The 72089-nt window shown below is 34.6% G+C and overlaps 2 protein-coding genes across 2 annotated transcripts; one reads left to right on the top strand and one right to left on the bottom strand.

Moving 5' to 3' along the window:
- Window positions 1-28171: 28171 nt before the first annotated feature.
- Window positions 28172-29428, bottom strand: LOC126888645 (uncharacterized). The gene has a single exon (XM_050657004.1). It carries the CDS (start codon window positions 29426-29428, stop codon window positions 28172-28174), a length of 1257 nt encoding a protein of 418 aa, XP_050512961.1.
- Window positions 29429-37240: 7812 nt separating this feature from the next.
- On the top strand, window positions 37241-38497 carry LOC126888644 (uncharacterized). The gene has a single exon (XM_050657003.1). It carries the CDS (start codon window positions 37241-37243, stop codon window positions 38495-38497), a length of 1257 nt encoding a protein of 418 aa, XP_050512960.1.
- The last annotated feature ends 33592 nt before the right edge of the window (window positions 38498-72089 follow it).

Genomic DNA, 72089 nt, shown 5'->3' with positions numbered 1-72089 from the left:
AACAATAATGAACAAAATAATAAAATGACACTTAGACTGGTATGGACATCTGATGATAATGAAACCCAGTAGAGAGACGAGAAAAATGCACGAAACAAGAAATATCACAAAAAAGCAAAAATGGAGAAATCACACAGTAGATGCGGGAAAGATTAACCAGAAAAACTTGACAAATGAAAATAATAGCACAAGACAGAAAAAAATCCAAGAGATGGGTGAATATGTGGCATAACTAAGCCCAAATCCGACTCCTGAAATGGTATAAGGAAGGAGCGAAAGATAGAAATAAATATAATTATCGGTTTGTTCTAGCAAACAGTCAAACTAGTCAGAAACCGTCAGCAAACAGTTGGTCAGTGAGAGAACATAATACAGTCACCAGTGCTATCCCCTCAACTCGCGCTGGTCGACTATTCGCTGATGGTTTCAAACCGTTTGAAACTGATGCTAGAACAAACCTAATATTTATCGCCAACCGTCACTAAAGTCATTCATTATTGTACTCATTTGTCCTCATTTGCGGCAGTAAAGTAACACTTTATTGTACTGAAAGAAGAATTTTACTTTACCTGCCGCGATTAATCGGGATTGAATGTAAGTGCGGTCGATGACAGTACTCGATTATTTATTTGAGTTAACTTTAGCTTACAATTTATTTACTTTAATTATTAAAAATATTGTACAAAATCTACGACATTGTTAATTAAATTTATGTCAAAAAGTGGAATTATGTAGAATTTTGTAATTATATTCACATAAAATAAATCAAAATTTTACCAATTTACTAATTATTCAATATTGATAACTATCGATTAAAAATCAAAAGCGGCCATCATGCAAAAGTCATCTGTCATCACTGTCATGAAATTTTTATTACGTCTAAAGTTTAAGAAACTCTTAAATTGTAAATTCTAAGTAAGTGTTAAAACCAATATAAAATTATTGGCGATAAAATTTTGTATGCACCACGTCAGTAAAAACTCTTTATTGAACTCGTCTGTTATTCGCCTCGCTCGCTAAGCTCGCTCTGCTCATAATATCAGACTCGTTCTATAAAGAGTAACTTTACTGACTTGGTACATAAATAACTATTTTCTTCAAACGTCAAATATGATGACATTACTTATCTAACTTGATCCTGTCAAAGTTTGATGTCTCCGCCGGCAGCAGTTTTTTTTCCCATTTCTTTACGGCGGAGGGAAAAATGTTTTCATGGCAACAATATGAAACATGTCACAAAGCAACAAAACAAATGTCATTAACAACAATTAAACATCATTTTTATTTATAGTAATATTAAAAGTACAATTAGTTAATGAGGCATTTTCAAAATTGAAACCGTATAAAAATGTTCCCGACTCTTGATACGCATTGGTAATTGTTGATGATACTGATGGTCGAGCACAACTTTCAGCAATCATTCCCGATGTTGGCGAATCATGAGGGTTTAAAATTTTTTGAGCATTATCGTTCTTATTTCTTATTGAATCCTCTATATATCCTTCGGCAACCGTGCTTGATTTCCAGTCCCCATGTCGTTTGAGGCATTCTAGATTTCCGCCTCCATCAATTAAAAGTGTTGCTGAAGTTCGTCGTAAAGAGTGACGCGTGTATGCTCTTGCATCGTTTAAATTTAAATAATAGCTACTTTTTGGGCTACTGCGCTGATCGAATGTATTCCCATGACGCTTCGGTAACACTTTCCATTTTGGTACTTGATGAAAAATCGGTTTTCTGTGAAATTTTCAGGCCGCAGTGATGCATACTTTTTATACAGTTTAATGTAGTTTTGACCAGTTATCGTAAAAGATCTAATTTGTCGTGTTTTACTGTCTGGGATTTTGATAATTATTACATTTTCTTTATCCTCAATGTCCACAGTCTTCATTTTTACCATTTCGTCGCATCGACAGGCGCCGGTAACCCCAATTAACAAAACAATCTGAAATATTTTTATAATTTAGTAGAGTATACTACATGCTTTGCAATATAATTTTTTTTACCTTTAATCCTAAATACAACTTATCTGGCGCTTCAAACAAAAAATTATCAAACTCGTCTTTAGTGAAAACTTTAGACTTCTTTGCAGTATATCCTTCGCTTGTCTTTTTCAGAAAGGCACGTAACTTTAAAAATTTGCTTATATCCACATTTTTTCTAATAACTAACTCGGATTTTATCATAGAGTATCGTGACCACATTGTAGAAGATTTCCATTTATTTTCATTTTCCATTATATTAAAATATGCCAGTAAAACTTCTTCGGTAACTTGCCGTACTCCTCTTGTATCGCACCACTCTTGGAAGTGCTTGTACGCTAACCGATACTTTATTCCGGACTTGGAGGGCCCCAAACGTGCTACTGAATCATTAGCCGCGGACTCAATTTCGTTTAGGTTTTCCATTTTCGCACTAAATTTGCGCTTGCGGTTGCAACAACAATAAGCTGTCTTTAATAATTGCAAACAACTGTCAAACAACTGTAACCAGGGAGACTCAAATCACACCGACGACTTAATTATTTTAATTTCTAACATCTAGATGACTTTGATAGTTGTCACAGTTAATTTCGAGTAAAAATAGCGTATGAATTGTACTATTTATGGTTGAAAATTGCTACGTTTGAAGAAAAAATAGTATACTTTATTGGGCAAAGAAGCGACTTTTCTTGACTTGCCCTCTATTACGCGCCTCACTTCGTTCGGCGCGTAATATCGGGCGCGTCAAGAAAAGTCATGCTTCTCCGCCTCATAAAGTAATATACTATTATCATCTTGATGTGACCTTCCGTGACAATCTTTATCATGGCAATATTTATCTTATATACAGCAGCGCAAAAAACCTGCACATATGTTGTGTTAACCAGGCTCTGTGGTTCTTCAGCCAAGATGTGCCTCGTATCCTTGGATCCCGTTTTCCAAACAATTTTCCTTGCAGGATGGCTTGTAGGTGGGCATATCTGGATTAATTTCGCATAATGTGTCTGAAGTATTGTAACTTTCGAGATTTGATTGTAGTCGGTACTTCTCGATTCTTCATTTTTTTGAGGATCTCCTCATTTGTGACTCGGTGAGCCCACGGGATTTTAAGTATTCCCCGATATACCCACATCTCAAATGCTTCCAATTTTCTGCACATATCTTCGTTCAAGGGATACGCAACGAATATAGAATGGTTACCCTAACTATACGATTTAGTACCATAAAAAGAGACAGAGAAGATGTAGCATCGCAGCATTTTTACTTTTATACCAAGAGAGAGGTTGTGGCTCTTGAAGAAAGCCCCCATCAAATTGAAGGTGGATGTACAAAAATAACATCCGATTGTAGCTTCTTCGATGCGCGCTCTTATCTCTTGGTTGGTGGTTCATTCTTCATTTATTATGGTACCGAGGTAGTCGTAGTACTTCACTATTTCCGTTGACATATATGTAGTTGACCTTCAGAGATCTTTTCCTTAACAATGATTATAAGATTTATCATTTTTGCGTTTATATTGAGTCCATATTCATCATCATCATCATCATCATCATCATCACTGGCTCGACAACCCTTTCTGGGTCTTGGCCTGTTCCAGGATTCTTATCCATTCTGATCTGTTTCGTGCTTTTTTTCTCCAGATTTTTTTAAGGTTATTATATCATTTTCTATTTGTTCTAAATATCTCAGCTTCGGTCTTCCTCTTGTTCTTTTTCCTACTGGGATCTGTTTGAATATTTTGTTTGGTATTCCGCTTTCTTCCATTCTTTCTACATATACCATCCAACGCAGCCGTCCTATTTTAATGAATGTTATGATATCCGGATCCTGGTATATTTTGTATAGTCAAAGTTGTACCTTCTTCGCCAAATTACGTTTTCTTTTGTGCCCTTATATATGTGTCGCAATATTTTTCTTTCAAAGGTAGCTAGCAATGTTTCCTCTCTTTTATTGAGTGTCCATGTTTCTGAGCCGTATGTGAGTAGCGGCCTTATTAAGGTTTTGTATATTTATCATTTTGTTTTTCTTACGACGTTATCTGATCGTAGTTGCCGAATTAAGCCATGGTAACTTTTATTGGCAATAAATATTCGCCTCTTCACTTTCTCCGCAACGTTATTATCAGACGTGACTAGGGATCCCAAGTAAGTAAAGTTGTTTACCCCCTCAATGTTGTATTCTCCTTTTGTTATATTTTGTGGCTGCATTATTTCTGCGTTTTTACTTACCTGCATATATTTTGTTTTGTTCTGGTTGATTTTAAGGCCACTATTTTGTACAGCTAGTTCTATTTGATTGAATGCCTCTATCATTTCTCTTCTCGATCTTGCGATTATTTCAACATCATCTGTAAATGCTAGTATTTGCACGCTTTTATTAATGATTGTTTCTCGAGTATTGACTGTTGTCTCCCTCATTATTTTCTCGAGTACGATGTTGAACAAGATGCATGATAGAGCGTCTCCCTGGCGTAGTCCCTTTTCACAACTATTGTTTCCGTTAGTTCGTTTTGAATCCGGAGTTTACTTTCTACTTTTAGAGATTCTTTTATCAGTTCTATTAGTTGTGTTGGTATATTAAATTCTTTCATTGCTTTTATTAAGAATTCTCGATTTATATTGTCATGTGCGCTTTCGAAGTCTATGAAGAGATGATGTGTGTCGATGTTATGTTCACTTGTTTTTTCGAGGATCTGTCGCAGGACAAATATCTGGTCTATTGTTGACTTCTGTCTAGAGAAGCCACTTTGGTATTTGCCAACTATTTTTTTAGAGTGTGGTCTAAGTCTTTCATAAATGTCGTTAGACCTTATTTTGTATCCTGCATTTAGCAGCGTGATTCCACGGTAGTTTCCACATTCCAACTGATTTTCCTTTTTTATGTAATGGTACAATGATACCGCTATTCCACTCCGCTGGTACCTGTTTATTTGACCATATCTTTCTTATCAATTCATGTATTGTTTTCTGAAGTGCGTCTCCTCCTTCCTTCAGTAATTCCGATGCTACTTGATCCGATCCCGGTGATTTATTGCTATTGAGTCCATATTGCTAACTATAATACGTGACTTTGTTCATAAGGACTTGAAGGCCTTCAAGGTTGTCTGAAATGTTATGGAGTCATCTAAATATTTGATGTTATTTAGCCAGTACCCATTTAGTATAATACTTTTTTCAGTTTCGTGCAAAGCTTCGATAAATATTCTTTCAGAGTAAAGATAAAATATTCATCATTCAGCCTATACTTATCCACTGAACAAAGGCCTCCCGTAGTTCTTCCTCTTCTTTTTCCTTCTTGTATGTAGGCTTTAAAGCCTGTTTCTTCTGCAATATTAGCCTCCTAAATTATTTTAGTTATCGCACCATCTTTTTCTTGGTCTGCCAATACTTCTTCGTCCATTTGGTGACTTATCTCGTGCTATTCGTACTATCCTATCCTCTACTATTCTACTAATGTATTCGTTCCACTCCTGTTTGCGTTTTGCCACCCATCAATTTATGTCTTCTTCATTGCATGATCTTCTTATGTTTTCGCTTCTCTCCCTATCCAACAGATTTTTCCCTGATTCGTCGGAGTATTTTCATCTCTGCTGTTTCTAGTAGTCGTCTCGTTTTAGATGTGTCAGGTCTTTTCTGCGCCGTGTATGTCAATATAGGTATAATTGCTGCTTTATAGATTATTGCTTTTGTGTCTTGTCTTAGGTTTTTGTTCTTCCAGATTGTGTCATTAATGGATCCCCCCGCCGAACTACTCCCGTAGTTCACCCCACAAATTCCTGCCCTGAGCTGCTTGCATCCAATTTAGGCATATCCGCTTCAGGTCATCTGTTCATCTTGTTGACGGCCGTCCTCTGCTTCGAAAGGCGTCCCATCTGGCTCTCCACTCCAGAATAAGTTTCGTACATCTGCCGTCCTTCGTTCGCGCTATATGCTATATATTCGGTTACTCCCGATCTACGGAGCAATTCTGTGTTGGTTATTCGCTCTCTTAGGTTAATTTTAACATGGACCGTTGCATTGCCCTCTGTGTTGTTCGAATTTTGTTTGCGGATATCTTAAGCCTGGGTTTCCTCGAAAGCGGCACCGACAAACAGCGATCGTAGCTCTGCGATGAATTACATCAGATTACGGTGAAAAATTCAAGGTTCTTCACTGGGGCAATGGAATGTGCAAGCTCAGCAAGCGGTGGCTTCCAACGCATCCTTGGAAACCAACGCTATTATTTTGCATGGTACAGTTTTTTATGATGTCATTCATCGCATTGTTACGATCGGATTTTTTCGGCACCGCTTTCGAGGAAACCAGCGCTTTAGTGAGCGTTAGCGTTTCCACACCATTAAGGCGGGTTGACATTACTAGCCATTACTAGTGAATAACGAACGTGATTCACACTAAAAAACAAACGAAAGGCGGGTTGACATTACTAGTGAATAACGAACGTGGCTCACGCTTACATAGTTTGCCCGGGTTACACGACTAATGAAAACAGATTTTCGTGCAACACGATTATCTCTCGAATGGTCTACGCCACGCCACGATAGATATCAAACATGTTGAATATTTCACGCTCTAAAGACATTCGTAGAGAGTTTGTATTGGATTAACGTGCTTTTACCTTCAAAAATGAGCATCTGAATGAACGGGAGACCGTTATATGTTCGATTTGTAGAATTGTACAAAAGCGATCCTATAAGTGCTCTGGAATGATTCTGACGTAAGGTATAAAAATAATGGCCCACGAAACGCAGCAGTAGAAAGAATGAATTCTTACTCAGCTTGAAATTGAAAATTTTACTGATTCAAGTATAGTCCTGAAATAAACAGATAGTCAAAAAAGAAAAATCAAAGAAGTGGCTCTAATTATGTTAAATGAAACCAATTGTGTCGCTAATTCCTAATAAAAGAGGAAGTCAGTAGAAAGAAAATATCACGATTAGTAAGTCTTCTACTTTTAAATATATAATATATGTCTGAATTGCCAATATAAATGGAACTGATTAAATTAAATCATTCGAAGGACTTTTTACTAATTAACAAAATTTTTGTTTAATTTATTAATAGTTTGTATTTTGACAACGACGTCCGATTTGGACGTGGAAACGTTAATAAAATCAATGTTTAGTTAAATTGAGGCTTATTTCGCATTCAGAATAGTTAATTGAAAATTTTACAGCAAGAAATATTAGCTATTATTCGCAAGTAGCCTCTAATAGTTACAATAATGATGATGCATGTCCACTACTAACACATAAAACTCTCGTGCGCAGTGTAAACACAATAACGTTTCTGACGAAACGTATTGCAGAGAAGCGTAGATAATGCTTGTTTTTTAGTGTGAACCACGTTCGTTATTCACTAGTAATGTCAACCCGCCTTAAGTTGGAAATAGCAGCACAGAATGATCAAAGACCTTTCGCTTTAAACAGATGAGAAGAGCTGATTTAAAAACGTCCCTTAGCTTACCATAAGCCGCCCAAGTCAACCGGATTCTACTCATTAACTCATTGGTCTGGTCGTCTCTACTTAAACAAATTTCGTGCCCCAGGAATTTGTATCCTGACGTTTGTTCTGTACTTGTTCCAGCTATGTTGATGTTCTTACTCAGAACGAAGTTTGTCATCACCTGTATTTCTGAGTGGTTGATCTTTAAACGCAGTTGTGTAGAGGCATGGTAGAGCCTTTCGCACATTTCAATGGCATGATCAATGCAATCTGTTATCAGGACTATGTCGTTCGCGAACCTGAGGTGACCAAGTTGCTCTCCATTTATGTTTATGCCCTTGTGGCGACACGTTTCAATTATTATTTTACTATTTTTTTAATTGCTAATTTTAAATATTAACTTTCTTTTCTAAACGAAAATAATATGGGTCATTTAAAACTCACATGTGTTTCGCCCCTAAATAAAAAACCAGAATGTATAAAATTGATGGCTTTTTCATGGGAAAAACAAACTCATAGATTACGGTACCATGTAACGGTCACGTTACGAAAGTAGCTCTTTAATAATTATTATTATTATTTTCCCTCGGTCTCTCATTTAAATTCTCGTATAGGACCACTGAGGTGACGTCATACATCGGTGATGGAACGTACTCCACCTATCGATAATTATTCGGGTTCTGAGAGAATTTGACGTTTACCTTGGCGGAGAAACGCCTCTCGTTCTTTACTTGACGGTGTGGTGTCGAATAGATATACCATATAGAATGGCGGATGATTTCCTCCAACTTATTTTATCACATAAGAAATTTAACGTAAAGTAAAAAGTTACCACCAGGGATTGTCTGGAGTGAGGAGACATGTGGGTGACAACTCCTGTTGGAGTATAAATAGGAATCATTCGGTGAGATCTACTTTTTCATAGTAATTTTTTATGTATAGTCTTGGTTTTTGTTATGGAACATTTGATATACTTGGTTCATTTTTAAACTTTCTTAGTCAATCTATTAAGGGAAGGATGTAGATTATTTCGATCTTTATATTATCTTTATATCGATCTTTTATATTAATGTGGTTTTTGGTTTTACATAACCAAACATTTTTGAAGTCCTCAAATTAATATTGAAAATAATTACCATTTCTCTGTAGGTTTTAAATTATTCAACATCCAATATTTTATAAATTCAATATATTTTTACAGATATTTCCTCAAATAAATCATTTCAATGTCATTTGTCCATGTATTCACACTCAAAACAGTTCAAGGTTACCTGAGATTGGTTTTTGTTCCATCTTAATGATCGGTTTTTCTATGTTAATGCTTCTAAAAAGTTTCCTCAATTATTTCTTCTTCCCTTTACTTTTTGCTAATGTTTAAAATGGGAAATAAAACTGGGAATGTTTTTAGCCATTTGGGAGAAACCCTACCATGAAGTCATAGACCTTATTTGACCACCTAGAGAAACCACTACAGCCACAGTCAAGTCATCATGGGAATACGTCTTTTTGGGAACAAGCTATGGGAGCGTTCCAGCTCAATTTTCGTCTTGGCACCTGGGCCTACAGGAGTCATGGGGTCGCACCATCCTGGTGCATCTTTTTCTAGGATGTAACCGCAACCTCGTTTGGGAACATTTAGTGAGGTGTTTTAGTAACTATTGGTTTTTTTTTTTATATTTCAGACTATCTGTTAAATACACTATGTTTTTTTCCAGATTTAGGTTACCTTTGGTTTTTTTGACATATTTGTATATTAGATTATTTGGTTCCCAAACTTTGTATCTACGGTAACTTCTTGTGCACAGGAATAAGCCTAGAGAAAATTAGGTTTTTAATGCTTTATTATTGGATTGATATTGGTTTATGTAATTCGGGTAAATTTATTTTTTAATATTACTAGCTTGTTTCCCAAATATTTTACTGTTATTCGCTTTATTCCATTTGTTCGGTTAATTTAGGTCATCGTCGGTATTTATCTCAACTTCATTTCTACTTTAGTCAATTGTATAATATTTAACTTTATTTATTCATTATTGTATTTTCCCATAGTGAGGCTTGGGCCTATTTATTTGTATTATTTTCATCTTTGTCGGTTTCAATTCAGTTGTACGTAGCAGGCGTACTATAACCATTTGGTAGAAGACTTATGTAATTTTGTACCCTATATATATGTAAGAGGTATTTAAGTTTATAACAGATAACAATATTGTTGTTATCTTAGATATAACCTCTGTATAACTTTTGTCATGTTAGAGTCACAGCATAATATGAACTTGCTTAACTCAGAGATTGTTAAAAATCTGGTAGTTAATTTTAATAAATCTTTATTTATTTTGTATATCATGAATTTTATTATTCCTTTATGTTCATTATTACAGATTTAATATATTTACTATCGGACAACAGTATAAGATACCTGGGAAAATGATCGAAGATCATTTTCATGGCGCCCATGATTAGTTAGTTTTATTTATTTTGTTAGTTTTTAGTCATTATTCATCTCCATTCATTTTCAGTACATTATTCTTATTTTATTATTTCATCTTTTAGTCATCATTACTATCTATATAGAGCTACTGTTCTTCGACAGGCATGCAAACGAGCCGTATCCATCCTTGAGTGTCAAGTTGCTCTCTTGCATCTATAGCTAGCCAACTCTATTCAGTTTGCCTCTGTCTCTTCCCACTTTACTTCTATCCCTTCTAATCCCCCTTTCTTCAGTACTACTGCACTTTAGTAGTATTTTTTTTTTCTTTACTTCTGTTGGAGTACCTATATCTTTCTTTTTACTTTCACTCCAACAGAAGTTTTCTTATTTTTGTTACACTGGCGCCCAACGTGGGGCGCCAAAAAAAAAACTTTTTTTTTTTCTTACTTCTGTTGGAGTATATCTTTTTACTTTCACTCCAACAGAAGTTTTCTTCTTTTTGTTACACTGGCTGCCCAATGCGTGGTGCCAACCGTTTTATGGTTTTAAGGCAGTAGTTCTTTTAGTTCATTTTTATTTTATTGGAATTTTTGTATTATTAACTTTTTGATATCTTTGTATACATGTTACTTCTGATTTATTTTTGGTCTTTAAAATTTTATTAATACTAAACAGGTAGACTTATACTGCTTTTGGTTTTGATTAGTTTATTTTGATACCTCATTTTTAGTTTTAGTGGTACAGCTCATATTTTAGTTTGAATTTTGTATTTTTATTGGAAACTTATTTGTGTATTTAGAATGAGTATACATGACTGACATTATGTTCTATTATTATGGATTTTTAGTCCTTCTACCAATGGTAGTATGTTTGCACGTACAATTAATTATTGACTATATGCATATATTTTTTTTCTAGTGTGGTTATATTTTACACCTAACTAGAAATTATTTTCAGTATTTAGGTATTTTATTTAATTTATTGATTTGATTATTTATATATTTTGCTGGCATTTTGATTTGTTGGTGTGTCGCTAATATTTTCTCCATATGTATCTTTGTCTTAAACAAACTTTAGATTATATTTTATATTTGTTATTTTTGATATTTGGGTTGTTTGGTAAGACAGGCACACACCACAAAGCAATATCGGTCCACAACATTAGCTTCTATACATGATACGTTGAATTCGCATGGTTCGGATGATTATAGATCCAATTTTTTTTCATCCCATTTTTTTTTCTTTAATTGGTAGTGTTAAGATAATCATTATTGTATAGTAAAGTAGTTCCATTATCCATCTCATCTTCTAGTTTGTTAATGTTGATAATAATATTATATCAAGGTGGGTACCATAATATAATGCTTATATAAATCAGATGCTTTGGGTTGAGATTTAAATATAAATTTTTGTTAGCTAAGAAGCATTGATAATAGTCCTTATTTGTCTATTAAGTTTAGAACAATACTCAGAAGAAGATTGACTTAACAGTGGTTGAGCCAATCTCTTCTTTGGTTTGCCTTTAGCTCAATTTTTATTGTTATATTTTAATCTAATGTTTTTAATCATCAGGTAGTGCAGGTACCTACATTACTCGATTTCATTTTTGGCTTTGTTGTCGATGACTTTTAATTTATTATTTATTAATTTAATTATTATGTAGTACTCTGGTTTTGAGCTTATCATTTTGTTGCATTATTAATGGTGCATTTTTCAATATGTAAGCTCAGACAAGTACGTTGGTTTAATATTGATTTTGTATGGAACTATGGAACTTATCATAATGTACACTACTATATCTCAGTTTATGTGTTATATTTTGAATATTTGATTACTTACTATTTTTTTTTGTATTATTTCTATATCTTGTTCTTGGATTTGCCATAGTGGAAAGATGTTGTGGTTTATAATTTGTTATTGGGTTACTCTATTAACATTTGTCTCTAATATCTTAAACACTTTATAAAAATTTATATCCTTATATCCTACACACTATGATTCTGGAATTAGTTTGGAAGTTTGAGGTATGTACGGATTCTAAGTCTCTAAGTCTGAATGTATGCATGGTAAGTGGTTGTATGCATAATGTATGTATGTATGGATGATGTATGTAGGCATGGATAATGTATGTATGTATGAATGATGTAGGTATGTATGGATGATGTATGTATTGATTTCTTCTTTTGGACTAGTTTGTCATTACTCTGTTGATACTCTGATTTGTGAATGCGTGGGTTCGAGGTTGTTGCTCAGCAACTGATCACTGCTGTTCGATTGACTTCGTGATCTATGTCTTTCATGGCTGAGTACGCAGATGTTTTTTTTCATCATAATATTTCTGGTCAGGAAATGTTGGCCACATTTCCTAACCATTCTTCTGTAATTAGTCCAATTATTCCAGTTACATTTTTACCATTAGATAGGGAAGTATTTAGTTCATATTAGGTCTTTTACTTCATAGTATGTTCGTACTTTGATAGTTGATGGATAAACATGGATAAATATCTTGCGCACTTGTTTATAAATCAATGCTTGCGCCATCCCTATACATAGTAGGTTCATTAAGTCAGTATTTGGAGTGTTTAGACAGATGAGTTGTTCATTTGAGTATATTCCCACTTCTTTCCTTAGGCATTAGTCTTGCTATGCAGATTCTGGAATATTTCCTGAATAATTCTATGTATGTGAGAAGGCATGAATCTGCAGTTTTATTTAAAACTTGTTGCTCGTTCTTGTCAATTTTTTTTCCTATCACTTATCACATATTTCTTTCTCCTATTATTCATCATAGTGCCATAGAACTTGTAAGTCCACTATTTATTCTTTTTTCTTCCTTACTTATTCTTATATTAGTACCTTATCTGAGTCTGGTTATTCTCATACATCTGTTGTAGCAACATGCTATAGTTCGCGAATACCAGCATGAATTAAGTTATGTATTTTCTAGAATACTTTAGTCAATACACTTTAGGTATTTATCTTACCTTTGATTTAGTTTGGTTACCTCTCTGTTACTTAGTCTGTTAGTAATTTTTTTTCTGACTTATTTTGGATTACTTAGTTTAGATAGGTTCATATTACCGGATTAGGGTGTATGTAGACCTAATTTATTTATTTTGTTCAGTATTAGTTACCATTGGATCCAATAATTTAGTTTATTTAGTATTAGTAAGAATTGGTCCATAAATTTGCCTGATCGTTCTTCTTTGGATATACTCCTATATAAATCTGGTGTCCATTGATAGTCCGATTCTGGATAAGTGTCCGATTCTTCATTTATTTTGTGTATTTGGTTGGATAGGTTCGTATTACCGGATGTGGGTGTACGTAGACCTGATCTGTTTATGTGGATTAGTATTGGTGTGAATTGGTCCATAAATTTGCCTGGTCGTTCTTCTTTGGATATGCCTTTTATGAATCTGGTTTCCACTGATAATCCGACTTTGGATTAAGTGTCCGATTCCACATCTATTTTGGTTATTGAGTTTTGGATTCCTTTGGTGTGTTTATTATTGGTATCATTTGACATTAGTGAGAATTGTTCCATAAATCTTCCTGATTGTTCTTCTCTGGATATACTATTATGAATCTGGTGTCCATTTTTAGTTCAGTTTTGGATAAAGTGTTCAATTCTTTACTTATTTTAGTTACTGTTTTTTTTATTCACTTTGATATATTTACTTTTGATATGGTTCGAATTGGCTCACACCTTTTCCTGGTTGTTCCGTCCTTGGATATATCCTTTATAAATCTGATGTCCATGGATGGCTCAATTTTGGTTTTAGTGCCCAATTCGACACTTAGTTATTAGTATGAACTTCAGTACAATATTTAGTTTGTTTGGTTTTTGAAGCAATTCATTAATATTGGTAACAGAGAGTAACATAGTAACAGTTTAGCATGAGTTTGAGTCATGTATTTATTTATTTCTCCTTGAACATTAGTTTATGCTTATTGGTAATCTTGCGAATCAACGTGGATTGTTAGACTATGTATTGCAAAGTTAGTTGTTATTATTTTGAAGTTTAGAAAAAAAAAATTTTATGGATAAAATTTTTGTTTCCCAAGTAGAAGGGGATTGTAACGGTCACGTTACGAAAGTAGCTCTTTAATAATTATTATTATTATTTTCCCTCGGTCTCTCATTTAAATTCTCGTATAGGACCACTGAGGCGACGTCATACCTCGGTGATGGAACGTACTCCACCTATCGATAATTATTCGGGTTCTGAGAGAATTTGACGTTTACCTTGGCGGAGAAACGCCTCTCGTTCTTTACTTGACGGTGTGGTGTCGAATAGATATACCATATAGAATGGCGGATGATTTCCTCCAACTTATTTTATCACATAAGAAATTTAACGTAAAGTAAAAAGTTACCACCAGGGATTGTTTGGAGTGAGGAGACATGTGGGTGACAACTCCTGTTGGAGTATAAATAGGAATCATTCGGTGAGATCTACTTTTTCATAGTAATTTTTTATGTATAGTCTTGGTTTTTGTTATGGAACATTTGATATACTTGGTTCATTTTTAAACTTTCTTAGTCAATCTATTAAGGGAAGGATGTAGATTATTTCGATCTTTATATTATCTTTATATCGATCTTTTATATTAATGTGGTTTTTGGTTTTACATAACCAAACATTTTTGAAGTCCTCAAATTAATATTGAAAATAATTACCATTTCTCTGTAGGTTTTAAATTATTCAACATCCAATATTTTATAAATTCAATATATTTTTACAGATATTTCCTCAAATAAATCATTTCAATGTCATTTGTCCATGAATGCACACTCAAAACAGTTCAAGGTTACCTGAGATTGGTTTTTGTTCCATCTTAATGATCGGTTTTTCTATGTTAATGCTTCTAAAAAGTTTCCTCAATTATTTCTTCTTCCCTTTACTTTTTGCTAATGTTTAAAATGGGAAATAAAACTGGGAATGTTTTTAGCCATTTGGGAGAAACCCTACCATGAAGTCATAGACCTTATTTGACCACCTAGAGAAACCACTACAGCCACAGTCAAGTCATCATGGGAATACGTCTTTTTGGGAACAAGCTATGGGAGCGTTCCAGCTCAATTTTCGTCTTGGCACCTGGGCCTACAGGAGTCATGGGGTCGCACCATCCTGGTGCATCTTTTTCTAGGATGTAACCGCAACCTCGTTTGGGAACATTTAGTGAGGTGTTTTAGTAACTATTGGTTTTTTTTTTATATTTCAGACTATCTGTTAAATACACTATGTTTTTTTCCAGATTTAGGTTACCTTTGGTTTTTTTGACATATTTGTATATTAGATTATTTGGTTCCCAAACTTTGTATCTACGGTAACTTCTTGTGCACAGGAATAAGCCTAGAGAAAATTAGGTTTTTAATGCTTTATTATTGCTTTGATATTGGTTTATGTAATTCGGGTAAATTTATTTTTTAATATTACTAGCTTGTTTCCCAAATATTTTACTGTTATTCGCTTTATTCCATTTGTTCGGTTAATTTAGGTCATCTTCGGTATTTATCTCAACTTCATTTCTACTTTAGTCAATTGTATATTTAACTTTATTTATTCATTATTGTATTTTCCCATAGTGAGGCTTGGGCCTATTTATTTGTATTATTTTCATCTTTGTCGGTTTCAATTCAGTTGTACGTAGCAGGCGTACTATAACCATTTGGTAGAAGACTTATGTAATTTTGTACCCTATATATATGTAAGAGGTATTTAAGTTTATAACAGATAACAATATTGTTGTTATCTTAGATATAACCTCTGTATAACTTTTGTCATGTTAGAGTCACAACATAATATGAACTTGCTTAACTCAGAGATTGTTAAAAATCTGGTAGTTAATTTTAATAAATGTTTATTTATTTTGTATATCATGAATTTTATTATTCCTTTATGTTCATTATTACAGATTTAATATATTTACTATCGGACAACAGTATAAGATACCTGGGAAAATGATCGAAGATCATTTTCATGGCGCCCATGATTAGTTAGTTTTATTTATTTTGTTCGTTTTTAGTCATTATTCATCTCCATTCATTTTCAGTACATTATTCTTATTTTATTATTTCATCTTTTAGTCATCATTACTATCTATATAGAGCTACTGTTCTTCGACAGGCATGCAAACGAGCCGTATCCATCCTTGAGTGTCAAGTTGCTCTCTTGCATCTATAGCTAGCCAACTCTATTCAGTTTGCCTCTGTCTCTTCCCACTTTACTTCTATCCCTTCTAATCCCCCTTTCTTCAGTACTACTGCACTTTAGTAGTATTTTTTTTTTCTTTACTTCTGTTGGAGTACCTATATCTTTCTTTTTACTTTCACTCCAACAGAAGTTTTCTTATTTTTGTTACAACCAGTAAAGGGCCAGCCTCTTTATGTTATCTTCTTAAAAGCCACAGAAAGGTTTTCAGCTTTTAAAACGCCAGATCTAATAAATTATTGTCGCCTATCTGGCCATATGGTAGAACACCAGACAGATTAAAGTGTTTGTGGTCTAGTTCAGTATAGTCACAGCGGGTACCCGAGGCAGTCACACCACCACACTCGCAAAATCACGCTATTTTACCGACAAAAATAAATATATGATTGACAGTTTGTTGTGTTTATATTTATTTTAATTTCATTTAATTAATTCATTAAACCACCACGGAATACCCTTTTCATATAGGTTTGCACGCTTACACATGTATGCGAGATTAAGGATTAGAGGAGACAAAATACAGCCAGTCCTCACTACACGCATGATCTTCACATATTCGGTGTGTTCACCTTCAAGTCTGAGATTTTCTGTCTGATTCCAGTAAAGGTTTCTAATTATTTTCAAATCTTGGTTGTTAATTCCTGCTTATTTTAGTATTTGCATCCTATTGGCGTGCTGTATTCGATCAAACGCTTTCTCGTAATCAATCAAACATGCGTACACGTCGCATTTGACGTCTGTGCATCTCTGTTAGTTGATATTACTTATAGAACTTGATATTAAAAAAAAAGAAAGACCTATTGACTATATCTTGCAGTAATAATCAAAATCCCATTACTTAAATTCAGGAAGCGCTACTGTTAAACCGCTGCCATCCACCATCGCATATTGCGATTGCTCAATCAAACACGAGCGCGTCTAGCGATGGAGACGCTGACCACTGGCCATTAGTCAGTGCACTCTAGATGTCGTAAACTGGGAAATTCAACTGTTTCTCTTAACGGATTTAAAGACTGAAATTTGATTTATGTGATGATTTTACGATGGTCTCGAAATGAGATTGGAATCGCCGTGCAACTCTTGTGGAAAATGATCCGTTAATCTTTTTAAACTCAATGACAGGACAGGCTTTTGGTAAATAAATCATCCCGATAGTGTTATACTGTAAAAATGTTTCATGGCTGAAAGAAACACGAAGAAAAATAATAGTTTATTAAATAACACAAGTACATTTACATATTTACTCCAAACGTACTAAATCCTACATCACAAGTTGATTTTTACATCTTATATTTCATACATATTACTTAACTCATGATATAACCAAACTTAATGACAGACACAAATTATTCGATTTATTTTTCTACTGTAATGGGTCACCTTGTACTCATACTCAATATCCAAAATAAGATAGTTAAATCATGGAAACCTTAATTTACTACGATAAATATGTATAAACACGTTAAAATAACTATTTATTGCCCATATTACTACTTATTCTAATATATTCTATATTTATTTTTCTCGTTGTATATGATGTGTTCACTTTCCAGACCCATTAGATTCGTTTTATCTATTTTTTGTAATGTTTCGCTTTACCATACGTAACTGGTTATAATCATTATAGGCCAGGGCGGGTAATAAGACAAAAATATACCCTGTTCGTGACACTTCAGCAGCCAGGGTACTGAAGCGTTTTTTCGACAAGTAATACATACAGGAACAAATTGTAAATATTTCCTGCGTAGGATCTGGCGGCCATTTTTATTTATAAACAATTAACTGTCAAAAATGGCATTTCCCCTTTTTTCAGATCAATGGGAAACAGTGAAACTTATGATTTTTTTAGTGCAAATATCTTTGAGACTATGGAAAAATCTCTAAAATGACATATTACAAAGTTTGATATACTCATTTATTGTTAATATAATTGCGAAAAACGCTGGACGGAAGGGCCGCCCGAGAACTTTATCGTACCGATCTATTATCGTTATCGTACTAGATACTGGCATTCTATAAAAATAGCAAAGTTACTCGTTATTTTGATATTTTAGAAACACCTTGTATACTTGAAAATATTTTATGGTTCTACGCATCATTAATTCCTGCATTTGAGAAAATGTTCGATGCCATATTTCGGGGACACACTATATATGTATAGATTATTGCATAAATCAATAGAATATTATAGTCATATTTTCATTTCAAATTAGTTCATTTTTCTGAGAAATTAAGAGTTTACAATATTTAAATTTCATTCTATTTCTATTACGCCAGTCAATGCGCGAGATTAAGAACAAGATATTACCTCCGAATTCTATCCTACTGCATGGATTTTAATGAAATTTTGGGAGTAGCCCAATCTCCTAATTCAATGTCTATCCTATATACTATGGCGCTTTTATCATGGGGGCGGTTCCCACCACTTCTCGGGGTGGAACATTTTTATTTTCGAATTACATGGAGAAACAGCAAGATTTTTAAGAACATTTTAAAGTGCATTCTTTAATTTGATCACATTTTTTTACAAAAACCATTCATTTTAAACCCGTTCAACTTTTTGAACGTGGAAATAACACTATATTAAAAGGTATTGCAGAAGAAAAACAATGAATTTAAATTCTGGTGGATGAAGGGTTAAATGTATGTACTTCTCATTTTCCCTTAAAGTACATTAGTCATATATTTTTTGCACCATATCTCGCTTAGTTTGAATGTAGCCGACATCTAACGGTGCTCGTTGTAAAGGCCTTTTCGAAAACTACAAAAGGCGTTAGTAGCATTATACACCTAAAACCTACCGCTCCTCTGTTATTTCAAGTTGAATACACCAATTTGAGCATACACCAAAAAACAAACTCTTTTCTCCTACCATATCTCTTTTTGTATTATAAATAGAACATTTACGCAGGAACGAATCTCTTTGCTATTTATAATCTAAAAAATGTTTGATATAGTGTTTTTAGTTCGATACATAGTTTTTACGGTATTCACAAAAAAACCGCTCGAAAAGGTGTCATTTTTCAATGAAAATGGCCAATTTTCAACTACGCATAACTCAAAAAGTATTGAGTTCTCAAAAAAAAGTATACACCAGTTTTTGCTTAGAAATAGGTTCTCTAGCCACTTTCGCGCTTATTTTGACCAACAAATTGTCCACCCCCTCGAAGGGGTGGAAACTGCCCCAAGATAAAAAGCGCCATAGTATATAGGGTAGATTTTGTTTCTTGAGCAAGTCCCTACTTTCTGTGAAAATATCAAGTACATCGATGTAGTAGGATGGAATTCGGAGCCAAATACCCTCATTGACTGCCCTATAAATAATGCTCTGCTATCATCGCGTGAGAGAGAACACACACAAGATTATAGCAAAATTTCTATTTACCGTAACTTTTCTACTTTTTGAGCTACAGCAACGAGTTTTATGCCATTGGAAAGGTAATTTTGCGTTCTTTCAAAATCCGTAAAAATATATAGGGCGTATCTAAAAAAATTAAGATTTTTTTTCATTTCCAGTTTAACCGGAAGCCATATTTTGGGCAAAATTTTTTATGATAATAGATAATAAAGTACCATATATGTCTGCAAAATTTCAAATTTAAGTTTTTATTAAAAAAGAAGTTACGGGCAGTTGAATATTTTTTAATAAAAAATTCATAACTCCCCTCCTATGGGGAGCTAAGAAATCTGACTAATGTCATTCAATTTACCGATAGGATATCAAAAACACATCAAAAAGTAAACAAATTCCTTGGAGCCATTTTTGAGAAAATCTAGTTCAAATTTATGTCAAATTTTGACCCCTTAAATATAGGCAACCCATAACTTTTTCTGAAAAACGATAATTTCCTTCTTAGAGCCCCATCTTTAGGCTATATAACGACTTTTTCAAATTAAACTTATCTTAAATAAGTTTTTAGATAGGTAGAGAAATGTGTCGGGTGGGCAGTCGGCCATTTTGGCCGCCATTTTGAATTTGGAAATGTCAAATTTCGTATTTCGATTAACCTATCAATGAGCTAACTTTGAGTTAAGTTTCATTCGTTTCGGTCAAAATTTGCAAAAATTGGCCCTAAATAACCCCCCTATTTCGGTCCCCCTTTGAGAGATTTTTTAAAGGCTTAGTTTCTCGTCAAAATTCCCTTAAACTTACTCATAACGAATTTCATTGAAATCGGTCCGGTAGTTTTTGCTGGGCGGTGGCGACATACGTACGTACATACGTACGTACGTACATACTTCCGACATGTTTTTTTTATTTGCTTTTTAGACTCAGGGGGACTCAAAACGTCTAAAAAAAGTGAAATCTGAAAAAAATTTTTTTGCACGATCCTATAACTTTATCTATTATACTATACTACGTATATAGTACGATAAAGTAAACAGGTCGGAATTGCAAAAAAGAATTATTTTCGCAATAAGTGTTGTGTAAATTAGTGTACAGGTTTGAAATTTTTGTCAAATGAGGGTTCTTTGGTGCTTAATATGTGATAAAAATTTCAAAGCGATTCATTCAATTGTTTAAATTTTATTCGAATTGTTTTTCTCAGAGAGCATTTTTTTGCAATAACATAAGTCAGAAAAAAATAACGTTAGAACCATTGCACAAGTGCCAAATGGAAGAGCGTGAGCTATATTTTCAACTTGGTTTAAAAAAGCGAATAAAAAATGCAATTATTAGTAATAAATAATTATGCCAAGTATCGTAAATCTTTCCTTATAAATTTTTTGAATAACTTTTTCCAAAAAAATTAACTTTTTTACCCTGTTTTAAGTGCACAAACTACCAAGTAATGTTATTTATATCATAATTGATAAAACATTGTAATAAATATATATAATTTCTTATATAACACAATAAAAGTTTATAAGGAAAGATTTAAAATACTTTTGCATAATTATTTATTACTAATAAATGCATTTTTTATTCGATTTTTTTAAACCAACTTGAAAATATAGCTCATGCTCTTTCATTTGACCCCTGTAAAATGGTTCTAACGTCATTTTTTTCTAACTTATGCTATTGCAAAAAAATGCTCTCTGGGATAAACAATTTGAATAAAATTTAAACAATTAAATGAATCGCTTTGAAATTTTTATCACATATTAAGCACCAAAGAACCCTTATATGGCAAAAATTTTAAAGCTGTACAATAATTTTTATAATAGATATTGCGAAATTATTTTTTTTTGTAATTCTTCATTACTACACCCTTCCTCGAGGCACTTTTCCACGAGGAAATTTTTTCAAAATTGCAAAATTTTTTTCAAGTTATCGCGAAAAAGGATAAAAATCTATCTCACCGCGCGACTACTCGCGGGTTAAAATAATCTTCTATGCTTACGATGCAATACTAATCTCTTAAAGTGAAGATGATTTACAACGCATGCTGCACCAATTCAACATAAGTGCCAGAAAATTTAACATGTTAATTTCCTCAAAAAAGACAAAATGCGTGGTTATAACAGCAGATCCAATAATATGTAAGTTGGAGCTGGAAGGTCCGATAATAGAACAGGTGATGGAGTTTAAATATCTAGGCATCACACTATCTAGCTACGGAAGGCTCGAAACAGAAGTGGAAGATCAAGTGAATAGAGCAAACAGAGCTGCAGGTTGCCTGAATGACACAATATGGAGAAATAAAAATATCGGAAAAGGAATGAAAGGCAGAATTTACAAAACAGTCATCCGATTAATAATGACACGCGGCAGAAACACGACCCGACACAGAGAGGACAAAAAGTTGGCTCGAAACAGCGGAGATGAAAACCCTTCGAAAAATCGATGGTAAGACTCTATGGGACAGAGCTAGATGTACAGATATACGACGGAAATGCAAGGTGGATAACATTAATAACTGGGTAAGAAACAGAAAAATAGAATGGAATGACCACATAAGCCGAATGACAACAAGTAGGGTAGTTAGGACAGCGAGAGACGGTTCCCCAATAGGAAGACGATCAGTGGGAAGACCACGAAAACGATGGAACGACAACTTACTAGAGGCACATTGAAAAAACAGACAGAGTCAAGTCTATACAAAAAGAACAAGAAGAAGAAACAGTGGCGGCCCTTCAGGGTCGGCAGGGTCGGCAGTGCCGACCCACACATTTATTGATGTTATAGATTTTTTAATATTCAATTTAATCGGAGTTTATGTAATTTTTTGTATCTGTGAAATAAAAAAAATCTGTCAGATAACACAGACTAAATTTTATTCGTGGTTTTTAAAAGGATTCGACCCATCCGAGCGTTAAGTGATCCATGCGCATAAGAGACTTTTTAAAAAATGAATGATCCGAGCCATGAGCCATGCCATCCATCTGACTGCCGGCTAGCCGACCCTAGTTCATCCCTAGCGTGACGATTTACACGTAAAACTCGACGAAATAACAAGTCGATGAGCAAGCGAACATACATTTCTGTCCGTAGGCAGATACGGCAGGCAACGGCAAGTACGGCACATAAAGATCTGCCGAGGTTTCATTTCGAGGCATCGGCAGAAATTGTAAAAAATAATCACGCCGTTTTACGTCGTTAAATTGACATTGTAATTTTTTTAAGTTGTCAGGAATTATCATTTATTTATAGATATATAATATCGTATAATCGTTATATATGATATAATTATAGATAACTAATAAAATTGTTTAAGAAATACGATTTGGAATTTTCTAATTTACTACTTTCTGATTCTAAGATATTTACGGCACGTCTAAAACAGTACAGAATGAACTAATAAAAAATATAATCAATTAGTTACATTTTGAATAACGTTATTGGATCTGAGATTCAGAAAACAATTTGATTTTCGCTAGAAGTAGATGAAACTTCTGAACATCATGTCATTCACAATAATTATCAATTGTTGTCCGATAAGCGTTACGTGATAATGAGAGGTTTTTAGGTTTTACAGACGTGAGTAAAAGCAATAAGGCAGAATATTCTTTTGGTGTTTTAAATAACAGATTAAAATTTTTTGACATCAAAAATAAATTGGTAGGGCAAACTGGGGCAAACTTATGACGGCGCTGCCGTGATGTCTGGTGAATTGAACGGCCTCCAGGCAAAAATTTAAACTATTGCACCACAAGCTCTATTTACTCACTGTCATGGGAATAGAATGACTTTAGTTTTGCAGGATGCGTGTAAAAAAATTGAAGAATATCGTCTTTTCTTGTCAGTTTAGCTCGCCCAGACTACTGTTTTAGGACAATTTGTTTCGAAAAAAAAAAAAAAAAAAAAATTCAAACAGTTTGTCAGACGCGATCAAATTTTAAACCTCGGTTAGTTTTCACTGTAGTAGATTTTCGTGGGCAGCTTTTGGAAGTTTTTTTAATTTATTATCGAAGGCGACGATTTTGAAAGTTGTGATGTAATATCTCGATCCGTGAAGCAATCAATTTGAGAACTTTCTTAAATGATTACTCTTTTAATATTCTTCTAAATATTTTTAAGAAAGTGTTTGCCCAAACAGATTTGATATTCATTATTGTTCGAAATCAGTCAACTGACATTATTTATTCCAAAGATAGAATAAGAAAACTGGTGCAAAATCTCATAGATTTTCGTAATGATAGTAGTTTTCAATATATACGCAGTGACGTTTTGGGTTCGCCTGATATTTCCGAACCACCCAAAAAAGACACAGGCATGATACATATCTCGAAAAACGAGTATATTTTGAAATTTTGGATACCTACTATACTATGTATTATGCAAAAAGATACTCGTTTTTCGAATTTTGAAGATTTGCAAATTTTTTACCTCTTTGACGATTCAAAATTTAAAAGTTAAATTCGCCAAAGAATTGTTAAGATATTTATTATTACAAATTTTTTAAAAATTACGCTGATCTAAATATTTTCAGAGAGTTGGATAAGTTACAAAATATGTGTTATTTTATATAGTAAGTACTGCAATTCATTACAACAAGCTGATCATCGTATTACCACCAACTTCTGCTTTAAATGAACGGGATTTCTCTTGTCTCAAAAAAAATCAAAACATATTGTCGAAACACCATGAAACAAGAGAGAATGTCAAGTAAACCAAACAAAAAAATCTCCTATGATGATTTAAGCCTTTTAATTAGATGGTATACCTATATGTATATCAGGAGACAAAAAGACCTTGCCGACCCTGTCTCTAAGGCCACGAGCCGCCACTGAGAAGAAGAACCCGTTAGTTAGACCGTTAGACCATTTTTTGAACTAGAAAAAATCATCAACATTAGCCAATAAACGAAAAAATCCTGACTTTGAATGACGACCATGGTAGGGAATATACAAAATAATTAATCTTAGGTGATCACTGCTGATCTGATAAAACAATCCATACACGTATAGTTTAAACTTTTCATAGAACACCTTGTAAAACTGGTTACATTTGTTCATTTATAGTGACCCATATACCGAATATATCTATTTTAGCTGATCATTACTTAATCGTATCAGTCCCCCTCCTTTCAGTAATCGAATGAAAGAAGGTAATTTATTGAATAGAGTTAGTCACTGTCACGTTAAAAAATCCAAAAGCTAACACGTGTCCAACAATTGGAACATACTTTTAAGCATGGATACGAGCGCTCACTTTAGCCATTCAGGTCATTTGTAGCAGGGGCGTGCCCAACATGCTTATTTATGTTTATCCATCGTGCACGAGAATTATTTATTGTTTTATTTTTTTTTTTAATAAAAGATTTAAAATGTCACTGTGCGAGTAATTGTAAAAACAATTTCCGGAAACGTAAAATATGTAGTTTTAGAAAAATGATGTATTATGACTGATTTATTAGAGTTTCTTAAACAATAATTTTACGCAAATTTTTCCCTCCTAGGGATTGATTTTATTATAATTTGAAGGCCCATCAAAGACTTGCCTCATATTTTTCTCAGAATATGTCGTAGTTTCTTAGAGGATCGACTAAACTTTTTACACTCCAGGCTGTGGGTGAAAAATAGGTCGATTTCAGGATATAATTCAGGAACTTTTGGAACCTATCAGGTGTTGTAAAGGACGATGCCAGGTGCTAGGAATAACTTCTACTAAAATGTGACCAAAAATATTGTGAGCTTTTTTTGTTATTGCGATTTTCATTTGTTAAATTTGCAATTTTTAAAGATTTTTAATTTTGCAGCTTAGGATATTGATTCTAGGGAAAAACTTTTTAATAGAAAGTTGTAGTAAATTAAAAAACTTACAATTTGAGCTACCGTAAGTTTAATTTCGTTTATTGGTTATTGCAACACAGCCTGCGAAAAGTCCAAAATGGCGGTTTTTTACAATTGCGTTATTTATTGTACAAATAATTTTTTTATTTTTTAAAGCTTTAAAATGAAGATCTTTCAATTCCAAGCATAAAAAAAAATTGTAAGGCCGGATTAACGAATTTGTTGCTTAGATATTATAAATTGTATATCCCAAGAGGTCAAATGTCGAAGGCTATAACTTAAAAAAAAACCGTAGAGAGTCGGTGAAACATCCAATGTCCTTTTAAAGAGTTATATTTTCATATTCTGATGTAAATAAATGCGTAAAACGTTTTTAAACTTCTAATTTTTGGGTTTGAAAATAAGGGGGCAAATTTCGTTACAAACATTAGTAGATAAGTAAGGCCGGTTCCCGCTCACCGTGGGAAAAAAGTGAGCCAGAATCGGTATGCCGGTTCCCGCTCACCGTGGGAAAAAAGTGAGCCAGAATCGGTATGCCGGTTCCCGCTCACCGTGGGAAAAAAGTGAGCCAGAATCGGTATGCCGGTTCCCGCTCACCGTGGGAAAAAGTGAGCCAGAATCGGTATGCCGATTCCCGCTCACCGTGGGAAAAGTGAGCCAGAATCGGTATGCCGATTCCCGCTCACCGTGGGAAAAGTGAGCCAGAATCGGTATGCCGATTCCCGCTCACCGTGGGAAAAAAGTGAGCCAGAATCGGTATGCCGATTCCCGCTCACCGTATGCAATATAATCATTATCATCATCATGACAATGGATCATTCTAGGGGGGTAACAATGGGCCATGCTTAACATATATAAAAATGCAATATAATCATCATCATGACAATGAACCATTCTAGGGGGGGTAACAATGGACCATGCTTAACATGTATAAAAATGCAATATAATCATCATCATCATCATCATGACAATGGACCATTCTGGGATGAAGAGCATGACAATGGACCATTCTGGGGGGGTGACAATGGGCCATTCTTGGATGAAGAGCATGACAATGGGTCATTCTGAACATGTATAAAAATGCGAAATGCTATACGATTATCATATATAGGGCTGAAAATATAATATTTGTACAAATTATGAAAAATCGAATAATTTGAAATATTTACAAAAATATTTTAAGTTGTTTATCAACATTCCGGATGTGGATGGTTGATAAGGAAAGAGTGCAGACGTTATTTTTGCAACAACAGGAATCCGTTAAAGATATGACAAACCACAATGCTAAAAGGCCGGATGGAGTCGGATGATAACATGTAACCACAGTTGTTATTTGTGTAAATGTTATCGCATATTTTTAAACCCACAAGGTCTTGTTTTTGCAAAACATGGAAATCTTATCTCTGAAATGAACAACGTAACCGTGAGAATGTAAACATGTGATCACGTTCGTGTTGCGTGGGGGTAACGAGCTGCGGAATCCTTTAAAAAACAAATCATTGACATTGCCAAAACGGCATTACAACATATCTTCTTTGCTAATGATCCGATTTTGACGTATGAGGTATCAAATGAAAGCGGTGGCGACACAGATGGCAACTATCAATTCTTCTTCTGTCAACGTTCAACATTAATTGCCAATTCTTCTTCTTCTTTTCCGTATAGTGCCTAACAGAACGTGACAGTGCCTAACAGAACGTGATGTGCATAACGTCACGTGAATCACGCGACGTAAATAACGTGACGAGAATAACGTGACCTGATGGTTTCTAATGGCCTCTAATGGTCTCTGCTACACTCTATTCCCTAATGGCATAGACTATTTATCTTTAAACCATCCTAACAGTGTACCTCTTTAACGTGACATTTTACCGTGAATAACGTAACGTGAACGACGTTCGACGCAGGAGATGTGCTCCAAAGTTGGAATTTATTGAGACATTTCACGCAGAACATGATCAGTACTAGTATGAATCCCATCGAGTACATACATAGGGTAATGGAGTTTCAAAGTAAACTCAGCCTGTTAAATAAAGATATTAAATCATATGAGGATTTAAAACAAATTAATAGCCAATTCAATAGTCTGCATATTGAGGGGCAAACGTGGAGGTCTGAAGAGCAGCAGCAGCAAGGTCTTTACGCCTTTAGAAAACTACCACAAGCTACATATCCGTTAAGACGTATTCAGCCTACACCATGGGAGCCACCAACAGCGAGAATATGAAAAGTGAAATAGACAATGTCTTGTGTAATATTAGCATCTGTATTTATTTTATTTTTGAAATTGTAAAAAGAAAATTTCAATCTTCATGTAATATAAGACTTGATCAATAAATAAGGTGTTTAAATAAAAAAACCAACATAATCTCCAACATATTTATTAATACATAGAAAAAAATTACAACGGTATTACAGTAGAAGAAAACCAGTGTCGTAGACGATCCACATTTCTTTCGGTGCATGAAAATAGACCAACAGCGTGGCAGGGGTTTGTAGCAGGACCAACGTTTCCAGTAGCAAGAGGCGTACCATCAAACTTGCAAACATCAATAAGAAGGGGAAAAACTCCAAAAATGTGGCATTTCTTGCTTAAAAATTCGGCCTTTTGTTCTCCTCGGACATATATGTAATCAGCGGCATACAACAACTTGGTTTCAAGTATTTCATTTAGTTTGGACAATTCTACATCTCCATCAGAATATCGAATACCAAGCAGTTTTTTCTCCACGTATGATGCCGTCTTCTTATCCTCATTACTTAGCGCATTGAATGGTTTCGGAGGTAAAAATATGTAATGGCTTCGTTTAAAACCTATTTCGATGGTAAGTTCTTTGGGAACAAACCACCCGTCCACATCGAATCCCTGAATATCTATGAATGCTACTCTCATGATGACTGCTCGTGTACTACTGACACCTCATGCGTCTAAGTTAGACTTTTTACAATTTCGGTGAGAGGGAAGTACTCCATTACACAGTCGTGAATAATAATACAATAGACCTTGGTGTTGGCGGGAAAGCCAGTAGACGCTTCAATATCGAGTTTTACGTCAACGGTGGATGCTTTCATGCTTTCTTCTTGTTTCGAGCAATCGATAACGAACAACGCATGATGCTGGAAAGCTAAGAAATCAAGTAGAGGTCGTTTTTGTTGGGAATGTATGTAGCTTGGGTAAAATTCGGTATAGTTGAAATAGGCCTCGTTGTAGTCAGTTTTGTTAAAATCCAACTGCATTCTCTCGTTTGGCCAGTATTCTCCATTTAACGATAATCTAATACTTTGGATGCTGACATTGTCAAATAATGTGGGATCAGATGTGATTGTGTTACGTTTGCCTGTTTGAAAGAAAACAATGACATAACGTGGTCTTTCAACGGATGTGCTAGTTTTAACAGCCCAAACTTCACGCCTAGCACCTTTGGTAATGGCAGGCAATTCGTGCAATTCCCACTTTCTAAATGGAATAACTATAGGCTGATCTTGTTGAATGGATTTCATGAGTTCCAATTTAATTTCATCATTTGGAAATATGTGCTTCACTCTGAGTTCAATGTTGGTAATTTTAATCTTGGCGGTTGTAACAGTTGTAGTTTTGTCAGCGTTTTGTTTTTCTTTAATGACAATGCAATCGTTGTCGTTTCGAGCTCGAACTAGTCTTATTGTTTGACGACCACACGTAATCATTGGATAATCGTTGAAAATGTTAAAAATGTGCTTAAGAGGCATCTGTATGTTGAATGAAGTATCGTTAAGAATTGGGTCCTTAGGGTAATTCCATCCAGCCATAACCATATAATTAGAATCTTCTTGAGTATAACATGTCATGGCACGTACAGCACTTACGATGCCAGGATCCCGCACTGTTTCCATCTCCCTTGCGCTTTCGCTGTACGTACACGAATCGAAAAGGAAGGCACCCACATTATTTGCTAGTTTGACATCGCCATTTCCAGTTATTTCAAGTGATCCTTTAATGCATAACAGGGTTTCGCTCATGGCAAAAAACGAGTCAACTTGATTAATGCTAAATTCAACAATATCATTGCAGTTGAATGATTTGATGAATGGTGCATAAGTTCGGTATTCAGCCTTTCGAATTGATTCATCAAAGATTGGCTTACGATAAATATCAAATATTGGAGGCATTACTACGCTGTCTGAACGTGCTCGTTTTCCATACATTGTTGTCATTTTTGTAGTTTAAAACCAAGTGATTGTAAAAACAATTTGTTTGCGAACGTAAGATGTTGCCGCTTAGACTGCTGCACAACTAATGACGTTCTTGGAGCAGTAGATGGCCTTATTACTAGGCCCATTTCCCTCGTGATCTAAGTTCCAAAACCAACGTGCTCTCTTCTCCTCTAAAGTTTACAGGTCGTCCTTCTTGATCGAGAGCCAAGACAGTGATATTGGTAAGTTCACGCTGTGGCACAACGGGTAAATACAACAAATTGTGAGGAGTTTCGTCAATTGCGTACCCAGGATTCGATTGTATGACAAATTCATAGATCGTGTGACCAGGTCTGTTACCGTCGAAGGCTCCGGTACTAATGTTGCATTCAAAGCGTATGCTAGATACTTTAATAATCCTAACAGGTAGATCCGAAGAATATGTTTTGCCGGGAGGAAGTATTGCCGGAGAAAATCCCAATACTGTACCAAGACTATCTGGTTGCTTAAACGAAATCTTATATTTGCTAAATATTTGGCACTGTAACGTGTTGTGGTTAGGTTTTAGACTAAATATCGTTTCCGGTCGAAGCTCATTGCCAGCACCCAGTTTCTTTTGTATGTATTCTTCAATATCGACAATTTCATAACATCCATCGGGAAAATCAAATTTTGTCAATTGGTTTTTGTCATTGTAGTAATAAAACTTGTTATTTTCAATGTTTGGTATACTGTTGTAGGAATGAAAGGCACGAAGAGCTATTTCATAATCTTTGTTCGGATCCAACACGATTGGTGTGAAAGGTTGAAATGAAAATGTATAATTGGTACTAACTACTCTCAACAACTGCGACATGATGACTGATTCATACCAATAGATTAATAGGTTATATAGCGGAATAAAAATCAATTTTATGTTCGCATATTTTTTATTTGTTCCAAAGCAAGTTTACATAAATGGCAAGATGCTTGAGAATTGGCTGGTCCATCCCAGTGAGTCCTCCAATCTGGCCTGTTGTAATGTACGAAGCACGGAAGTAGTATCTGCAAGTTCCATTCTCCTCGATATTCTCCCGGCAATTTATGCCATATATATAACAATTCTATAGGTTCTACAGTTCGTATAATATAATCTAGCGGTATTAATTGTAGTTCTTCTTTACTGAATTCCTCAAAACGTTTTTTGTGAAACATGTGATCCATAAGCAGTTCCATGCCTTTAATATGCTCCATTATATAAAAACTTTAAGCATAAATGTCCACAAATGATTTGATTATAAGTTTGATACTGATGATTATTGTAGAAAATTCTGGCACGTGCACCCAAATATTTCACAAGTTCTTTGGTCGGCTTCAGATTACCAAATGAATCGAAATACTCTACGTCATCGTTTGTCTTTCTATATGCTACCCAATGTGTTCCGTTATGTGTGGACACATCCAAGTTAACTATTGCACATTCTCGCTGTCGAGGACCGTCTCTAGGCAGAGTGTCATTCATGAAAACTCCTCGAAAATGCGGTATTTTAAGCATTTTTGCGTAATGTGCAATGTCCAAGTCGTACAGCGGACGATTGGGTAGCTTTATTGGAAGTTTTTTTTCAAATACAAGCCAAATCCACCTCTGGGTTTCTTACGCAGGTACAGACCTGATCCGATGTGTTCCATCGCCTTGTTATGACGTATGTCTTCATCCAATTTCTTTTGGGCATTCTTTGCGTCAACCACAGTCTTCGCCACCCCTGCTGCACCGCCGGCTAAAGCCCCCAAAGCAGAAAGACCTGCAAATAGAGGTATGAGGGGTAGGAAACCTCCAGATTTTAGTGGCAATACTCGTGGGACATCAATTTCTTTGCGACCGCCAAGTCTTTTAATTACCGATTTTGCTATTCGTACAGCCGTCAAAGCAGTATCTTGTAACGATGCTCCTCTCTTCATGGACTTTGTGATTTGTGAGACAACATCTCGATTGAAAGAATAACGTCCCTTTCTTCCACGACGAAGTCCCATTCCCAACTTTCTTTTGGTTTTCATTCCACCGGTTACAATTAAAGCAGCACTTTTTTCACCAAAGCTAGCGTCCTTAGACTTGAATCGCTCCCAGGCTCTATTTTCCAATTCTTTATCGGCCTTGTGGCGTTCTTCGAGAGATGTATGATGCGAATAAGCGATATCGTGCTGTTTACACGCTGCGTCTAATGGATTAATTCCTGGATCTCCGCGTGCAAGACGTTTTTTTAGTTTTGTTCCAGGTCCACAATACTGATAACCACCAGGAATATGAAGCTCAATCGGCAGTTTATTAATGAGAGTGTTCACGAGACCGCCTCCTTCGAAGACCAACATTGGACTGATGACATGCAAGTGGCGACATCTATAATATATTGCCGTACTTATTTACTACACATGTCACACGATGAAGGTCGTTCAACAAGAGCAGACGCTGCCAATTGATAATCTAGACATTGTCCAGAAAGTGACAACCAGTAAACATGGAAAATTATTACCAAACTCATTCAGGGCCATTATTTGCGGTCCAAGTGGATGCGGAAAAACTAATGTCATGCTATCACTTTTATTTAATCCAAATGGCGCCAAATTCAAAAATGTATATGTTTATTCGAAATCCCTCTTTCAACCGAAATACCAACTACTGCAAGATGTAATAGCGCAAGTTAAAGGTGTTGGGTATTTTCCATTCAAAGACAATGAAGAAATTATCGGTCCAGACGAAGCTCAAGCAAACTCAGTGTTCTTATTTGACGATGTTGCATGTGATGGACAGCAGAAGATTCGCGAGTATTATTCCATGTGCAGACATAAAGATATCGATGCCGCTTATTTATGCCAAACATATTCAAAAATACCGAAGCAGCTAATAAGAGACAATTGTAACATGATTGTATTATTCAAGCAAGACGAGATAAATTTAAAACATATATTTGATGAACACGTATCACCAGACGTGTCATTTGATCAATTTAAAAAAATGTGTTCAGAATGTTGGCGTGACAGGTATGGCACGCTGGTAATTATGAAAGATTTTGCCCTCAACAATGGTCGATACCGCAAAGGATTTGATAAATATATAAAATTGTAAGCTAATTGTTTAGTCGTCAACAAAATGTCAGATGATACGGTTGCCATTGCCATGCGCAAGAAGAAAGTCGCCGAGTTGGCTAGAGCAATTCGCAAGAAATATTTGGCATTGAAATTAGGCAAGACTGAACGAGATGAGTCACTAAATAAACTTTTTAAACCAATCTCGACACCTCTCAAGGATATTGCTCAATCATCAAAAACGTTACATCATGCTATCGATAACAAGTTTAGACAAGTTAAAAAAGAAGAGGTGAAAAAGGAGGAGCAGGATGAGGAGGATGTATTTCTTGATGCACCCGATATAGCGACACCTGATGAAAACATTATTCAAGAGCCACTCTCCGGTTCTAACGAGATTCCGATGGATGCCACAGAAGAATTTATCGGCCGCTATCCTCCACTAAGTCACAAGCACATAAAAGAATATTTGAGAAAAGATGACAAAATCGATAGAAACTATGGTCCATTTTATGATACTATTAGTGGATGGATATTGGGAAAACGTCGAATAAACTTTGACAAAACCAATGGAGACATAGTAATAATTGGAGAACGTGATTTTGAAGAACGTAGGTTAGGTGGTACGCCAGGCCTATACCACCTGTTATTTTATGCCAGCCCAGAACAGTATAATGAAGACGATTTACAAAAGTATAAAACACTGTTGATTAACACAGAAATTCATCTGGATGCCTTAGGACGTCTTAAAGGGTCCAGCGGAGAAAAATACCATGCAATTATTAAACCTCTATTCAAACCATCTGAGACAACAATGAAAAAGCATGCAACTCGATCACAAAAAGAACTTGAACCCAGAACGAAAACAGCTCGGTCAGCATCTTCATCTACGGTCACAGGAACGGGGTTGGATGACTCTCGTTTAACATACAACGCTGCACCCTTAGAGTATATTTATTGGGATGATGTCAATGAGTTAGTTGATCGGCTGAAACTCTTGGTGGCTTCAAAAGACGCCGGCAACACATCTCACGACAACGAAATCGTGGCTATCATCAATGAACTAAAAGAAGCTAATATAATAGAGTAACTGGGAATGACAACATCATTTCCATTATGAGCGTCGACAAATTCGGTCATCATTCTCGTGGTGGTGGTGGTAGCGCCCAAAAGGTGATGCGAGTTACATTTCCACATACTTCTGACGGTAATATTAATGCCGAACATGTAAAAATTTGTAATGTTAAGGACCCATCGGAAAATGGTGATGCTGCAACGAAAAAATACGTTGATGCTCAAATAATGGAGTTGCGTAACGTACACCTGCCATTAATTCAAGCACATGGTGTGATATTGGAGCAAAAAACTGATGATATACATAATTTAGCTATCGGCCTTAATGAAGTAAGAAAAGAGCTTCATAAAACCACAGTCCCACTTCTCGAGCAAAAGCTGCAAAAAATAATCAAAGATGATTTAAATACAGTAAAAAAGGATACGGAGAATAATGTAAATAAGTTGTTGCAGCAAAAAACTAATGATATACAGGATTTAACCATCGGCCTTAATGAAGTAAGAAAAGAGCTTCATAAAACTACAATTCCCATTCTACAGACACATGATGCTTCGATGCAAATTAAAATAAACGAAATTAATGGTACTCTTGCTACAATTAAACAAGACATCATCAACAATTCGGATGACATAGATAAAAACGTTAGCATGGCTGCAGATAAAGTTGCAAAAAATTCGTTGAAAGTAGACCGGATGGAGAAGACGATAAAAGAAATGAACGCAGCATTACAGGGTGTAGTAGACAATCTTCATTCGATGAATATAGATACTCGCCTAAAAGCAATTGAAAGTCGTATATAAGAATGTCTAAAGAACAGGTGGTGAACGAATTGCATAAACATGCACGCAAAAACTATCCTCGTCGACGAACAATAATCAAAGGACTCGATGACTTGTGGCAAATGGATTTGGCTGAAATGCGTCCTTATGCGCACCAGAATAAAAATTATAAATTAATACTAGTTGTAATTGATTGTTTTTCAAAATTTGTATGGACACGTCCTCTAAAGACTAAGGCAGGTGAGGAAATTACTCGGGCATTTTCGGACATTCTCGCCCATACTCAACGAGTGCCGAAGAACCTACAATCCGATCAGGGAACGGAATTTTACAACAAAAAATTTCAAAATTTAATGAAAAAACACGAAATTAATCATTACAGCACCTACACGATTAAAAAGGCTGCCATTTGTGAAAGAGTTATTAGAACGTTGAAAGCAAAGTTGTACAAGTATTTCAGTTTACATGGATCATACAAATGGTTAGACGCCCTACCTGTAATCACCGAGGAATACAATAATACGAAACATAGTAAAACAGGATACAAACCTTCTCAGGTCAACAAATCCAACGAAAAAGCTATTTTGCACAAAAGTTATAGTCACTTAAAGATTGCCGGCCCGCGAAAATTTAAAGTTGGCGACATTGTACGTGTATCAAAGGCAAAACATTTCTTTGAAAAGGCCTTCACGCCCAATTGGACTACAGAATTATTTAGAATTGTACAAGTAAAGATAACAAATCCCATAACGTATTTGCTAGAAGACATGCAAGGTGCGCCGATTAGCGGTGGGTTTTACGAAGAAGAATTGCAGAAAACGAAAAATCCCGACATTTACTTGGTTGAAAAAGTACTTAGACGAAAAGGCACCAAGATGTATGTTAAATGGCTAGGACTGGATAGCAAACACAACAGTTGGATCAATAGTTCAGATGTAGTTTAAGGATCTACCTTTTAATCCGCCGCGTAGCAATACATTTTTTGGAAAAGGATTGCCCGCAAGAGTGGGGGAAGGGAACAGTATAAATTCTCTCAACAACGAACCGGCATACGTAGTTCCAACAGACCTGATGAGTTCTCCTGACAGTGGCATATTCAGTTACAACACCATGTGTTCTCAAGATAGCGGCTACGATAGTCAATCATTTAGTGTAGAATATGATGATGATGATGATGACAGTCAGCCACCCAGTCCTGACGCCGAATTAGATCGAGTATTGGCAAAATTTGAAGAAGCTGCCACAAATGAACCATATTATTTATTAGAATCTACCTATCCAATGAGCTCTTTCAACATCAAAATTGGATTATCTCCAGCTCGAGATTTTTCACCATCCATCATGCTGTATCGTCATGGTACTTGTAACAAAATCAGTTTACACACAAACGAGTGGGCAACCATAATTGAGTGGCTTAAAGAAAGACTGGTTGATTTTTTCCAAGCAGACCTACCTACTTTTGCCGTGCAATAGTTAACTTGGATGTGTCCACACATAACGGAACACATTGGGTAGCATATAGAAAGACAAACGATGACGTAGAGTATTTCGATTCATTTGGTAATCTGAAGCCGACCAAAGAACTTGTGAAATATTTGGGTGCACGTGCCAGAATTTTCTACAATAATCATCAGTATCAAACTTATAATCAAATCATTTGTGGACATTTATGCTTAAAGTTTTTATATAATGGAGCATATTAAAGGCATGGAACTGCTTATGGATCACATGTTTCACAAAAAACGTTTTGAGGAATTCAGTAAAGAAGAACTACAATTAATACCGCTAGATTATATTATACGAACTGTAGAACCTATAGAATTGTTATATATATGGCATAAATTGCCGGGAGAATATCGAGGAGAATGGAACTTGCAGATACTACTTCCGTGCTTCGTACATTACAACAGGCCAGATTGGAGGACTCACTGGGATGGACCAGCCAATTCTCAAGCATCTTGCCATTTATGTAAACTTGCTTTGGAACAAATAAAAAATATGCGAACATAAAATTGATTTTTATTCCGCTATATAACCTATTAATCTATTGGTATGAATCAGTCATCATGTCGCAGTTGTTGAGAGTAGTTAGTACCAATTATACATTTTCATTTCAACCTTTCACACCAATCGTGTTGGATCCGAACAAAGATTATGAAATAGCTCTTCGTGCCTTTCATTCCTACAACAGTATACCAAACATTGAAAATAACAAGTTTTATTACTACAATGACAAAAACCAATTGACAAAATTTGATTTTCCCGATGGATGTTATGAAATTGTCGATATTGAAGAATACATACAAAAGAAACTGGGTGCTGGCAATGAGCTTCGACCGGAAACGATATTTAGTCTAAAACCTAACCACAACACGTTACAGTGCCAAATATTTAGCAAATATAAGATTTCGTTTAAGCAACCAGATAGTCTTGGTACAGTATTGGGATTTTCTCCGGCAATACTTCCTCCCGGCAAAACATATTCTTCGGATCTACCTGTTAGGATTATTAAAGTATCTAGCATACGCTTTGAATGCAACATTAGTACCGGAGCCTTCGACGGTAACAGACCTGGTCACACGATCTATGAATTTGTCATACAATCGAATCCTGGGTACGCAATTGACGAAACTCCTCACAATTTGTTGTATTTACCCGTTGTGCCACAGCGTGAACTTACCAATATCACTGTCTTGGCTCTCGATCAAGAAGGACGACCTGTAAACTTTAGAGGAGAAGAGAGCACGTTGGTTTTGGAACTTAGATCACGAGGGAAATGGGCCTAGTAATAAGGCCATCTACTGCTCCAAGAACGTCATTAGTTGTGCAGCAGTCTAAGCGGCAACATCTTACGTTCGCAAACAAATTGTTTTTACAATCACTTGGTTTTAAACTACAAAAATGACAACAATGTATGGAAAACGAGCACGTTCAGACAGCGTAGTAATGCCTCCAATATTTGATATTTATCGTAAGCCAATCTTTGATGAATCAATTCGAAAGGCTGAATACCGAACTTATGCACCATTCATCAAATCATTCAACTGCAATGATATTGTTGAATTTAGCATTAATCAAGTTGACTCGTTTTTTGCCATGAGCGAAACCCTGTTATGCATTAAAGGATCACTTGAAATAACTGGAAATGGCGATGTCAAACTAGCAAATAATGTGGGTGCCTTCCTTTTCGATTCGTGTACGTACAGCGAAAGCGCAAGGGAGATGGAAACAGTGCGGGATCCTGGCATCGTAAGTGCTGTACGTGCCATGACATGTTATACTCAAGAAGATTCTAATTATATGGTTATGGCTGGATGGAATTACCCTAAGGACCCAATTCTTAACGATACTTCATTCAACATACAGATGCCTCTTAAGCACATTTTTAACATTTTCAACGATTATCCAATGATTACGTGTGGTCGTCAAACAATAAGACTAGTTCGAGCTCGAAACGACAACGATTGCATTGTCATTAAAGAAAAACAAAACGCTGACAAAACTACAACTGTTACAACCGCCAAGATTAAAATTACCAACATTGAACTCAGAGTGAAGCACATATTTCCAAATGATGAAATTAAATTGGAACTCATGAAATCCATTCAACAAGATCAGCCTATAGTTATTCCATTTAGAAAGTGGGAATTGCACGAATTGCCTGCCATTACCAAAGGTGCTAGGCGTGAAGTTTGGGCTGTTAAAACTAGCACATCCGTTGAAAGACCACGTTATGTCATTGTTTTCTTTCAAACAGGCAAACGTAACACAATCACATCTGATCCCACATTATTTGACAATGTCAGCATCCAAAGTATTAGATTATCGTTAAATGGAGAATACTGGCCAAACGAGAGAATGCAGTTGGATTTTAACAAAACTGACTACAACGAGGCCTATTTCAACTATACCGAATTTTACCCAAGCTACATACATTCCCAACAAAAACGACCTCTACTTGATTTCTTAGCTTTCCAGCATCATGCGTTGTTCGTTATCGATTGCTCGAAACAAGAAGAAAGCATGAAAGCATCCACCGTTGACGTAAAACTCGATATTGAAGCGTCTACTGGCTTTCCCGCCAACACCAAGGTCTATTGTATTATTATTCACGACTGTGTAATGGAGTACTTCCCTCTCACCGAAATTGTAAAAAGTCTAACTTAGACGCATGAGGTGTCAGTAGTACACGAGCAGTCATCATGAGAGTAGCATTCATAGATATTCAGGGATTCGATGTGGACGGGTGGTTTGTTCCCAAAGAACTTACCATCGAAATAGGTTTTAAACGAAGCCATTACATATTTTTACCTCCGAAACCATTCAATGCGCTAAGTAATGAGGATAAGAAGACGGCATCATACGTGGAGAAAAAACTGCTTGGTATTCGATATTCTGATGGAGATGTAGAATTGTCCAAACTAAATGAAATACTTGAAACCAAGTTGTTGTATGCCGCTGATTACATATATGTCCGAGGAGAACAAAAGGCCGAATTTTTAAGCAAGAAATGCCACATTTTTGGAGTTTTTCCCCTTCTTATTGATGTTTGCAAGTTTGATGGTACGCCTCTTGCTACTGGAAACGTTGGTCCTGCTACAAACCCCTGCCACGCTGTTGGTCTATTTTCATGCACCGAAAGAAATGTGGATCGTCTACGACACTGGTTTTCTTCTACTGTAATACCGTTGTAATTTTTTTCTATGTATTAATAAATATGTTGGAGATTATGTTGGTTTTTTTATTTAAACACCTTATTTATTGATCAAGTCTTATATTACATGAAGATTGAAATTTTCTTTTTACAATTTCAAAAATAAAATAAATACAGATGCTAATATTACACAAGACATTGTCTATTTCACTTTTCATATTCTCGCTGTTGGTGGCTCCCATGGTGTAGGCTGAATACGTCTTAACGGATATGTAGCTTGTGGTAGTTTTCTAAAGGCGTAAAGACCTTGCTGCTGCTGCTCTTCAGACCTCCACGTTTGCCCCTCAATATGCAGACTATTGAATTGGCTATTAATTTGTTTTAAATCCTCATATGATTTAATATCTTTATTTAACAGGCTGAGTTTACTTTGAAACTCCATTACCCTATGTATGTACTCGATGGGATTCATACTAGTACTGATCATGTTCTGCGTGAAATGTCTCAATAAATTCCAACTTTGGAGCACATCTCCTGCGTCGAACGTCGTTCACGTTACGTTATTCACGGTAAAATGTCACGTTAAAGAGGTACACTGTTAGGATGGTTTAAAGATAAATAGTCTATGCCATTAGGGAATAGAGTGTAGCAGAGACCATTAGAGGCCATTAGAAACCATCAGGTCACGTTATTCTCGTCACGTTATTTACGTCGCGTGATTCACGTGACGTTATGCACATCACGTTCTGTTAGGCACTGTCACGTTCTGTTAGGCACTATACGGAAAAGAAGAAGAAGAATTGGCAATTAATGTTGAACGTTGACAGAAGAAGAATTGATAGTTGCCATCTGTGTCGCCACCGCTTTCATTTGATACCTCATACGTCAAAATCGGATCATTAGCAAAGAAGATATGTTGTAATGCCGTTTTGGCAATGTCAATGATTTGTTTTTTAAAGGATTCCGCAGCTCGTTACCCCCACGCAACACGAACGTGATCACATGTTTACATTCTCACGGTTACGTTGTTCATTTCAGAGATAAGATTTCCATGTTTTGCAAAAACAAGACCTTGTGGGTTTAAAAATATGCGATAACATTTACACAAATAACAACTGTGGTTACATGTTATCATCCGACTCCATCCGGCCTTTTAGCATTGTGGTTTGTCATATCTTTAACGGATTCCTGTTGTTGCAAAAATAACGTCTGCACTCTTTCCTTATCAACCATCCACATCCGGAATGTTGATAAACAACTTAAAATATTTTTGTAAATATTTCAAATTATTCGATTTTTCATAATTTGTACAAATATTATATTTTCAGCCCTATATATGATAATCGTATAGCATTTCGCATTTTTATACATGTTCAGAATGACCCATTGTCATGCTCTTCATCCAAGAATGGCCCATTGTCACCCCCCCAGAATGGTCCATTGTCATGCTCTTCATCCCAGAATGGTCCATTGTCATGATGATGATGATGATGATTATATTGCATTTTTATACATGTTAAGCATGGTCCATTGTTACCCCCCCTAGAATGGTTCATTGTCATGATGATGATTATATTGCATTTTTATATATGTTAAGCATGGCCCATTGTTACCCCCCTAGAATGATCCATTGTCATGATGATGATAATGATTATATTGCATACGGTGAGCGGGAATCGGCATACCGATTCTGGCTCACTTTTTTCCCACGGTGAGCGGGAATCGGCATACCGATTCTGGCTCACTTTTCCCACGGTGAGCGGGAATCGGCATACCGATTCTGGCTCACTTTTCCCACGGTGAGCGGGAATCGGCATACCGATTCTGGCTCACTTTTTCCCACGGTGAGCGGGAACCGGCATACCGATTCTGGCTCACTTTTTTCCCACGGTGAGCGGGAACCGGCATACCGATTCTGGCTCACTTTTTTCCCACGGTGAGCGGGAACCGGCATACCGATTCTGGCTCACTTTTTTCCCACGGTGAGCGGGAACCGGCCTTACTTATCTACTGATAGCTGAAGCGGCCCTGTACATCCTATGAGTTTCTAACTTACAGATTATTGTTGCTAAAGACAAAACGAAGATTTATAAAAAATAAAAATTTTCTACAACCAACTGAAGCCGAGATAATTGTTTCTTTTTTCTTAAATCGTAGTGCCTTTATTTACAACAATTAAGAAATTATTTTACAGTCATTGACTAAAGAAAGACTTATATTAGCTTAAATTAAAAATAATTATAAAACATAGTTACATTTAATTATTAAAAATTATTTTTTTAAATCGGTGCTTTTGCGAGCGTCCGAATTTTGCAAATCGCCCGGCTCGCTTCAAATCCGCGCGCTCGGAAAATTTTTACATAACTTGTATTAAATTTTGACCGAAAACAATTTAATAATATTACCATTATAATTAGTCCATTCATTAACGGTAAAATATTGCAAAACCTTTAAATTTTAAAGAACCGCTTGGATTGACATGAAATTTGGCATACACACAGCTAACAAGTCAAAGAAAAAAAGTGATATTGTGCCGATATGTGCCTTTGCCCTGGGGGTGGTTTTCACCCCCTATTGGGGGTTAAAAAATATTCGTCCAAACAAAGTCAGGAAATGGGTAAACTGGCTAATTTAAAGTAACTTTTGTTCTATAGAGTTTTTTCACTAAGTCAATACTTTTCGAGTTATTTGGCAGTGAATATGTTCATTTTTTCAACAAAATAACCACGCTTTAGACGGTTTTTCGCAAATAACTCAAATAGTAAGTATTTTGTCGAAAAAGCATTCTTAGCAAAAATATAGCCTATAAAAAATTTAAAAAATAGTGTATATATCACGTTTTTTTATTTAGTAGAAGCAGAGTTATAGCTAATGAAATATAGGTTCATATTCGTCAAATTCCAAGTGGAATATTTTAACGTGAAATAACCAAAAATGAAGCATATTTCGGGGAAAACTCATTTAAACTTATTTAAAGTGTTTAAAAAAAGCTTCATTTTTGTTTTATAAAAAAATTTCTAGCATCAAAATTAAACAAGTTACGCTCAAAATAAAGTTAGTCCCTTTTGGTTTTGGTAAAAAAATCGAGAAAATCACCCCCTTATTAGCATCTTAAATGAACTTAATCGTAACGACTTCACAAGTTTCTTGACTCGTGTATCTATTGTTTATATGATCTGTAAGTTTCATCGGTTCAAAGTCCTTATTATTGAAACGGCTGTATTTAAAAGGGGTTGAACGAGTCACTGATCACGAATGTATGCAAATTTAGAAACACCAAATCTTGATCAATTTTTGTCTAACAGAAAAACAAAAAAATACATGATATTCAGAAAAGCAAATCTGACTTTTTTTTGTATTTCGAGATTTTTGGTATCTCTAACAATTTTTAAGTTATTTTGAAAAAAAGCATATTTTTCAAAATTTAAATTTTTAAAAATTTTATTTTGAAACCAAATTTTTTCAAAAATAAGCACTTTGAATCGATGAAACTTACAAATCATATAAACACAATATAAGTAAAATATTTTGTGGAGCGGCAACGATTAATTTCATTTAAGTTGCTAATTAGGGGGTGGTCTTCCTGATTTTTCTTTGCAAAAACAAAAGGGATTAACCTTATTTTGAGCGTAACTTGCTTAAATTTAATGCTAGAAACTTTTCGTAAAAACAGAAATAAAGCTTTTTTTAAACGTTTTAAAAAAGTTAAAAGGGATTTTCCCCAAAAAGTGCTTAATTTTTTGGATATTTCACGTCGAAATATTCTATTTGAAATTTGGTGAATATGAATCTATTTTTCATTGGCTATAACTCTGGTTCTGCGAGATCCAGAGACCTAACGCGTACACCATTTTTTTTACTTTTTTATAGGTTATATTTTTGCTAAGAACGGTTTTTTCGACAAAATACTTACTTTATGAGTTATTTGCGAAAAACCGTCTAAAAATGTGGTTATTCTGTTGAAAAATGAACATATTCACTCGCAAATAACTCGAAAAGTGTTAACTTGGCGAAAAAGCTTTATGGAATAAAAGTTACTTAAAATTAGTCGGTTTAACCATTTCTGGAGATGTTTTGGACATATATTTTTTCACCCCCAAGAGGGGGTGAAAGTCACCCCCAGGGCAAAAGCACACGTCGGCACAATATCACTTTTTTTCTTTGACATGTAAGCTATGCGTATGCCAAATTTCATGTCAATCCAAGCGGTTCTTTAAAATTTAGAGCAAAAACCGTGAAAGAATGGACTAAATATACAGTCTATTTACCACTCTATTTGTTTTTCTTGATAAACTTTTATATGTGAAATCTCATTTCTGAAAAAATAATATTACAAAAATGATACATATATATGAAATATACAGGGTGTCCCGAAAAGAATGGTCATAAATTATACCACACATTCTGGAGTCAAAAATAGTTCGATTGAACCTAACTTACCTTAGTACAAATTTGCTCACAAAAAAAGTTACAGCCCTTTGAAGTTACAAAATGAAAATAGATTTTTTTCAATATATCGAAAACTATTAGAGATTTTTTATTGAAAATGGACATGTATAATTCTTATGTCAGGAACATCTTAAAACAAAATTATAGTGAAATTTGTCCACCCCATAAAAAATTTATGGGGATTTTGTTCCCTTAAACCCCCCCAAACTTTTGTGTACGTTCCAATTAATTCATTATTGTGGTACCATTAGCTAAACACAACGTTTTTAAAACTTTTTTGCCTCTTAGTATTTTTTCGATAAGCCAGTTTTTATTGAGATGCGGCTTCTTTTTCAATATATTTACGTAAAAATTTTATGGGGGTTTTGTTCCTTTAAACCCCCCTAATGTTTGTGTACGTTCCAATTAAACTATTATTGTGGTACCATTAGTTAAACACAGTGTTTTTAAAACTTTTGTCTCTTAGTCTTTTGTTCATAAGTCACCTTTTATCGAATGTAGCTTCTTTTTCAAAATATACCTAAAAATGTAAATTATAAATAAATTTTCAGATTATTAACAGGTCTCTATAACCGTACTTAACCATATACAAATATGTGGTGGATTCGACAAATATTCAAAATATCTCGATAAACACTGGCTTATCGAAAAAGTACTAAGAGGCAAAAAAGTTTTAAAAATAGTGTGTTTAACTAATAGCGCCACAATAATAATTTAATTGGAACGTACACAAAAGTTTGGGGGGGTTTAAGGGAACAAAACCCCCATAAAATTTGTATGGGGTGCACAAATTTTACTTAATTTTTTTTTAGAGATATTACTGTCGTAAAAATGCCACATGTCAATTTTCAATAAAAAATCTCTGAGAGTTTTCGATATATGAAAAAAAATCGATTTTCATTTTGTAACTTCAAAGGGCTGTAACTTTTTTTGTGTGCACTATTGTATATAGGTAAGTCAGATTCAATCAACCTATTTTTGACCCCAGAATCTGTGGTATAATTTATGACCAATCTTTTCGGGACACCCTGTATAACTATATTTTTTATTTTTTCATTGTTATATAAATATAATAATAATAATGTTACTTCTTTTTATACAATATAAAACTTTTTCTTTTTGTAGTGACTATCCGTTTTGGATGTTGGCGACCTTCATGGCAATCTGTACTTGCACACTAAATTGGTACTGCTGCTCTAAAAAGATTTGTAGTTGTTGTGTTGAACGACGTACGTAAATTTTCTAGCAAGGTAATCCTTCGCCTTCCTGGTTCTCAGTTTCCAAATGGGGTTTGCCAAATGGTCGCCAACATCCAAAACGGATAGTCACTACAAGAAGAAAAAGTTTTATATTGTATAATAAGAAGTAACATTATTATTATTATATTTATATAACAATGCAAAAATTAAAAATATAGTTATATGTATCATTTTTGTAATATTATTTCTTCAGAAATGAGATTTCACATATAAAAGTTTATCAAGAAAAACAAATACAGTGGTAGATACACTGTATATTATAATGGTAATATTATTAAATTGTTTTCGGTCAAAATTTAATACAAGTTACGTAAAAATTCTCCGAGCGCGCGGATTTGAAGCGAGCCGGGCGATTTGCAAAATTCGGCCGCTCGCAAAAGCACCGATTTTAAAAATAATTTTTAATAATTAAATGTAATTATAGTTTATAATAATATTTGTTTTAAGATAATATAAGTCTTTCTTAAGTCAATGACTGTAAAATAATTTCTTAATTGTTATAAATAAAGGCACTACGATTTAAGAAAAAATAAACAATTATCTCGGCTTCAGTTGGTTGTAATTTTTTTTTGTTTTTTTTATAAATCTTCGTTTTGTCTTTAGCAACAATAATCTGTAAGTTAGAAACTCATAGGATGTACAGGACCGCTTCAGCTCTAAATGTTTTTAAAGAAATTTGCCCCCTTTTTTTGAAACCCAACATTTAGCTCGGCTTCAGCTTGTCGTATAAATATCTTCGTTTCCTCTTCAGCAACAATAATCTGTAAGTTAAAAACTCATAGGATGTACTGGGCTGATTCAGCTCTAAATGTTTATAACGAAATTTGCGCCCTTATTTTCAAACCCAAGAATTACAGGTTTAAAAATGTTTTACGCGTTTATTTACATCAGAATATGAAAATATAACTCTTTAAAAAGGAGATTGTATGTTACAACAACTCTCTACGATTTTTCTTCAAAAAGTTATAGCCTTCGACATTTGACCTCTTGGATAAACAATTTATAATATCTAAGCAACAAATTCGTTAACCCGGCCTTGCCATTTTTTTTATGTTTGGAATTAAAATATCTTCATTTTAATGCTTTAAAAAATAAAAAAAATATTTGTACAATAAATAACGCAATTGTAAAAAACGGCAATTTTGGATATTTCGCATGCTGTTTTGCAATAACCAATAAACGAAATTAAACTTACCATTTCTCAAATTGTAGGTTTTTTAATTTGCTACAACTTTCTATCAAAAAGTTTTTGTCTAAAATCAATATCTTAAGCTGCAAAATTAAAAATCTTTAAAAATTGCAAATTTAACAAATGAAAATCGCAATTAAAAAAAAGCTCGCAATATTTTTGGTCACATTTAGTAGAAGTTATTCCTGGCATCGTTCTTTACAACACCTGATAGGTTTCAAAAATTCCTGAATTATATCACGTTTTTTCACCCAGAGCCTGGGGTATTAGATAAAAACGACTAATTAGCGCGACTTAGACCAACGAAACTCAATGTCTCCACCCATATTTTCCATAAAGTTAAAAAACGCTTTATAGGCAAGTTTATGTCCTTTCTATAAAGCTCAACAAGTCGCAGTTTTGTATAAGTGATACATAGTTGACTGTCTGTCCAGACCTTCTGTCAATAAACATTGGTGCCAGGACTGTAATAGTAAACAACCTTCCGCACTGTTCTCCAAGATTTATCAGTGTTTCGATATGGGTTGGAATAACGGTGTTCCGTCCCTCCACATATATACTTTCTTTTATTTTTACTAAGGGAATAATAAGTATTTTTTTCTTATTAATCTTTATATTTAGTTTCATTTTGTGTCTGTAGGTCTTTACTACCGTAGTCTTATGATTGTGTTATGCGGAAGTGCCTACAGGATCTTATTTTTAACTTAACATTAAAAATAAGATCCGGTAGGCACTGCCCCATAACACAATAATTAAGAGGGCTTAGGCAAGTGTACAATAATCGATACTACAATATGGACTTGAAAGCTGGACATTAAAGCAAGAACACATAAATAAGCTACAGTCATTTGAAATGTGGTGTTACAGAAGAATGCTTAGAATAGCATGGACACAGAGGAAAACGAACACGGAAGTACTGCGAGAAATGGGTAAAAAATGCGAAATAATAAACACAATAAAAATAAGAAAGTTACAATATTTGGGACACGTAATGAGGGGACCGCGATATGAAATGCTAAGACTGATAATACAGGGAAAGATAAGAGGCGGAAGGAATATAGGAAGAAGGAGAGTGTCATGGTTAAAGAATTTAAGGGACTGGTTTAGATGCAGTTCTATAGAACTCTTTAGAGCAGCGGTGGATAGAGTAAAGATAGTGATGATGATATCCAACCTCCGATTAGGAGACGGCACTTGAAGAAGAAGAAGGCAAGTGTCCTCAACATAGCACACACAGGCATCTTTAGTAACGTACTTGCCGTCATAAGAGAAATAATACAGTTTTTATAAACAGTTTAACCAAAGTGCCAGAAAAACAGTTCAGTCCCATGGGGGTGACTTTCACCCCTTTTCGGGGGTGAGAAAAGAAACCTTTAAAATAAGTCCGGAAGTGGATAAACTGATTAATTCTAAGCAACTTTTGCTGTATACAGTTTTTTCGCTAAGTCAATACTTTTCGAGTTATTTGTTTTTCTTTTGTTGAAAAATGAACATATTCACTCGCAAATAACTCGAAAGTATTGACTTAATGAAAAAACTCTATAAAACAAAAGTTGCTTAGAATTAATCAGTTTATCTAATCCCGGACTTATTTTAATGGGTTCCTTTTCACCCCCGAAACGGGGTGAAATTCACCCCCAGGGTTAATTATTTTTATTTTTTATTTTCTGTAAGTTTATTTTTTATTTATTTATTTATTTATTATTTATTTATTATTATAATTATTTATGTATTATTTTTTATATTTTTGATTTATTTTTTAATTTTTATTTTTTAAGTATGTATGTTTAATTTGCAATTTACATACATTTTGCAATAAATTGTTTTTGTCTTGGCTTTTATATCTTATATTATACTGTACATTAGTGTTGCCCAAAATCGGTCTTGGTCTTGCAGTCTTGGTCTTGTTCTTGCATTTTCGCAAGACCAAGACCAAGACCGCCTAATTTTAGCAAGACCAAGACCAAGACTGACCGTGCAAGATTTGAGCAAGAACAAGACTGACCCTGCGAGACTCTTGCGTCTTGCAGTTAGGACCGAATGTCATTTATGGAGTATAGTAGTTCGGGTATATGCTTAGATGCATAGAGGCTCTGTGAGACGCAAAAAAATATTTAACAAAAAATATAATAATGCAGGGTGTTTCAAAAAGGTATGTCATAAATTAAATCACGCATTCCGGGGACAAAAATAAATTGATTGAATCCAACTTACCTTAGCACAAAAGTGTACACAAAAAAAGTTGCAGCCCTTTGAAGTTACAAAATGAAAATAGATTTTTTTTCAATATATCGAAAACTATTGGAGATTTTTTATTGAAAATGGACATGTATGATTCGTGTGGAAGGAACATCTTAAAACAAAATTATAGTGAAATTTGTCCACCCCATAAAAATTTTATGGGGGTTTTGTTCCCTCAAACCCCCCCAAACTTTTGTGTAAGTTCCAATTAATTTATTATTGTGGTACCATTAGTTAAACACAACGTTTTTAAAACTTTTTTGCCTCGATAAGCCAATTTTTCTCGAGATGCGGCTTCTTTTTTAATATGTTTACATAAAAATTCTATGGGGGTTCTGTTCCTTTAAACCCCCCAAATGTCCGTGTACGTTCCAATTAAACTATTATTGTGGTACCATTAGGTAAACACAGTGTTTTTAAAACTTTTTTGCCTCTTAGTCTTTTTTTCACCTTTTATCGAGATGTGGCTTATTCTTCAAAATATACCTAAAAATGTAAATTATAAATAAATTTTCAGATTATTAACAGGTAGGTATATCGTAGGTACTTAACCATATACAAATATGTGGTGGATTCTACAAATATTAAAAATATCTCGATAAACACTGGCTTATCGGAAAAGTACTAAGAGGAAAAAAAGTTTTAAAAACATTGTGTTTAACTAATGGTGCCACAATAATAATTTAATTGGAACGTACACAAAAGTTTGGGGGTTTTAAGGGAGCAAAACCCCCATACAATTTTTATGGGGTGCACAAATTTCACTTTAATTTTTTTTAAGATGTTGCTGCCATAAGAATGCCACATGTCCATTTTCAATGAAAAATCTCTAAGAGATTTCGATATATGAAAAAAAAATCGATTGTCATTTTGTAACTTCAAAGGGCTGTAACTTTTTTGTGTACACTTTTGTACTGAGGTAGGTTGGATTCAATCAATTTATTTTTGTCTCCGGAATGCGTGATTTAATTTACGACATACTTTTTTGAAACACCCTGTATAATAAATCTTGTCGGCCCAAATTATGAAAACTAAACATCGTTTGTGCTGAGTGTGTGATATCGGTTACACAAACCAAAATTTACTGAAAAAGCGCGGCTAACTATCAAATAACAGTCTATTTCTATTACATTCAACATAATGAACAATAAGTTTCTTTGACATTGTTTATGACACCGACACATTGTCGCGTTGTTAATCAGGAAACAGATTATTTTACCTTTTCAAAATGTATATCTTTGATAAAGAAATTTAAACCCATCATTCGACACACACAACAATATCCTTCTTAGGGTATTGATAGTTTATAAAAGAATCTTTGTATTAATTTTTGGTTCTTGGTCAAAAAATTAATATAAAGATAAAGTCAAAGAAATTGCGTACCGTTCTGTAATTTAATTTGTATTGTATTTTACTTTTTAGTTAAATAAATGGCAAATTGTATAACTCTTTTATTCCATTTCATATAAGATGAGCGTCGATCAATCATTTTATAGACAAATACCTATTGTTCTTTGAAATACAGTCAACTTTATGTCATTGTCATTAATTTGGTTTTTTGTATTTTAACCATGTTTTAGCATAATGTAAGCTTATTAAATGCAAACGTTTATTAAGTAACAGACTGTCTCCCGTGGGCCATGGTATATAGTTGTTACATAGTTAGAGTATAGCCACGGATCGCTTAGGCTTAGATCGTAGTTCATACCTTACCCAACGTCAGTTTAGACATTTCGTCAGTCAAGTGTTATAATGTTCTATCAGCACTTTTGGTGAAAATCAAGATATGTACAGAATTTGCTTAAGGGATGTCATATTGTTCTATTAAAATCGACTCCTGCATAAATATTTTATCGTATATTTAGATTTAGACAATATTAAACTGTTCTAAATGACAATAATGTTCTATCAGATGCGACCAATAGCAATCCGGTATTTCTGCTGTTAAAACATTATAATTTTGGGATTCGAATCAGGAATATTTTGAAATTTCGTTGAATGTGCAAAAGTGCTATGATTTGTATCCAGAATTGTGTACTGAAAGAAATCTAGTAAAGCAGTTGAGATATTGTTCTCTCAGAATACATTATATCGAGCTGAAATACCAGCATGATGGACATGGACCCTTCACTGAAGTTTCAATTCTATTCAAGCCTCCAGTAAGAAAAACAAACAGATCTTGTCTAACCACCACTTCAATATCTTTACCATCGATAAAAACTTATTTTGAACCCAGGGAAATGCTTACTACTTTTAGATAAACTACTGCATTTAAAAATTTTTTTTAATTTTTGCCACCTGTGGACTCCTAGTTCATATAACCTTTTTTAAGCAATATCAATGATGCAAAAGTTTTTGCAGCTCAAGTATCCAAACAAAAGAAAGGTCGTTTAACTAATGACAATTTAGACAATGAAATGCCCTCAACATCAAAATGCAACTCTTCCGACATTTCAAAACAATAGTAAATTTAGCCAAATTCTCGCAAAAAATGATTAAGAAACTTGTGTCTTTTGATTACTTTGAATTTTTTACTTATAAGTTTATTAGAATATTAAGTACACGACACGATGTTGTTAGAACAATTTCGTTACATTTTTGTAAAAGTTGATGTTTCCATAAAATCATAATGTTCTATCAACATTTTATAATTTTTTCAAAACACTTTTTGTTTGTTAAATAAATATTAAATAAATAAAATGTTATAAATAACTCTTTATTATTTCATTATACATATAAAAATTAAAAATTTCTATACCCAAAGCGCCTCAAAGTGAAAATACAGTGAACATTTTTTTAAATTGCTTTTCCTGCCAAACTGTAAAATATGCTAATACAACATTATAACCAACGGCGGATCCAGCAACCTTGCAAGGAGGGGGCAATGAAATAAAACTTTTCTTGTCACTCGCGTACGTAGGATTCTTTTTCAGTATGGGCTGTTACTTTATTTTTCTTCATGTACCATGTCCTTTCAGAACGTTGGTTACTATCATAGCTATCTTAATTTTATTCACTGCCACCCTAAATCAACCACGAAGTGCTTTTTCGTCCTGGACTGCGTTTGCCTTCTATTTTCACTTGCATAATATTTTGTAGCAACCTATATTTGAAACTTCTCATTACATGTCCAAAATACTCCACTTTTCTCTTCTTGATGCCTTCTACAATCTCAGTAGTCTTGCTGAGACGTTCTGGTATTGTCGAGTTTTGAATCTTCTTCACCCAAGGTACTTTTAAAATTCTTCTGCCTTCATCTTCATCTACCACATGTCGAAAGCCTCAAGACGATTTAGGTAAGTAGATCGATTTTATTCACAGTCCAAGACTCGAAACCATACAGTAAGACCGAGAACACGTACTTTGGAGAAGGAATTATGTTTTATTCCGTTATTCAGTTGTCAACAGGACACAAAACTCACTATTTATTTTCAATCGTAATTCTCTTTCTTAAAAAAAAAGGCGACACCAGGCGAAGTCTCAAGGAGGGGGCAATTGACCCCATTGCCCCCCCCCCCTTAGATCCGCGCCTGATTATAACACTCGACCGACGATTTATTAATTTTGTTGGTCATTACGATGGCTATAATAATTCAATATTAAAATGTACCTACTCTGTTACAGTTAACATATTCTAAAGGTGCCGGTGGGGGATGGCGTCTATGCGCAGTATTATAGTCGGTGTAAAGAGAGAACGTATTCGAAATAATGAAATAACAAATAATATAAAATTTGTTATTTCATGATTTTGAATACTTTCTCTCTCATAGACCGACTATAATACTGCGAATAGACGGCGTCCGTCGTCTCCCTCCGGCACCTTTAGAATCTGTGCACTGTACCTACGTTGTTCTAAGATCTAAAGTAACGCTTAAAGAATAGCAATAGACTAATTAATGTGTAACCGCGAGACTTGCAAGACTCTTGCTGCAAGACCAAGACCAAGACCAAGACCGAGAGCGCAATACCAAGACCAAGACCAAGACCAGGTGTATTGGCGCAAGACCAAGACCAAGACTGTCTAAGTCTCGTCTTGGTCTTGCATTTGGGCAACACTACTGTACATATATCGACGATTTATCTAATTTTAGTTGTTGTTGTTATTTGTTATTGATATTATGTTTTCTTTTGACAGTATGTAAACTTTGTCCATTAAATTGTAAAAATTTTCAGTGACAATAAAGCATATTTCTATTCTATTCTATTCTATACTAAAAGGACACATCGGCACACTATCATCACTTGTTTTGTTTGACATGTTAGCTACGTGCATGCCAAACTTCGTATTATTCCAAGTGGTTTTTTAAAGTTTAGAGCAAAAACCGTGAGTAAACGTACTATAAACCGTTATTTTTGCAATAATTTATTAATAACAAAGTCGGAACGTGGCTTAAGCTATCATGACTAGTGACAATCGATTTCGCGTATAAAAATACTATGAAAAAGACTACAAACTTGCTGTAGATAATGCATTTCGAGCTTATCGGCGACTAAACATTTATTTTGTTATTAACAAAATATGAACATATTTTGAGTAATCGCGACTAGTCGCATTTGATTCAGCGACCAAAAATACACCTGAGAAGACCTTAAAACTATCAATTTATTTACAGGGCTTCTAATAATTCCTTAAAATACCTAATGTTACCATAATTTGTTAATAACAATTAAACGCACAACATTTGGGCTCTAGACTAGTTCCGTTGGATTCAGCGACCTAAAAAACCTATAATACCACCATCAAACCGCGGCGAGCTAAAATTGCCCACGGGACCCCCTATGTTGCGACTAGACCAGCGGTTCTCAAACTCTATAGTACATGTACCACTTGTGGTACATATCATTATTTGAGGTGGTACACAAAACGCAAAAACAGCCGAAATCAGCACCACTATTATAGCTTATTAGATTGCCTAGCTAGATAGGTATTTCCGTTAGGTGGTACCAAAAACAATAAAAAGTATTTGGTGGTACATGACTGAAAAATATTGAGAACCGCTGGACTAGACTAATGAGAAACGACGAACAATGCAAAACAGAACACAAAAATAATCACGGCGTAATTTAAGTTTATTTTATCATTTGAAAATAGATAATACCGTAATTTCGGTATGCAAGAAAATGTTTCTCTCCACATTAGGATTGGGTAAATGAAGTGTTCAAAACTGGGTAAAAACTAGTTGTGACTCGGGTATTCCAAAACTACCTACTACTACTTTTCCTACCAAAGATTAAGCCTGTTAATGTTGAACGCAGAAATAAAGTTAATGCGTTCTTGAAAAACTGCCAAAGATATTCCATTATTGCCGTTCAATAACGAGTAAACTCTATTTAGAAACAACTTTTCAATCATATAAGGAAGTGTATGACGTATACAAAGAATGTGAACCACAATCTGCTGCCGGATATAATGTTTTCTTAAAGGAAATGAAAAACACAAACATTGATGTGTATCATTCAAGAAAGGACCAGTGTGATTTAAGTTTTTCGCATAAACTGGAACTTTTTTATTTATTACCCCAAAATATTTTACCCCAAAATATTACCCCATGGCAAAGAGCAAAAAAAAAACGAAATTGCCTCTTTTTAGCATCTTTTATATTATAACCCCCCATGATAATTTTGAAAAAAAAAACACCAAAAATACCTTTACCCCATGGCAAAGGGCAAAAAAAAAACGAAATTGCCTCTTTTTAGCATCTTTTATATTATAGCCCCCCATGATAATTTTGAAAAACAAAATACCAAAAATTTAATTTAAACATCATTTATTCAATTTTTGTGATACCTAGTAATACATAACGGTAATAATAGTAATATATAACAGATTGAAACCCATTGGGGTAAAATAGTGGGTTGACAATTTGGGGTACTGTAACAAATTATAATAATAATAATAATAATGGTGGTACAAACAAAAATTAGAATTGAAAAAATTAGAAAAAAAGAATAGTGTAAAATATTCTTCCTGCACGTATTGGAAAATGATGTTGTTTCGTGTTCGATACAATTGCTTCAAAATTGGTACTTTTTGATGTAAGAGCGATTTGAATACAGACTTCGACGTTTAATCGATTTCTGTTCTTCGTTTTTATATTCATTAAAGTGGAAAAGCCTTGTTCGCACAAACATGTTGTTCCAAACGACAGCAATTTTTCAACCGCCTCTTCATGTGAAATTTTGAAAGCCTTTGCAGCTTTTGTCATCCAAAAAGACGACAGATTTGGTTTACTCTCAAATTGAATACGTGCTCCAGTATTAGATCGAAGTTGAAGAATTGCTTCTGCCAAACCTGAAGGTTCTTCTGGTATCATAGCAATTTTCTCATTTAAAAGCTACAATCTAACTGACAGTACGTGTATCAAGATCTGGAAAGTAATCTGAAAATTCTGAGTTTAATAAGATATCTTACAATTGTATCCTTGATGTCAGCAAAAGTAATATTTTCGCGATCTTCCAAAAACAATGCTAAACTTGAAAAAGAAGCTATCTTGTTCTCTTCTACTTTCTGTCTCCAATATTGCAGCTTTAATCCAAACGCTGACACTACTCGTATTTCTATCGCTGAAATGATATTAATATTCTTTCCTTGCAATTCTTTGTTTAATATATTTATACTCTCAAAAATGTCCGCTAAATATGCGAGATATGCAACCCAGGAAGAGCTTTTAAACTTATTTGCGAGAATATTTTTTTGATCAACCATAAAAATTTCGACTTCACTTTTGAGAATCCATACTCGATTTAGTACATTTTCACCTTACTTCTGTATAATAAAGTAGGTCCGTATATTCAGCTTCACCGTCCTGACATAATTCACGAAATAGCCGCCTGTTTAGTGCATGTCCCTTGATAAAATTTACAATCTTGATGACATCATGCATGACGGCTTCCAGTGTAGGTTCTAAATATTTGACCAAAACGCCTTGGCGATGGATCATACAGTGAGTTTCTTCAATATTTGGGTTAATTTTTTTAACGAAAGCAGAAAAACCATTAATATGGCCCAGCATAGCTGGGGCTGGAGCTCCATCCAAAGATACAGAAATGCAGTTTTCCCATTTTAAACTTTGCGCATTGAAGTATTGATTTACTTTATTGTAGACATCAATTCCACGAGATCTTAACTCGAGAGGTCGAGAGGAGAACGAAACAGCAATTCGTCTTCAAAATTATCTGCACCTTTGTAGCGAACATATACCATTAGCTGTGAATTGCTACTAAAATCAGTGGTCTCATCAAGCTGAACAGCAAAATATTTAGCCTGTTTTAATGCGAAAATAACCTGTTCCTTTACATTTTCTGCTAATATAGAAATTCGTTCTTTCACAATAATTCTCGCAGACAAAGGCACTGAATTTAGTTTCTTTGCTTCTTTTTGACCACACATAATCTCTGCCATTTTTTACAGCAGCTGGTTTAACCAAATCTTTACCAATAGTGTATGGTTTCTTATTTCGAGCAATCAACCAGGCTAGTTCAAAACTAGTCCTTGATGCTGAACGCTGATCAAATGTACCAAACAATTTGCTATTCAATCTTTTTCTTTTAACAGATATTTCTAAATTTGCAAAGTATTCTCGCGGTTTTAAAGACAGGTGTGAATGCAAATTATCTAAATGTTTCTTCAATTGACTTTTTTTGAAAGATTCTGAAGACAGTACCTTCATACATACAGCACACTGTGATTTCATTGTACCATTGTCTTCTATTTGTGTAAAGCCGTAATTAAGGAATTCGTCTTGGTATTTTCTTTTTCTATTTGCTGCCATCTGAAGCAGGCAGAAAATAATAGTTGTAAAATACTCTAATTAAATTTTCAAATTGCTGCTTACCTTGATCGATATATCGAAAATGACAGGTTTATAGGTGAACAGGTTTATATAATAGCAAATTAAAAATATATACTTTTTAGTCCCAAAAGTTCCATTTTTACCCCCAAAAATTTAATTTTTACCCCATTTGGGGTAATTTACCCCGGTTCCCCTACCGCTGATGTAGAGCAAGAAGATTATGAATCATACATTAGCCAAAAAGATTGCGCTAGAAAGGAAAAAATAAAAGATAAATAAGATACATTGGAAGGAAAAGTGTGCGTATTTACGATGGATGTACAAGAGGGTCCAACTTGTCCCTGTCGTCCCAGCAGGCACTTTATAACAGAAACTAGCATGTCATAACTTCACCATCTATAATTTAACAAATGAAGGGTAAGGGGGAAGAACGATGAATGTCTATCTGGAAGCATTTTTGGTCTTCTTCTTCTTCTTCCTATTTATAAGCAAATCTGCTTGTTCATTGGCGGATTGATACCTCTATGGAAGGTTGTCACTCCATCTTTCGCGAGGTCGGCCGATACTTCTTCTACCGATTGGTGATTTATCTCATGCTCTTTTGACCACAGGTGTCTCCCCCATTCTGGTTATGTGGTTGTTCCATTCTTTTTTTTTCTATTTAGTGTCCATTCGTTTTTAGACTGTACGTTACATTGTCTTCTAATATCTTCGCTCCTCTTTCGATCTCTCAGCGTATTTCCTGTAATTCTTCTCAATACTCTCATCTCTGCCGTTTCCAGTAGTCTTTCTGTTGTAGCATTTTCGGTAAAATGAGAAACTAAGTTACATATTCATTGTTTTTGCCCCTTGCGTTCAATCTTGCGAAGTGTTTTTAAGACAATTCTCATCTTTATTTTCCCTTGGCAATCACAGGTTGATAGTATTCTTTCTAAGCTAACAGATTGCAGAAAAATCGCAAAATGACCAAAAATTGACATTTATCGTTTTTCCCTCTGACCCTTCAAATGATAAGGTAGTTTGCTATGTATGGCATGAGGGAGAGGGCAAAACGGATACTAACTTCTTTACATCTTGTAAAATTGATTTTCTGAATGAAGAGTTAGATGCGTACCTATTATGTCAAAAAACCATAATTTAAAAATAAAAATCGATCTGTTTCAGGATTTTTCCATAAAAATTTTTCCAGGCTTACAAAATAACGAATTTATTCCAAACATTTTCACCATACTGTAGGCTTTCAAAACATTTTTACATTACCAGCAACAGAGCTAAGTCTTCATAGGAACAGAGGCAATGGGGGCCCCCAACTTTCAGGGACCCCAACGCAGCATGTCGAAACTAAATTCCATTTAAAAAAAAATTAACAAAATATTCTACAATTATCTCACTATTAAAATGCTTTGAAACAGTGTATATTGTTTGGATATCGTTAGATTCTTTATCTATATACTATATTTTCTATGTACAGGTACCTATCTATCTATTTTCTGCCGCTGCCGTTCCATAACAACAGAGATTTTTTGTTTTCAAAGCTACTTTTTATTGTCTACTCACTCTGGCTCTCTGTGAGACATTGTATAATGCCAAATTGCAATATTTGTAACCGCTTTACCTTTGAATATTTGAAACACTGTGTATTGTCTGCGTATCATTCCGTGTTATATGTTTTTATCTATAAATTATTGTGTTTAGGTATATATTATTGCCGGTCGCTCACCGCTAAAAAACAGAGCTTCTTTGTTTACGCTTATTTTGAATGTCGATTTACCCTTAGCTTGAAAGAACCTAATCTGTGTTCAAACAATGAGTCTCAGCAATTCAAATCTATTTTTCGACTTTGGTTTATTAGAGTTTATTAAGTTTATTATTTGAGCTCTTGGAAGAAGGCGTCTTGTAATTAGTTTTTTTAAATACCTCCAGAATGCTTCTATTTAGAGAAACGAAAACTGGTACTCCTCTTTATCTTCCAGAGATAAATCGATTCGATAAATAGCGAATTTTTAGAACCGGTCATAGACGTCCATTTTGGGTGGGGCAACGGTTATTTTATCGTATAACTTTTTTGTCTTAAACTTCTAAGCCTTTTTGACACTTAGTTATTAAATTGTGAGGTATTCTAGTAATAAAAGGTACTCTTTCTTTAAGTCGATAGGATGCACAGTTATCTAGAAAAATCAATGACCGGTAGGTACTACCCACATAACAATTTCATGTTCTTAGTAGACTCATGGAACATACTTTTCAGAAAAAGTGTATACTAAGAATATGCGTAATTACCATTGCGAATGTGCAGAGCATATACTGAGTATATACTACATTACAGTACTTAAACGTTCTATGTATATACTTAGAATGTACTACCGCACTTCTTTTCAGTATATACCAAGAACATATTTTTAGAAGATTCTAAGGAGGTGTTATAAACCTTCTATTTATATACTTAGAATGTACTATCGCACATATTTTAGTATATGGGAAGAATATTCCAAGGACCTTCTAGTTATATGCTTAGAATGTACTATCGCACATATTTTTAGTATATGGGAAGAATATTCCAAAAAAGTGCTATATACCTTCTAGTTATATACTTAGAATGTACTATCGCACATATTTTTAGTATATGGGAGGAATATTCCAAGGAAATGCTATATACCTTCTATGTATATACTTAGAATGTACTCTCGCACATATTTTTAGTATATGGGAAGAATATTCCAAGGATGTGCTGTATTTCTCAGAAGTATGTTTTCAATAACACCCAATCTCGACCTAGGTTCTACTAATATATTATATTTACATATTCTAATTGCATATGAGAATGTAGTTATTACATTCTACAATATTACGTAAAAAGTAAGTGTAAAATATATAAACTTTAGTTAGTTATATAGGTTACCTATGTATCATAAATATTATATGGGTAAGTAGCCTATATATAAAATATAAGTAATATATTTAGTTATTATGTGCCCATCAAAATAAAAATGCTGATTAAATAATTATATAATAGTCAAATATATATAATACGTATGTAAATTACTAAAATTTATAGGTATCTATATACATTATACATACTTTCACTTACTAGGTATTTAGGAAATATTGAAGTACCAATATGAATTTATTATTTTCAAGCTGCTTTTTATGTTTTTAAAAATGTTTTAGTCCTTGTAGCTAGAAATACTTCGTCTTCGCTTCGTCCTAACAGCGTAGACATAAATGCCTAACTGTACTGGAAACTATTTTCATATTTTGCCCTTTTGTGACCTACCCCCTTCCCTTGTGCAGGTATAAAATATGCAATGCAAGGGTCAGAATGACAATGAATGGCCGTTTCCGGATTCCCGAAAATTATAGGTAAAATACTTATGGTACAAACTCAAATCAAAATGGTATATTCATTTCAATTGAAATCGAAACGAAAATTTCTCATTTTTCTTGAATATAATTAAGTTTTAAACTTTTTTACGATACAATTAAAACGGTTTAAAAAAAATAAATTAGATAGTTCAGTAGTACCTACCAAAATACCTAAATTTTATTAATTATTCTTAACGCGAAGTTGATAATCTATAGGCTAACATTATTCTTCTTCCTATAGGTACATACAGTACATTCTTTTTAAGATATTTTGAAAGTATATACAAGTATGTGTTAAGCATATACTTTTGCATATACTTACGCATATACTAAGAATATTCGATTAAGGTATATTCTAAGAATAAACTTCTGCGAACATTCCGAGATACTACGTACACGAATGTGCTCAGTATATTCGGTGCAAGAATATTCTTTGAAGCACATGCAAAGAACATGAAATTTAGAATGTTTTTATGGTACATGCTATGCTTGTACTACACATATACTAAAAAGGATATACTTCGACGAATGTTGGTAGGATATGCTTAGAACATGATGCGAACAGCATTGTTATGTGGGTAGAAATTCACAATTTATGAAATCTATTTGTCTCTGGAAGATAAATAGACTTACCAGTTTTCGTTTTTCTAAATAGAAGTGTTCTAGAGGTATTTAAAAAAAAAACTAATTAAAAGATACCATCTTCAAAGAACTCCAGATTTCTTAGAAAGCATTTTCGGAGTAGGTGATTTGGGTTAAACCTTAATAATTTGAGCCCATGTATCTACAGTTAAAATATTTCCAATTATTAATGAAACACCCTGTATTGTTTTGTTTTATTTCATTATCTTTTATATGGTATGTAATAATATTGACGATTTATGTAATTTCAGTAAACAGAATTTGTTATTGCTTTTTCCTACTCCTTGTAAGCTTCGTCCATAAAATTGTAAAATTTTCAGTGACAATAAAGCATAATATTTCTATTCTATACGGCGAGGCATAAGTTAGGGATATAGAAAGTTATGCTCATTTTGATAGTTGATTTTTTCGTGAACATTAACAGATTACCCTAATTTTTTTTATTATTTTAGATGTTTCTTTAATATTTAAACATTTGTGCAAAGGTTTACTCAAACTTTTTTTTGTAGTTATACCCGGTGGAAGAAAAGAAGTGTTTTTCTTATGTTAAGTTTAAGACACCCTGTAGGGAGAACGAGATACAAATGTGACTATACATCGGAACAATATTGTAGTTTTATATTTTGTGAACATTTTGGCGTTTGAATGTCTCTGACATCTTTAAAAACAAGGAAAATATACGATTTTCTAGTTTTAACTAGTTGTAAGATGTGCGTTTTAACAGAAACAAAAGTTTGAGACATACTGTAGGGAGGAAAAGGTAGAAAGATACATTGATATTATGTTGTAGTCTCACATCTTGTGAACATTTTATTTTTTTAATTTCCGTTATATCTTTAATAACAAAAAAAAACAAACGGTTTTACTCTTTAAAATATGTGTTTTAACTGATGAAATTCGATAAGTGAGGTGGCCATGTCTTATCATATCACTAACTTAAAATTCTTTCTTATATATAGTGCGAAAGAAACAGAGTGTTCAAATAAAAAAATATGTGTAATTTACCCCTCGCTATCTAAAGAGCATCCACCTAGACACCAAATCCGTACTTACTGTCAAGGAAATTCTTCCCCAAGATATCATAGAGCCTCCATTTCGTCTCTCGTATATTGCGCTGTGCATACCGCTTACCTGGTCGACAAATAACTTTTATAGGTGTCGAGAAGAACTATTTACGTTATGTGCCCTTCTGTTTTTAAAGTTTTGTTAACTGTTATTTTTTATTGTTAATTTAGTTGTGTTACAGTTAAAACACATGTTAAAGAGTAAAACCACCTATTTTATTTGTTTCTAAAAATATCAGGGAGACTCAAAAAACAAAATGTTCACAAAACATAAGACTACAATACGATTCCGATCTGTACTCACATTTGTACCTCGTCCTCCGTGTCTCAAACTTAACATAAGGAAATCATTTTATTTCTTCCACCCGGTATAAGTACAAAAACGAAGTTTGAGTAAAACTTTGCACAACTGCTTACACTTTAAAGAAAAATCTAAAATATAAAGAAAATAGCTGTATCCGTTAATCTGTTCACGAAATCATCAACTTTGAAAATGAGCATACATTTCTATATCCCTAACTTTTGCCTGGCAGTGTATTTTATACAAGCGTTTTTGCTTCTTTTGTTAAACATTTTTTTAGCACTATGCCAAATCAGTGGTGAAAGAGGGTCCCGCGACAAACTTTGATATGGGGCCCCTGTAGGGATAGCTACGCCACTGCATAGGAATAAAATAATTTGCATATTATATCACATTATGTATTATGTTCCTTAATTTCTTGGCAAACGTGTCTGAAATTGAACTAATTAAAGTAATTACAAATCTGATAATCTGATCATGTATTTTTTAGCAACTAAATATTTTGGTACACCTTGTGATGATGGGCGTGCTCACAATATACACACATGAACACTCAAACTCACGCTTATTTATGTTTCTCCACCAAAGCGGAAAATTCGAGATTTATTAGAATTTTACGAATATTTCTACTGACATTTTAACGAAATTGGTTATTGAAGTGAATTGCAGGAATACTTTCATCTAAATACCTTTTCGAATGGAAACAGATAATGGTATGTGTTATGCTATTCCAGATTAACGAATGTGGTGTGGTTTTTAATGTGTAATTGTTATTTTTGTTCGTGGCCAATGACCTGATGGCATTGTTTCGCTGCGCTAATATTTTACTAAATTGGATTTACGAATCAAACAATGGATTGAATTTGTTTCGGTGACAAAAATGATTCGGACGTGCTGATGTATCTGGATGCGATGATTTGTTATTATGTGTCCAGGGATGACATGAATATTTAAAAATGTGTGTTATGCAAATTATTCCATTGTTTGCTGTTTATATGTTTATTATCAATCACTGTTTTTACATAAACCAGTCTTTGTTTTCCAAAGCTGAAAAATTATCTGGATTTTTGTGGATATTTCCTACATTGTTAATTTTCGCAATTAATATAGAGCTTTGCGAATTTACATTTTGTTATGATGTGATGGTTAAAAATTTAGAACAGAGAAAACAAAATTAATAACAGTAATTGACGAACTATTGGAAAATTATGTTATGTATGCATGGTCCAAATAGCCGTCAATATACTGTCAATTTTCAATGATGTCTGTATACTATGTCAAAATATAGTACATTGTGGTTTTGTGGTTTTATAATAAAGTTGGTATATAAAATAGCAAATCCAATATTTCGTTATATCATCGATCTATGGAGGGTAACAGCGAGCCATATAAGTCGTAACCCAATTTGACCAGTTTGGCTATGGCAATGGCGAAAGTGTAAGCAGCTGCGTTGTCATGGTGAAAGACTACATTTTTTTTACTCATTAGGGCTGTCATTTTTTCCGCATTTCAGCGTCGAATCGGCATAATAAAACCCTGTGACCGATGTGCTTTTTTTCAGGAAGTTGATCAGTTGATCAATAGATCATACTTTGTGAATCCCAGAAGATGGTGGCAACAACTTTCCGGACGATTGGACAGTGTTCGCCCTCTTCGGATCACGTTCGTGGGGTAACGTCCACTGTATATACTGTTCTTTGGTCTCTGGTGCGTTACATGTTCCGTCGATGGTTACAAAGCAATGTAGAAACGCGGAGTGAGCAAACGCGGCATTCATCGCGCCGACAGCTTTCTTATGCCCACAATTTCATGCCGAATATGACACACGCGATCTTTTGAGATGTCTACTGTCTAAGCTATCCCCCGCACCTTCAGTTGGCAATCTTCCAACACGAGATCCTTAATTTATGTCACGTTATCCTTCATGGTAGCCGTTTTTGGGGCACTCGCCTACCGACTAAACCCACCCCCTCTTTCTCCAGCCGACGGGTCTGGAACCGCTCTTAGCGAGCATATCTGACCCATCGACCTTACTCATAGCTCCCCTCCGGCACTCCCAGGGTGCCACCCAAACCAAGATGGAACCAACAGAATAATGCCAGTTGACACTGTTGACAGTTACGAGCAACTCCAGTCATTCATGCTTTCATCTATGCACGCATTTTCATCCACCCATTCATTCTGATATTAAGATGGGGCCGTCTGTGTAGGTCGGATGTAAAAGGTCCTTCCCCACCGACTACCCCACAACGATACATACAAATATAACATAAAAAGAAGAAACAAGAATAAAATAGATGAGAAAAAGAAAAGAGCAGAGAGGTATGAGGGAGAGAAAAGAAGAAAAAATAAAAGAAAGATAAACAGAGAATAGAAAGAAAAGATAGAGAACATGAACAGGAAAAAGCGGAAAGTGAAAATAAATGTTTAAAGAACGGTAAGAGTTAAAATAAAATTAAATAGATTAATTAATAAAACCCGATAAAATAACACATAAAAGATAAAATCAGCTAAAAAGTAAAATAGATAAAATAAAATAGGCAGTCAGCGTGGTTAGGGTGTATAGGGTCCTCCCCCCGACTACCAACCACAACACAAAACGATTTTTTTGTAAATAAATAATATGGGTCATCCCGCCGGTAGTCTGTGACATGGTTTCTGTGACAAAAGCAGAGTATTCTGTGACAAAAGCAATGACCAAGTCGAAGTCCCTCTTGCTCCCGATAATTTTATCCATGAGCTCTTGTGGCTCACCTAGAGGAGACCCCAGATCCAGCTGCAGCTCAGTTCGCCCCGCATGATATGCAGAGCACACGAATACGACATGCCGCGCGTCATCCACCACCCCACACTCAGGACATAGATCGTCCGCCGTTTTCCATATACGGAAGGTATAGTTCCTGACGATCTATGCCCCGTCAAGAACTTTTTGGGGTACCTGGGTGTGACTTTTCAAAACCGACGTGCAACCACGTTGAAACTCATTAAAGCAATTTTTGACTATAGCCGTCGAAGGAGAAGAGTCACGCATCCAAGTGCTCCTTGATTTCGTTGCGGGCTTTCCTTTCCACAGACAAGAATCGAATCGCCGACCGATATTGCTCTTTTTAATTTTTTCAAACTCCCCAAGCACGCTGTTTTCCAAACGCGATCATATGAAGACTACGACTTCGATTCGGCTGAGATTTTGACATAGGTCGTTTACGAGGATTTATTAAGTAAACGAGAGTAGATTTTGCTTGCGATAGTGGCGAGAGGCTAAGTAGGTACTTATCAGACCACCTACTACAACTTCTGCAACCTAAGTCTGCATATTGGTCACTGAACCATATATTTGCTGGATAGAATACCTTCACGAACAAGGTATGATCACAGTCGTGAAGTTATTAAGATTCTTGTCACCACGAGTGTGACTCTTGCTCATGGTTTACTACCCATCTCAACGCGGCTTCAGTATATTGCGAGTTGCATCATATGTATCAAAATTCATATAGGTGTTACAATGTTAAAACAAATATAATAAAACAATACAATAAACAAGTTAATATAAAAATATTTTTTATTTTTAATTATAATAAGATTCTTAAAAAGAAATTATGTCATATCATACAAGAATAGGGAACATATATAAAATTTTAAATTCGAAAGAAATGTTATAAATCACAACAGAACATAATTTAAAACATGTATCAAAGATAAAAAAACTTGTTTTTGTGTTCCGTTTGGCCCATAAAGACGATTCTAAATTCAAATTAAAGCAGCTAGCCCAAAACGAATCGTGACGTCATATGGGTAATGTTTACATTCTGCACCAACAAAGTAAAAAAAATTGTATATAATTTTAAATTAGACATTCTAAACGTCAGTAGAAAATACAGTTATGTGACGTTACAAGTGTTTTTGATCGTTTGAACTATTTTACGTACATAGAAAACTTGTACTTTTACAAAATGGCACTAAACAACACTTGTCGTCTTCTTCTTCTTCTTCTTCTTCTTCTTCTTCTTCTTGTAATAGGACTATGTCCTGTTTCTTCTGTTACAGTCTTTGCTGCGATCCGGAGCTCCAACTCTCGTACCATCGTTTTTTGGGTCTTCCTATGGGTCGCTTGGTGTTGGGCTTCTGTGTTTTCGCCCAATGCGCCATACGTTCAGGGTCCATCCGATCTACGTGGTCCCTCCACATGCGTCGTCGCGCTCTTGTCCATCTCACTACGTCCTGAACGCCTAGCTCTCTCAATGTGTCTTCGTTTCGTACTCTATCTCTGAGTGTGATACCTCTTATGGATCTTAGGGTTTTCATCTCTGTTGTTCTCATTATCTGTTTGGTCTTTGTTGTCTCGGCCCTTGTCTCAGCTGCGTATGTCAGTACGGGTCTAACACATGTCTTATAAATGCGGACTTTGCTTTCGGTGCTCATATATTTATTCCGCCAGATTATATCCCTCAGGAAACCAGATATTCTCGCTGCTTTCATTGCCTGCTGTTTTGATTCTTGCCACAGATGCCTGTCGCTAGATATTTCCACACCTAAGTATCTGCAATCCATTACCTGTTCGATTATATGGTCGTCCACTACTAACTTACATCTAATTGGGTTCCTGGATATTACCATCGATTGGGTTTTCTCTTTGGACAGTGTCAGGTTATACTTTTCGCCGATTATTTTGAATTTTTGTAGTAGGCGTTGTAAGTCATCTTCGTTTTCGGCTATTAAGATTGCATCATCTGCGTAGCAAAGTATTCTCATGGTTCGGTTACCCATTTTGTATCCCTGATTCATTATGTTAACACTACCTATAACTTCATCCATTATTAAATTAAATAGGCATGGACTGAGGCTGTCCCCTTGTCTAATGCCTGCATTGATTTTGATTTCTTCCGTGAGCCCGTGTGTGGTTTTAATTCGTGTTTTGTTGGATCTATTGAGCTCTTTGATTATGTGTCTATACCTCTGACCTATGTTTTTCTTTTCAAGGATAGTGAGCACGTCCTTTAATCGTACTCTGTCGAATGCTTGTTTCAGATCTACAAAGCATGTGAACATGGGCTTGTCGAATTCTATTGATTTCTCAACTAATTGTCGCATTATGAAAATAGCGTCTATTGTAGATCTGTTTGGGCGAAAACCCTGTTGTTCTTCCGATACACCGGCTTTCTTATATATTTTTTGGGATAGAATTTTTGTCAATAGTTTTGATGTAGAATTGAGTAGTGTAATTCCTCGGTAGTTCGTAGGATCTGTCTTTATGCCTTTCTTGTAGATGGGTATTGTTATACTCTCTCTCCATTCCTCTGGTACTGCCATGTTGTTTACAATTTTTTTGAATAATGTTGTTATCTCTTCTATTATTTTTGTACCTCCGTATTTAATTAATTCATTTGGTATATTATCCGGACCTGGTGATTTTCTATTTTTTGATCTTTTGATTGCTTCGTTTACTTCTTCTTGGGTGATGTTGTCATTCTCTGTTTCTTCTTGGTGAATGTTTTGTAGGTCATTTCTTTGTACTTCATTATTATCGTCGTTATCGTCTTTGTATAGATTCTCGAAATGAGTTACCCATTCTTCTGGTTTTATTGCGTTAATTTGTAATTCTTCGGTAACCGGCTTCTTCCTGTTCCTCAACATGTTCCATACCTTCCTTTGACCTCCTCGTAAATCATGTTCCATGTCATTTGAGAATTTTTCCCAATATATTTGTTTTAGATCTTTGATTCTGTTAGTTGTTCTATTTCTTTCTGATTTATATCTTTGATATTCTTCTGGGGTCCTATTGTTAATATATCTTACGTATGCATCTTTCTTCTCTTTTGCTAAATCTTTGACTTCCTGTGTGAACCATGGTTTTTGGTTTCTGCCGCTGTTTAAGTCAATTGTTCTTTCTCCAATGGCTTCTTTTGCACTACTAGTTATATGATTTTTTATTTTTTCCCATGCTTCGTTTATATTGTCTGTGATTTCAATAGGGCTAAGATTGATCTTTTCCTCAAGTCTTTTTTGGTAGAGATCCTTAGTACTTTCGTCTTGTAGGGATTCTATGTTGAACTTGGTGATGTAGTTAGGTGGTTTCTTTCTCTCTATTATGTACGCGTGACGGTACTTACATATAACCATTCCGTGTTGCGTTCCCACATTCGCAGATGTTATTGTGCGTACGTCAAGTACTTCCCGTGGGTGAACTTTTCTGTTGGTTATCACATAGTCAATCATCGATCTGTGGCCCCTTGTGTTAGTGAATGTATATTTATGTTGTTCTTTGTGGTCAAAGTATGTATTGTTGATACGCAACCCGTTGTGTGCACATATCTCTATTAGTGAATCTCCGTTATCATTTGTTGGTGCTTCGTTGAACTTGTGCATTATTCCTTGGATGGGTGTATTTCCTATTCTTGAGTTGAAATCTCCCAACAAGAATATTTTTTCTGTTTGTGGCAATCTATCTAGGGTCTCTTGATGTTTTTCAAAAAATTCGTCTCTCTCGTTCTTTGGTTTGTTTACATAACACTTGTCGTGTTTTCTTTTATTTTCCATAATATACCTTCTTCCTTTTCCTTCAAAAACTGTATCAAACTCCAATCTCAACTAACTGGTTTATATTATTACAATGACATACGATAAATGTCATTAAAATATAAGTAGTTTTCCCTTATTCCGCGACGATAGGTGAAGGTCAATAAACTGAAGAAGAAGAATAAACCTAAATATAACCCCCGCATCACTGATATAACCATAAACATAACCATAGAGTAGAAATATGTAACGTCATGGATCGTTTGAACTATTCTAAATCACAGAAGATTTTAAATTTATTTTGGAAACATCATTTTTAAACAAAACTGAACATTATTATGTAATAAAAAAATGTGCAAGTTCCCTAATGCCATATTAAGTAAATTCAATTTAGTTGATCATTGTAAAATACTGGGATTGACGTTTGATTCTCGCCTCTCTTGGAAGCAACATATTCTCAATTTAAAAAGTGCATGCCACAAAAGATTAAAAATTCTTAAAACACTGTCTCACTATCACTGGGGTGCGGATGAAAAGTCGCTCCTTAAAGTATATAAAGCACTAATTCGCTCTAAATTAGATTATGGTAGTATTGCTTATATGTCTGCTTCAAAGAGAGATCTGGATTCCTTAAACTCTATCCATAACACAGCCCTTCGACTATGTCTAGGTGCATTTCGTTCCAGTCCATCTGAAAGTGTCTACTGTGAAGCCAGTGAGCCTCCTCTCTGGATTAGACGGCAATAACTTCTTCTTTCCTATGCTGCATCTGTCTCTTCTAACCCCCTTAATCCTGTATACCGTTTATTCACAACAACCTATACCACCCCCTCACCAATAATAAAACCTATATTTTCTATATTGTCCACAATAACAAGCGACATCAATTTTAGACTGACAAATCCCATCCCCTTTCATCGAATTCCTCCTTGGATTATGCAGACCCCTCAAACTAACACAAATTTAACAAAATTCAATAAATATGAAACATCTAAAGAACTCATGATAAACTCTTTTTTTGAAGTTATACACAATAACCACTTTGATCAAGTAATATACACCGATGCTTCCAAAAGTGATTTAGGGGTTGGCTGTTCAGTCACCTCTCAAAACAATCTCATTTGTGCTTCTTTTATTCCTCTTCTGTGCAGCGTACATACTGGAGAATTGTATAGTATCTTACAGGCTGTTAAGAATATTAACCTCCCGAACATAAATGTTGCCATTTGTACAGACCCTCTAGCTTCAAATTTATGCATTCAGGAATGATTTACCGATCATCCTCTGGTCCAAAATATCCATCATTGTTACCACCACCTTTCTACCTTAAACACTAAGATTACATTTATATGGATTCCGTCTCACATTGGTATACCTGGCAATGAACTTGCAGATCAGCATGCTAAAACGGCTTCAACAGATACCACGTCAACAACCCACATCCAAATTTGTAAAGATTTGAAAACAGAAGCGTACAGATTCACATGGAGATTATGGCAAACCCACTGGAGCTCCTTAAATACATCTTTACGTGCAATCCAGCCCTCAGTATATAAGCCACTTTACACTGGCCCCACAGGACTCTCTAGACAAGACCTTAGAATTATAAGAAGAATCCGTATAGGCCACACCAAACTTACTCACGGCTTCCTGATGTCATCAGATATCCGGCCTATCTGTTTAACATGCCAGTGCCAACTTACCGTGAACCACATTATTACCGAATGTCATCAGTTCAGTGTAGTAAGACAACAGCTCAAACTCAAACCGCAGCTATGTGACATTCTAAGTGATACCAACCAGTTAGACAGAGTTCTTCAGTTTTTAAAAAAATATCATTGTATCATAAACTTTAATTTTTTTTTATGACATAACTTATTAATGCTCTTTAATTATACCTCTTGTAATCTTGTTTGTAATCGTCCCGTGCGAGTGGCCATAGTTGCCGAGCACGTTAATATAAATAAAAAAAAAATTAGCAGTCAAATTTATCGAAAACATTATTTTTATTTAGGTACTGAGCTATATATTTTTTCTTACGGAGGTTCATAACTCAATCCCAAATCCTAAAAAGTAAATAATGCAATTCTGCATTTCAATTTCAATTGAAATTGATTTTTTGTCGTACTGCACCAAAATCCACTTCTCTCTTCATTGACAATATCTACTAGTGATTAATAATTGTGGATATGAAAAAGACTGGTAAAAACTTTACATCTCCTCCATTGTAAATGATAAATTACAGTACATTCGACTGCTCTTAGTCCTCGGATGGTAGAAAAACATCAGAGGAAAGAAGGCATGTGCTTTACTTATTGCCGAATCAATTTCAGTGCCATTAATCCAATTTTTCTTTCATCGCCATTAGGAGATTAATCTCCTAAACCATCATTTAAGTGGATTTATCGAAACGCCTACAAAAACGACGCCCAAAGAAAACATTAGCGGAATATTTTCGGGGATCTCATTGTTTTTCAAAAGAGAATCAATGCGGTCGGCACCGCGAAATGGCCAATAGGGTCCCCTTTATTTTATTGTTATCTTTTTCTTTTATCACGAATCGCGTTAGTTCACAATCGGCACATATACGAGGGTATTTTAGATAAGAATAGAGCAGAGTTGTTGGAAAAATTGATATTTTTAATCACCAACAAACTATGTAATTCAAAAAGCGTAGAAGAAATCTTCTAAATAAAATATAGAGAACTATAAAACTAATATCTAGTAAATGTAAAAACAAAAGTGATGTAAGGAAGATGAAGAAATCCAACTGACGAGCGAAAAAAATGATTGATAAAATTGCACCTAGGAAGAATTGTGTTGGAATCGTGCGAACAATTACTGGAAAAAAGTAAGTTATCATACGGAAAGGCGGTAAAAGGGGTGATACTTCTCTTTCAATGAAATACTTGATAGCAATAAAGGAGATAATTTTGGACAAAATCCTACAAATGGATTTAAAGGCACAAATAATAAAGTCTAAATTCAGCTACATACAGTTTAGAGCAGGGTGGGTACTATTATATTTTACTGATACATCCACACTTGATCCTTTTTCTTCATCTTTTTCTTCTTATCCTTAATATTTTTCTCTTTATTCTTCATATTTTTCTTCTTGTACTTTTTATGGTTGTGTAGGTATACATGACTCTGTCTGTTTTTCCATGTACCTCCAGTAAGTGGTCAGGGCCGCGTTTAGGTCAATTGACGCCCTAGGCAATCCTCTAGTAGCCGCCCTTCAGATATGTACCATTTTTGCAAAACAAAAAAAATTGCAGAAATTTTTATCTGAATAAGAATACACTAAAAATGGATTTAAACTACGATGTTTATATACCGATAACAGAAAAAATTGTCATTTCAGTTCGATCACATCAGAGATTTCTTTTCAAAAAAAAAATTGCTTGACAAAATCGATAAATTATTAACAGGTCCTTGCGTCATACTTGATGGGAAATTATTGTTAATTCTTGACATTTTCGAAAATGACCTTTCAGCGGACACGTTAGCAATAGCAATGGCAACTGGGATGCACAAATAAATTTACAAAGCAATGTCAAAATTAGGGAAAATATCTTTCAATCCACTTAGTGCAGTCACTGAAGGTTTTCATCCATCGATTTTCATGAAAATTGGTGAGTAGTTAGAGGATACCTCAATAAACAAAGGTGACATGATGCCAACTTGCGCTTTTACCGTGGTGGTGGATGCCACCCCTTCTCGTTGGTGAAAATTTTTTTTAGATAATACCATAAATCGATAGAGAGACAAGTTCTAAGCAAAATTTGTTATACAAAGTTATTAATATAAATCAATACTTTTTGAGTTATTAAAGATAAGATTTTATTTTTTCGTAAAAAATGCATGTTTTAAAGCTGTTTTACACGTATAACTTAAAAACTATTAGTTTTTACAAAAAAGTTATTAATTATTACCAAAATTGAAGATAATAAATAGCTAAATACACTCCTCACTTAAAGAACTAAACTAATGTTAATTCGAAGTGTGTTATCGGTAATTGAGTGTATATTTTTTTTTCAACGAGTACTCAAATCTAAGTATTCAAGCTGAAATAACGGGAAACGATGCATTTTATAAAACATATCTGTCAAGCACTTGTCAAAGTACTTCGGAGTACCGGAGTACCTACCAAATGAGCTCCAGTAGAAGTTAATAGCATCACAATTAAGCAAGCAATGACGAAAATAAGAGAACCCTTTAGAACTATTTAGGAAAAAGTGAAAAATAAAACATAAGTACGCAATTTCCACAAAAATTAAAATTTTTAGTA

The sequence above is a fragment of the Diabrotica virgifera genome, chromosome 7 (genome assembly GCF_917563875.1).
Source record: "Diabrotica virgifera virgifera chromosome 7, PGI_DIABVI_V3a".
NCBI classification, from domain to species: Eukaryota; Metazoa; Arthropoda; class Insecta; order Coleoptera; family Chrysomelidae; genus Diabrotica; species Diabrotica virgifera.
The sequence above is the reverse complement of the archived record's forward strand: the minus strand, read 5'-3'. Positions and strand labels throughout refer to the sequence as shown.

Coding starts and splice junctions, on each gene's coding strand:
- LOC126888644 (XM_050657003.1), top strand. CDS start 37,241: ATGTATGGAAAACGAGCACGTTCAGACAGCGTAGTAATGCCTCCAATA.
- LOC126888645 (XM_050657004.1), bottom strand. CDS start 29,428: ATGTATGGAAAACGAGCACGTTCAGACAGCGTAGTAATGCCTCCAATA.